Genomic DNA, 66,227 nt, shown 5'->3' on the forward strand with positions numbered 1-66,227 from the left:
AGGAAACACTGTCACCACCGATAAATCCACTATAATTGAGAATTTCAATAAGCATTTTTCTACGGCTGGCCATGCTTTCCACCTGGCTACCCCTACCCTGGTCAACAGCACTGCACCCCCCACAGCTACTCGCCCAAGCCTTCCATATTTCACCTTCTCCCAAATCCAGCCAGCTGATGTTCTGAAAGAGCTGCAAAATCTGGACCCCTACAAATCAGCCGGGCTAGATAATCTGGACCCTTTCTTTCTAAAATGATCTGCTGAAATTGTTGCCACCCCTATTACTAGCCTGTTCAACCTCTCTTTCGTGTTGTCTGAGATTCCCAAAGATTGGAAAGCAGCTGCGGTCATCCCCCTCTTCAAAGGGGGGGGGGACACTCTTGACCCAAACTGCTACAGACCTATATCTATCCTACCCTGCCTTTCTAAGGTCTTCGAAAGCCAAGTCAACAAACAGATTACCGACCATTTCGAATCCCACCATACCTTCTCCGCTATGCAATCTGGTGTCAGAGCTGGTCATTAACATTACATTATACAGTCCATATTGGCTGTTATTGTTCACTTAATGATCATTAATATTAAATTATACACTCCATATTGTTGGTTTTGGTGTTTTTAAGGTTTCATTCTTTTAGAAACACTTTACTGACACTTCACTAATAACCAATATCCTTTACTGATATTGACTGAAGTACTGCTGCCATATTGCAGCCAACTCATACAAATCTGATAATTTGATGTCCTACATTAAGAACAAATGAAGTTCAACCATTATCATTTAATTAGAACTACATGAAATAAGGCTTCCCATCCACTGCATTAAGTGACATCTCCACTTCTGGGAACTGCACCTTCGTAGTGACTTATCAAATTTCAAATGCATTGATCTAAGAACTAGATTCATTAGTCCAAGGCTCTCCAACCCTGTTCCTGGAGAGCTACCCTCCTGTAGGTTTTCAATCCAACCTCAGTTTTAACAAACCTCATTAACTTATTAAGCAGGTAATTATTCAAATCAGGTGCACTAGATTAGGGTCAAAGTGAACCAACAAGACAGTAGCTCTCCAGGAACAAGGTTAGGAGCCCTGCACTAGTCCATCTTCAACCACATCATTTGAGCTGTCACAATGTGTCAACAATGTTATGTTACTAACTGTAATAGGTTGCTGTTAATCACAATTATATAAAATGTAACGAGTTCAAACCACTATCTTCATAGTTTATTTTTTTAACTATAGGGCGTTCTCCACACAATTATTTATTTTAACAAGTTATAAAAGTCCCGATTGGGCATTACAAAAATGTAAGTTCTGTTTTAATAATGTCCATTCGGAATGTTCTGTTGTCCTCCCACAGCAGGCACGCTCTGAAGGTTCCAAACCAGTGCTTGCAGTAGGCCTCTCCTGGGTCGTGTTGTACTGAGTGGAAGACAAATAATGTGTCAGCAGATGGAATGCTGTGCTAAAGCGCAATAGAGCAAAATACAATAACCATCAGCCGTATATCTTAACAGTATCTGACTCTCTCCAAATATAACCAAACAGAATCGTACTGGAATGGGGAAGTACTTAACTTTTGTTAAGGCCACCTGTGTCTAAACTCTGGTCCCCATCCGTTTAGAGTTGAAGATGTCTATCGTACGTTTCTACAGACCAAATCATACAGTGTGTGAAAGAGGGGGAATGTTAGTATTATAAAATGTATAATAGTATTATAAAAATGAACTGATTAAAAGGAATGAGTGGCGCTGAAGATATAGCGTCCAATCCCTCATCCCAGTAGGGGAGTATCAGGGGTGTATGTAGTAAGTCAGGTTGAAGTAGGAATGAGTGGCGCTGAAGATATAACTGCCATAACCCTCTGTAGATTGTCAACTCCCTGTTACGAATCCCGCCGAGGATGGTGCCTCTTCCCGTTCGGGCGGCGCTCGGCGGTCGTCGTCTCCGGCCTACTAGCTGCCACCGATCCCCTTTTCTGTTTTCATTTAGGTTTGTCTAATTGGTTACACCTGTTTTGTGTTTAGGGTGTTATTTAAACCCAGTTGGCCCGCCGACTTTTGTGCGGGCTTGTTATTCTGGTTTTTGTGGTGGTGATTTATATAGTGGATTCTGTCCTAATTTATGTTGGACTGTATTTTTTGACGCGCCCTTTGTTGTGTGGCGTAGCCGTCTCATAGATTATTTCTGGTTGAAATAATAAATTCCACTTGCTCGGAACTACCCTGCTCTCTGCACCTGACTCCTTCATTTCACCATTGGAATTGTGACACTCCCAGGCTGCCTCTGGGGCCTTCCAATGGAATTATTGTCCGCAACAGTTCCATCTGTGTGTGATGATGGTGAACTGGATTTGTGGCACAATCACCCATTACGACCAATAAAGAGCTGCGGCGCCAGTGGTTGGAGGAGCTGAGGTGGTGGTTGGAGGAGCTGAGGTGGTGGTTGGAGGAGCTGAGGTGGTGGTTGGAGGAACTGAGGTGGTGGTTGGAGGAGCTGAGGTGGTGGTTGGAGGAGCTGAGGTGGTGGTTGGAGGAGCTGAGGTGGTGGTTGGAGGAGCTGAGGTGGTGGTTGGAGGAGCTGAGGTGGTGGTTGGAGGAGCTGAGGTGGTGGTTGGAGGAGCTGATGGTGGCTGAATTTGGGGCAAACAAATCCCTTACTGCTGTCAGATTGGCCCTCTGCAGTGCCAGGGAACCCGAGACGAACAACTACCAGGTCATGGTAACAGGTCATGGTAAACGTTGGAGACTCCATGCCAGACGTCCCCCCACAGCCGCTCTATCCTCTGGTTGTGAGTGCTCCTTCCTCTGAGGGCACTTCCCCTCTCACCACCCCTGAACTGCTCCATGAAGGCACAGATGCGGTTGTTTTCACCACCCGGTCACATCTCACCTGGGATGGTGTTCCGTAGCTGGTGATGGCTGCTTCGAATGACTCCATGACTGTGGCGGTCCTGTTGTTGTCAGAGGCCTTCAGAAACACAACAAGTCTGCTGTAACCATCCACAGCACCATGGATAACAATCCTAAACCTAAAAAACAAGATGCATTTGTTTTACAAAACCATTTTTTTCTCTTATAGTGACGCCATTCTGTTTTTATTGATATCAGCTCTTTGATCCTCTCATCTAGCTGAGCATCTGACAACAGTGAGTAGGACCTGAAACGCTGAAAATGACTAAATACAAAAATAACACAAAAAGATACATCAATCAGGAATGTGATCAAATCTAGAGGGGATGTAGAGATCTCCCTCTTGTGTTACAATTGCTTTATTAGATTACAGTAACTTACCTCATGCGCAACTTGACCACAGAGTGCGACACATTGAGAACATCTGCCATTTGTCTGATGGTCATATGACAATCTATGAGGAACTCAAGCTGCTCCTTGGTGATGTGATACCGCCTCCCCTCCAAAGGCGCTTGACAGGACACTGAAATAAAAAAATACAATAATTACAAAATACACTCCTAAAAACTTTAGGTTAAAAGACTATAAGATCACCATATAGAATATAGGAACAACATTATAGGCCAACCAAATGTTTTTTCATTGATTGACTTGACACAGGAGACTTAACACAGGACAAGTAAAATGATACAATCTCAGCCTTTGCCACACATGCCGTACAAAAAAAATGATATAAATATAACAACTTGGCATTTTCGTAAGGTTCCCGTTGTTGGATGTCATTTGCCTCTTGTAGGAACTCCTCGGCAACAGCAATTAGATTGCTGGCCATCTCTTCATCAATCAAATGACCACTTGCCCACCGAAGGCTCCGCAACATGGTCTCTAGCCTGAAAAATAGACCGCAGACCCGACGGGTCCAGTGACATTTTATCTGCATGTAGTTCCCCTAAAGTGTTTTCTTGTCTAAACTGTGCCAACTCTGAGCCTCCGACCTATGAAGACAACCGTGCATTGACAGGCGATGCAGTTTTAACTAACGTACTTTAGTTACAAACTAGCTCAAAAAAAGTATCTAGATTCAACATCGCTAGCTAGCTAACGTTACTATACAGCAGTAACTAGTTAACGTTTTATAGATTCCATAATTAACGTTAGATTATGAACAATTAACTTTAGCTAGCTATCTTGAGTACAGTTAAATATCAATGGCAGGCAGATTTAACGTATCTTTGTGGCATATGAAATACGAGTGAGAGTGTAATCAATGTGCAATAACTACGTACAAAATTAATGAACGTGTTAAATTATTGTGTGACCTGGAGTCATATTCAGGTCCTGATTGCTAAAGAAGCTTATTTTGACGTGTCAAATAGTGTTATTTGACGTGCATCTTTTTGACACGCAAAGACCCAAACGGCGTTCCATATTGCTGTCCACTTGCCTCGTTGGCGCCGTCTGGCTGGGATTTGTAAGGCAGACTTTCACAGTATCCTCAGAGTCCGATATTCCTTTGATTTCGTCTTTCAGTTGAAGCAGACAAGACATTCCCTCATCCTCTGATTCCATTAAAGCTTCCTTCTCACAGTAATCTTCCATCAATTTGCGCCGCAAAGCGCGATGGCTCTTTCCTTTTACTTCAGTCATCTACACCTCCTATTCCACAACTACACACAAGTGCCGTAAATTGTCCTCAGTTAAAGTCCATAAACTCTGTTCGATTTCATCCAACAACATTTCCCTCTCTCGACTCATATTGTCCTACTCACGTGGCAACAACGACAATGCAGGCAATGGCAAGATAGCTACACTCCGTTAGGTGGTTAGCCTGCTAACGTTAGCTAGCTACTCTCCCAATGTCTCTCACTCGTTGTCCGTTCCAGGAATATGGGCCGGTGCTCACATGAAAATACATCTCAGCGGTGCCTCCAAATTTGTTACCCTTCCAATGAGTTTATCATATAAACTACAACGCGAAAAGTACTGTGTGAGTACACACTTTTTATCATGTCAGCACAGGTAACAACCGTTTACAGTCTTTCTTTAGTTTTCATTCTTACTCTTCCCAATTCACTTAAACTATATTTCTTTTATTTCCCATGGGCTTCACAAGAGTACCCCCTAGTGGCTGGAACTGTATTAAGCACCTTACATTTAAATGGTACCTGATTCAAAAGTTGTGGACAGAAATGTGGGTATACTATAATACAAGTTAAAATAAAATAATGACAAGCACATCTTGTTCTTTTTGAATTCAGGTTTAATTAAGTAAGGGTAGCTTGGTGATCATGGCTACGTGTAACAGTATTGAGATCCCCTCTGGGACCAGAACTGGAATGAGTATTACTAAACCAATATACCCTCAACTATACAGACACACAGCAATGTAGTGCTGCTGACCTGGGTTCAGGACCCACTAGGGGAGTCACCCTACATTCTAAGTGGCGGCACGTAGCCTCAAGATTAGATCATTGGGCCAGTTACCGAAAGGTTGCTGGCTCAAATTCCGTAGCCGACAAAGTGGGAAAATAAATAATAATGTCGCTGTGCCCTTGAGCAAGGCACTTGTGGGTGTCTCAGGGGGAGTTGGGATATGCAAAAAAAAAAACATTTCCATTGCACAATTGTGTGTAAATTAAAATGCTCCATCATTCTTGCCAATGCAGGTTCGTAGTGTTGTAATACTGCTGTAATACTGTAGCTACTCTTTGACTGGAGTTGGGTCTTGATAGGAGAGACTGAGTAAGAAGTAGTAAAGCCCCTGCCACCCAGGAGCTCTCAACCCTCCTGTTCTAAGTCCTCTGTGAACTTCCTGACCTTGAACAAGACCTCCATGTTGACTGTGGGTTGCGTGGTATATAGTGAGGGCAGCATGTCGGACTGGAGGGCAGAGGAACACACACAGAAGAGAAACAAAATCATGAGCATGGTTCAGCAATTACACAAATGTGAGAGTCAGTTTGCAATGCCTGGATGTGTATGTTGAAACAGCATGTTCCAGTATGTTTGTGAACAGTGAATGTGAGTATGTCTGTGCTGTGAATGTGTGTTTCTCACCATGCAGATGGGCTACAGCAGCTTGTCGCTAGGCACATCCATCCAGGTCAATTCTATGGCAGCCGGGTCACCTGGCGAGCACGGGGTCAGAAGGTCATCCACCATCAATTGACTGGTGGCACAGGATGGCCCTCGCACCTAGAGTACCATCACAAACAACAAAATATCTTAAAATCTCCTAAATTGTAGAGAAAGAGATTCACCTTTAGTGTGCTGTACAAGAGTGGACTTCAATAGAGTTACCATACAGTATTAGTAGAAACTTTTTTAATAAATCACAAATGACTGAAATTATAGTATAGACAGATAGTTCATATTATTATATTTCTACAATGTCAAAAGTGTGTATTATTTGCAACGAAACTGAACCCGTTTGCAAATAATTAACTCTGAGACGTCAATAGGGATCTGAGCATGGTACTTTCAAGTTAGGCCTACCTTTCCACCCCAGACCGAGTAGGCCTACTGACGCAGAAAAATGTAAGCTTCAACTGCTGGCTAATCTTCTTCCTTGGCTTAACCCAACGAGAGGTCAAAAGTGTTTTCCAAAAAGCTGTCTTTGTTTAAATTTATTTTATTGTTCAGAACGTGAATAGCTTAATCAATTGATAGTGACAGAATTAGATTATTTCCAAATTAAACAACAATCCCAATATGCAGAGTCACGTCTTTCCCAGGTATTCCTATTTTACAGCTTGTTTCTAGCATTAAGTATCGCGGACCAAAGCGCTGTTATAGATAACTGTATATAATCACATCCGTTTAATTTTCTTCAAAATCTTAAACTAACAGTGTACTTTTTGCCCTTTTCTTTAAGAAAAGGTAGGCCTATGGCATACCCTCTCATACATAATTGTAACGCTCGTCTTCCTCCTCGTCTGAAGAGGAGCAAGGATCGGACCAAAACGCAGCGTGGTTTGAATACATGCTTTTAATAAATTTAAACGAAGACGAAAAACACTGGACAAAATACAAAACAAATAAACGACGTGAACAAACGAACGAAAACAGTACCGTGTGGCGAAACAAACACAGACACGGCAACAATCACCCACAAACCAAAAGTGAAACCCAGGCTGCTTAAGTATGATTCTCAATCAGGGACAACGATTGACAGCTGCCTCTGATTGAGAATCATACCAGGCCGAACACAAAACCCCAATATAGAAAAACACACAGACAGCCCACCCCAACTCACGCCCTGACCATACTAAATAAAGACAAAACAAGGGAAATAAGGTCAGGAACGTGACAGTACCCCCCCCCCCCCCCCCCCCCCCAAGGTGCGGACTCCGGCCGCAAAACCTGAACCTATAGGGGAGGGTCTGGGTGGGCATCTGTCCACGGTGGCGGCTCTGGCGCTGGTCGTGGTCCCCACCCCACCATAGTTAATCCCCGCTTCCGTGGCCTCCTCTTAATGGCGACCCTCCATATTAACCCCACTGGCCTAAGGGGCAGCACCGGACTGAGGGGCAGCACCGGACTGAGGGGGAATTCCGGCATCGCCGGCGTGACAGGTAGCTCTGGCAGCTCCTGGCTGACTGACGATTCTGGCAGATCCTGGCTGACTGACGGCTCTGGCAGATCCTGGCTGACTGACGGCTCTGGCTGCTCCTGACTGGCGGGCGGCTCTGGCTGCTCCTGACTGGCGGGCGGCTCTGGCTGCTCCTGACTGGCGGGCGGCTCTGGCTGCTCCTGACTGGCGGGCGGCTCTGGCTGCTCCTGACTGGCGGGCGGCTCTGGCTGCTCCTGACTGGCGGGCGGCTCTGGCTGCTCCTGACTGGCGGGCGGCTCTGGCTGCTCCTGACTGGCGGGCGGTTCTGGCTGCCCCTGACTGGCGGGCGGCTCTGGCTGCCCCTGACTGGCGGGCGGCTCTTGCGGCTCCTGACTGGCGGGCGGCTCTGGCGGCTCCTGACTGACGGACGGCTCTGGCGGCTCCTGACTGACGGGCGGCCCTGAAGGCTCAGGACAGACGGGCGGCTTTGAAGGCTCAGGACAGACGGGCAGCTCAGACGGCGCTGGACAGACGGACAGCTCAGACGGCGTTGGGCAGACGGGCAGTGCAGGCGGCGCTGGGCAGACGGGCAGCTCAGACGGCGCTGGGCAGACGGGCAGTGCAGGCGGTGCTGGGCAGACGGACAGAGCACTGGAGCTCTGGTGCGCAGCCCTGGCACCACTCCCCCAGGCTGGAATACTACTCTAGCCCGGACCCTCCAGAGTGCAGGCACAGGTTGAACCGGGCTGTGGGTGAGCACTGGAGATCTAGTGCCTACTACGCGCACCTCTCCTTTAGGCTCCACTCCCACATTTGCCCGGTACGAGCGGAGCGCAGGCATAGGACGCACTGCACCCTCCCAGCGCCCCGGAGACACAGCACGCAGAGCCGGCGCAGGATACCCTGGACCGAAACGGCGTACCGGAGACCAGACGCGCTGAGCAGGCACAATACGCCCTGGGCACGTACTGGCGACACCGTGCGCTTAACCGCATAACACGGTGCCTGACCAGTAACGCGCTGCTTATAATAAGCACGAGGAGTGAGCTCAGGTCTGCTACCTGGCTTAGCCACACTCCTCTTTAGCCCCCCCCCCCCCCCCCCAAAAAATTCTGGGGCTGCCTCTCGTACCTGTCGCGCTGCCGTGCTGCCTCCTCATATCGCCGCCGCTCAGCTTTCGCTCCCTCCAGCTCAGCTTTGGGGCGACGATATTCCCCAGCCTGTGCCCAGGGTCCTTCTCCGTTTAAAATCTCCTCCCATGTCCAGGAGTCCTAAGATTTTGGCCACTGCTGCTGCTGCTGTTGCTGCCCGTTACCACGCTGCTTGGTCCTTTTGTGGTGGGTGATTCTGTAACGCTCGTCTTCCTCCTCGTCTGAAGAGGAGCAAGGATCGGACCAAAGCGCAGCGTGGTTTGAATACATGCTTTTAATAAATTTAAACGAAGACGAAAAACACTGGACAAAATACAAAACAAATAAACGACGTGAACAAACGAACGAAAACAGTACCGTGTGGCGAAACAAACACAGACACGGCAACAATCACCCACAAACCAAAAGTGAAACCCAGGCTGCCTAAGTATGATTCTCAATCAGGGACAACGATTGACAGCTGCCTCTGATTGAGAATCATACCAGGCCGAACACAAACCCCCAACATAGAAAAACACACATAGACAGCCCACCCCAACTCACGCCCTGACCATACTAAATAAAGACAAAACAAGGGAAATAAGGTCAGGAACGTGACAATAATAGCTGTAAGTCTTAACAGATAAAGAGGTGGGCTATTTAAAGAGTGCATGGCGGGTGGAGGAATTGACTAACATATCTATGGATATAGCAGCCTATAGCCTCTTTTCATCTGTCAAACAGGTAGACCTACCTCTTATTTCTTAAATAGGAAGAAATAGGCTGCAACACATATCCCTAATTAAAATGAAGACGTTTAAAATGAATGTTTACTCAAATTTGCAAACTTTCAGCACCATGAGCTGTCCATTTCCGATTGATTGTGCCGTGGCTGCTGCTTCAAGTTTCAGCACCACAATGTAAGTTACTCGAATCTGACTTCTTGTGAGGTCAATAACTCTGATAAACCTTTTTTGATATACTCAGAGGACCGTTATTAGCATGTTTTAACCACTCCTTCATTATTACTGAAACAGGATTCAAAGTGGTAAATATAAAGATCCAGTCCATAAAAAAATTGGAGGCCCCTTACACTTCAGTGTTGTGATGCAAAAATGCTAGCAAAATGTATAGCGCATAGAATTAAAAGGTATTGTCGGACATTATTAATTATAATCAGACATGTTTTTTACATGGACAATATATTTGAGATCATTGAGGCCCATGTTGACAAGATGTTGGGGAATCACTGGAGGGGAATATTGACCAACTGAGCATCTCAGTGTACATCTCAATAAACACAATAGGTGTTTTGTTACATTTCAGTCTTCTGTGAAATATTTAAAGTGTCATATTGGGGTGCAAACTCAACAATGAATACATTTAAACTATATCTGACATGTTACTGTTGTCTTCTTATTTAAGCCACTGACCATGTGTGTGAGGTGTAAACAGGATGTACATAAATGGGAATAAACACATGACATAGAAAATAAAAATATTGACATTTAGGAATTCAAAATGCATCTAAATATATTTTGTTCTGTCTATGGAATACATTAAAAAAACATGTACATTTTTTTATATGTGTATAAAATATACTTGTCTGTACAGTAAGTAAATGCAGGAAATCCAAAATGCACAAAAATATGTTTTTGTAATGTCTAAAATAAAATATATGTGTATAATATATATTTGTCAGTAAGTAAAACAATGCAGAAGCAATAAGCATTGTAAACGATGATAGAACACATCAAATTAATGTGAACATGAGGACACAAAGGAGAGATTTAATTAAAAGATCATCTTTTAATAGATTTTTAATGCTGAAGTTTTTTAATGCTGAAAAAATCTATGTATGGCAAATCCACTCTGGGCAAATGGCCTGTTGGTCAAAAATAAAAAATAGTTAACATTCTTGCTACTTCAGCCATTTGCTATGTTAAAGTAAAATCTCAGTTAATGATGAATGAATAAAGGTGGCACAACCATTGGTGCCATGAGGTCAAAGTGTGAAGGAGGGAGCAAGCCAGAGAGCTGTCTAGGAAGCAGTCCAGGCCCATGGCTTGGAGGCTTTGAGTTGGTCCTATCATTGTAATTCATTGTAGGGTATCTGCTGCCCCATAGACCTGCTGGTAGTTTTGGAAGGTGTTAGCAGGAGATCACCAGGGACATCTATGATTGGCTGACACAGTCTTGGTTAAACCACATGTATTCTAAAGCAATATTCACCTGCTTTCATAGAGTAAGGATTCACTCCTTTGGGGACACTGCCAGTGTTCCCCTGATATCCATATGTCCCCATCGGTGGAGGTGGTGGTACACACTTGTTCTGTAAAACACATCAACACATTTTCCAAATTGTTAGTAATATTATCACAGTTGAAATACAATGGTTGTTCACTGTTTTTAATTGAATTGAATTTAAGTACCTCAGCCTTGGGCTCAGTTTTGTTAACCCATCTGTGCAGAGTTGGATCCCAGACAATCTGAGGAAGAAGATATTAGCAATGTGAAGCAAGCCACAAAAAAAATAAAACAAAATCCACTCAATTGTCTCTACATAGAATATAGTGTTAAGAACCAGTTCCTTACAGATCTGTCTTTGTCCTCAGGTAGATGAACCTCCTTCTTATTAGCTCTTCCACTCCCAAAGACCCAGCTGAGCCAGCCTCCACTGTTATTGTGAACAGCAGGGGTCTCGGGCTCAGCCACCGGCCGGCTGCCAGTCTGGAACTGAGGGTTGGCATCGGAGTGTTCCGGCTTGGTGATGGACATCATAGCAGGATGCTCAACATATCTAAGTCGGACATCTGTAATAAGTGGGAGAAGTCAGGCCACTCTGCTCATGTCACCATACAGAACAATTACTGGCTGACAGGTAGGAACGTCTGGCTCTGATACTCTGTTACAACCCAATCTTAACCTACACGCAGTCACAGGGATTACTGGGAGGTTACTCCAGGACTCTGCAATCGCATTGTTTTGGTTGCAAAATCAACAATTCCCTGCATATTATGTGAGGGCTTACAAATTTGACCAATCACCAAACTATTTCTGCATAAAATAGTCACATCATCACAATATTATCGCATAGAACTGACCCATTACCACAGTACAAAAAGAGGGCTCGCAATTTCAACCAATCACCGCACATTTACTGCATAATATGGTTCAATCAAGCCACATGTCAACACAGTTTTTTCCCTTGTCAGCGCATTTTTGCAACAAATTGGACAAAACAATTGCATATTACTATGCAAAATGTCGTAATTGTCGCTGCAAAATCTAGCATATTTCATATTTTAAAAATCAATGCGAAATCCTGGAGAGATTCAAGGAAGTATGAAAATGTATACACTCACTACTGTAAGTAGCTCTGGATAAGAGCGTCTGCTAAATGACTAAAATGTAAAAGTAAAATGTAGCTAAACCTGTGTTATGTAGAAAATGCATGAAAGTATTACAGATATACACTCACATGAGCCATACATTTAACCTATCACAACTTATTATCAAGCTATCACAATGGTAATTTCTTTACTAATTAGGTAAGGTTAAGTGACCTCTTCTCTTGGAATAGAAATCCACAGGTGGAGGACACGCTCCACCATCCCATTTCCACAGTGGTGCCACCATGGGGATGATGGGAGGTGGTTGTGGATGATTGTTTTCATTCTTCACAGGGACACTGGCTGTGAGGAGGATCTCCTCCCTCTCTGCAGGGACACTAGCCTTTGGGACGATCCACTCCCTGTGCGCAGGGACGCTGGCCTTTGGGAAGATTCCCTTCCTCTGCGCAGTGACACTGGCTATCAGGAATCTCAACTTCCTTTGTGCAGGGGTGAGTTGTGATGCTCTGAGGAGCTTATTATTCTGATAGTAGCTGATGGAAGAAGCTGCTGGAAGAATCCCCTCCCTCTGTGCAGGGATGAGGCCTGATGCTCGGAGGAGCCCCTTCCTATGTGCAGGGATAAGGCCTGATGCTCTGAGGATCTCCTCCCTCTGCGCAGTGATGCTAGCTGCTCGGAGAACCCCCTCCCTCTGTGCAGGGACAATGGCTGACTGGTGAATCTCCTCCCTCGGTGCAGGGACACTTGATGTTTGGAGAATCCCCTCCCTCTGTGCAGGGACACTGGCTGTTTGGAGGATCCCCTTCCTCTGTGCAGGGATGAGGCCTGATGATCGGAGGATCTCCTCCCTCTCAGCAGGAACACTAGCCATTGGGACGATTCCCTCCCTCTGCGCAGTGACACTGGCTGTTTGGAGGATCCCCTCCCTCCGTGCAGGGATGAGGCCTGATGATCGGAGTATCTCCTCCCTCTGTGCAGTGATGCTAGCTGCTGAGAGAATCCCCTCCCTCTGTGCAGGGACACTGGCTGTTTGGAGGATCCCCTCCCTCTGTGCAGTGATGAGGCCTGACGAAATGAGGATCTCCTCCCTCTGTGCATTGAAGCTGGCTGCTGAGAGAATCCCCTCCCTCTGTGCAGGGACACTGGCTGTTTGGAGGTTCCCCTCACTCTGTGCAGGGACACTGGCTGTTTGGAGGATCCCCTCACTCTGTGCAGGGACACTGGCTGTTTGGAGGATCTCCTCACTCTGTGCAGGGACACTGGCTGTTTGGAGGATCCCCTCACTATGTGCAGGGACACTGGCTGTTTGGAGGATCCCCTCACTATGTGCAGGGACAGTGGCTGTTTGGAGGATCCACTCCCTCTGTGCAGGGACACTGGCTGTTTGGAGGATCCCCTCCCTCTGTGCAGTGATGAGGCCTGACGAAATGAGGATCTCCTCCCTCTGTGCATTGATGCTAGCTGCTGAGAGAATCCCCTCCCTCTGTGCAGGGACACTGGCTGTTTGAAGGATACCCTCACTATGTGACGGGATGAGGCCTGATGCTCGGACGATCTCCTCCCTCTGCACAGCAACTTCGGCTGCTATGATGATCTGCAGGTATAATATAGAGCATATAGTCATTCCCTAAAAAATCAACCACTTGGAATCTATAACGTCATTGGGTCGGCAGCGTAGCCTAGTGGTTAGAGCGTTGGACTAATAACCGAAAGGTTGCAAAATCAAATCCCTGAGCTGACAAGATACAAATCTTTCGTTCTGCCCCTTAACAAGGCAGTTCCTAGACCTTCATTGAACATTTTTTTTTGTTCTTTACTGACTTGCCTAAGTAAATAAAGGTAAAAAAAATTACACATACACTGAGTGTGTTAAACATTAAGAACACCTTCTCTTTCTGTGACATAGACTAATCAGGTAAAAGCTATAATCCCTTATTGATATCAATTGTTAAATCTTCTTCTCAGTGTAGATGAATGGGAGGAGACAGGTTAAAGAATGATTTTTAGACAATTGAGACATGAATTGTGTATGAGTGTCATTCAGAGGGTGAATAAGCAAGACAAAAGATTTAAGTCCCTTTTAACAGAGTATGGTAGTAGGTGCCCGGTGCACCGGTTTGTGTCAAGAACTGCAATGCTGTTGTGTTTTTCACGATCAACAGTTTTCCCTGAGTATCAAGAATGGTCCACCACCAAGGGGGGGCAACTCAATAGGAAGGTGTTCTTAATGTTTTGTTCACTCAGTGTAGATCAATCCATAGCATATACTTTCATTTGTATGTGTGCTGATACTGTAAATACACAAATTATATTAATGTTATCTACAATATATTATAATACCGTAAGCCTCCCTGCTGCAGGGGCATTTCCTCCTACAATTTTGAGTTGATTTTCTTCACTTTAGCAATATTTTGTATCTTTGTTAATTTTCACATTTATTGTGTTTGGAATGACACTGTTACTACAGCATTTGATGTAAGTATGTAGGACAATTCAATTCAAACACAATTCAAGCCCGGTTATTGATTGTAACAATACAATACAAAATATAGCTTTTCTATAAATCTTCATATATAACTAATTGAACACAAGCACTATTTCTACATAGTGAAGATAAAAACGAAGTAAACAGAAGGCACAGTATGTCTGGATGGTGTGGTGTGTGTTTATTTTTATTTGTTATGTTTGGAAAGTTGAGTGAGTGAGTAATGAAATAGTTGCATATCCCAGAGCCAGTGTATTGCTGTGGGCCGGGTATGAGAGGGCTTTCAATGTTGTTCAGATGATGGATATACTTTTATAATGAATTATACGTCTTATTTATTTATTGTCCTATCATGGGGAACTACATTTTTAAAATAAATTATATCTAATTATTTATTATCCTATTTTAATGGTACGGTCCATGGCCCTATACCCTAGACACCCACATGAATGGCCCAGATACTAAGGAGAAGTCCCTAACTGTTTTATGTGCATGCTGTAAGCGGTCTGTATGCAGCCAAAATGAGGTCAGGGACCAAGAGCAGCACTGCCCCCTCAAGATTCTGAGCCTGCTTGGCAGGGTTGGTCCTGCAAAGCCAAAGCCCCCTAAAGGGAGAGCATAATAAACAAGGAATTCTCAAAGCTGCTAATGAGAACCTTGACGACCTTGTACCTAGCCGGTGGGGATTCCGGTGGGGTGCCCCCACCCAGGCAGTGGCAGTGCTGGCAACACTAGCTGCAGTAACCCATGGGGAGGGGGTCACACTCGGACATTCAGAGAGGGGGTATATTATTGTGGCCCTGGTGGCACGAAATCAAGTCGGACTGCATGGAGATGCTTGGGAACATGGTCAAAATGGATGACCGTATTGTGGGTGTTTCAGGAAGAAGGTGTACATTTGACCTCCATCATTTAGGATGTGACAATGGTAAATAAATCTCTACATTTATGCTCATTTTTTGCGCGGTCTTGCAGGCCTTCTCATGCAGCTGCAACTGCAAGTACATTTGTAAATCATGATCCATCTTGAGTTGGGCTCTGGGATGGTGCAATTGTTGAGAGGGTGAGCTTATGGTTGTGTGGGGGTAAGGGCTGAATGTGTGTGGGTGTATGTGTGTATCCCACAACTGTTGCGAAGGAAGAAGTAAAAGATGTTAGGGACTATAGAGGATGATTCACAGCAATATGTAATAAAAATAGAGGTGAGGGCGATGGAAATGCATTTGGCAATGGATCTGCTTCGGTTCGGTGGATGGCGCTGTGTGCACTTTTCGAAGGATGGATCCCAGTCGGTCCGGGGCTGTGCGATGCGGGGGGTCGGGGGTGGTCTGCCGGTCATTGGGATGACAACCCAACTCGAGATGGGGGCTTTTGGCGGGTGGAATAGTGGGGACCAATTGGAGGTTTGCTTAGTGGAGATGCAAATGTCATGGTACAACTATATAGACACTCAATCATTATGTTACTTTTTAATAGGACGTTTACAAACATATATTTTGATAAAAATAATTGAAAGGTGTGTCTCATTATGGTAAGTGGTGAAATAAGTATAGCCAGTTACAATTGTAATGGCTTAGCAGATAATAAGAAAAGACGATCAGTATTTACCTGGCTAAAAGAGAAGGATTATAATATCTACTGTTTACAGGAAACCCATTCGACAGTTTTAGATGAAGTTTTGTGGAAAAAGAACTGGGGGGGCGAAATATATTTCTCCCATGGGCAAAGAAATTCAAAAGGGGTGATGGTTTTAATTAATAATAACTTTGATCCAAATGTGCAACTTGTCCAAACAGATCCTCAAGGTAGATGGATTATTTTAAATATGTTATTGGACAATAAACATATATGGCTTATTAACCTATACGGTCCGAATAATGATGATCCAAGCTTCTTTGACAATATATATAAGAATGTATCAACTCTACAAGCAACACTAGACTCTATTATTATAGTGGGAGATTTTAATACGGTCTTAAATACCTCTATGGACCGGAAAGGAAATCACACTACAAACTATCACCCTCAGGCACTTAAGGAAATCAGGAATGTCATGGATATATTGGAATTAGTGGATATATGGAGACTTAAATACCCTGACCTAGTGAGATATACATGGCGGAGGCTTAATCAAGCTAGTCGCCTTGACTACTTTCTTATATCATTCTCTCTGGCACCAAAAGTTAAAAAGTGTTTGATAGGGGACAGAATGCGGTCGGACCATCACATAATTGGCATATATATTACTCTTACAGAATTTCCACGTGGGCGAGGATATTGGAAATTTAATCAAAGCCTACTAGATGATAAATTGTTTAGAACTAGGACAGAAGAATTTATAACTGACTTTTTTAGACATAACATAGGTACAGCAGATCCCCATATTGTATGGGACACTTTTAAGTGTGGCTTTAGAGGCCATGCAATTCAGTACTCATCTATAAAACAAAAGCAATTTCGATCAAAAGAGTCCATATTAACAAAGGAAATTGAAGGACTAACAGTACAGTTAGATAACAATAAAAACGGTACCATAGAGGCACAGAATAAGTTAGAGGAAAAACAAAAAGAAATGGAGGAACTTATTCAAGAAAGATCCAGTGTAATATATTACAAAAATAAAGCGAACTGGATGGAATATGGGGAAAAATGCACCAAATTCTTTTTCAATCTTCAATATAGAAATGCTACCAAAAAAAACGTATTAAAACTTGTTACAAATGATGGAGTCACGCATGATTCACCAAATGATATTTTGAAAGAGGAAGTAAAGTACTTTAAGAATATATTTTCGTTTCAGGCTCCTCCATCTCCACTAACTGAAACTAATTGTATGGATTTTTTCCCTAATAATAATGTAAAATTAACATCTGTACAGAAAGACTCATGTGAAGGCCTAATTACAGAGGAGGAACTACTTGATGCAATTGGGGCCTTTAAGGATGGGAAAACTCCAGGACTGGATGGCATACCAGTGGAAGTATACAAACATTTTTTTGATATACTCAAAGGACCATTATTAGCTTGTTTTAACCACTCCTATATAAATGATAGATTATCAGACACGCAACAAGAAGGTGTGATATCATTATTACTGAAACAGGACCCAAGTGGTATATATAAAGATCCAGTCCATTTAAAAAATTGGAGACCTCTTACACTTCAGTGTTGTGATGCAAAAATCCTAGCAAAATGCTTGGCGCATAGAATAAAAAAAGTTTTGTCAGATATTATTCATCCTAATCAGACAGGTTTTTTACATGGACGAAACATTGGAGATAATATAAGGCAAGTACTGGAAACAATAGAACACTATGAAATATCGGGGACACCAGGCCTGGTTTTCATAGCTGATTTTGAAAAGGCTTTTGATAAAGTACGACTGGAGTTTATATATAAATGCCTAGAATATTTCAATTTTGGGGAATCTCTTATAAAATGGGTAAAAATTATGTATAGTAACCCTAGGTGTAAAATAGTAAATAATGGCTACATCTCAGAAAGTTTTAAACTATCTAGAGGAGTAAAACAAGGTTGTCCACTATCGGCATATCTATTTATTATTGCCATCGAAATGTTAGCTGTTAAAATTAGATCAAACATTAATATTAAGGGATTAGAAATCCAGGGCCTAAAAACTAAGGTGTCATTGTACGCTGATGATTCATGTTTTCTTTTAAAACCACAACTAGAATCTCTCCACGGCCTCTTAGAGGATCTAGATATATTTGCTATCCTCTCTGGATTAAAACCAAATTATGATAAATGTACCATATTACGTATTGGATCACTAAAAAATACACATTTTACATTGCCATGTAGTTTACCAATTAAATGGTCTGACGGTGATGTGGACATACTCGGTATACAAATCCCAAAAGAAAGAAATGATCTCACTCCAATAAATTTTTATAGAAAGTTAGCAAAAATAGATAAGATCTTGCTACCATGGAAAGGAAAATACCTGTCTATTTGTGGGAAAATCACCCTGATTAACTCTTTAATCATATCACAGTTTACCTATTTGCTTATGGTTTTGCCTACACCTAGTGACCTGCTTTTTAAATTATATGAACAAAAAATATTCAATTTTATTTGGAACGGCAAGCCAGATAAAATTAAAAGGGCCTATTTATATAACGAATATGAATTCGGAGGGCAGAAATTATTAAATATTAAAGCATTAGACCTCTCACTAAAGGCATCAGTCATACAAAAGTTATACTTAAATCCAAACTGGTTCTCTAGTAGATTGGTACGAATGTCTCATCCTATGTTCAAGAAGGGCCTTTTTCCCTTTATTCAGATTACACCTGCTCACTTTCGGTTGCTTGAAAAGGAAATAATCTCCAAAATATCTTTATTTTTTAAGCAAGCCTTAGAAAGTTGGTTGCAATTTCAGTTTAATCCACCTGAAAGGACGGAACAAATAGTACAACAAATCTTGTGGTTAAATTCAAATATAGTAATTGATAAAAAAACTGTATTTATCGAAGAAATGTTTAAAAAAGGTATAATTTTTGTGAATGATATCATAAAAAGGACTGGTGGAGTAATGTCACACATGCAGCTAACGCAGACATATGGAAATGTCTGCTCTACCCAAAATTACAACCAATTAATTGCAGCATTACCACAAAAATGGAAGAGGCAGGTGGAAGGGGATAAAAGTAAGGAACTTGTATGTCGGCCTTATATTAAAGAACATAAATGGTTAAAGAAAAGTGTGATAAATAAAAACATATACCAATTTCATTTAAGGACCAAAAAACTTACAGCTGTGCCATATAAATTGCAAAATAGTTGGGAAGAGATTTTCGATGTACCCATTCCATGGCACATGGTGTATGAATTGATACGCAAAACAACGCCGGATTCAAAACTTCGAATTTTTCAATTTAAATTATTGTACAAAATTCTTGCAACTAATAGAATGTTATATATATGGGGGATACAATCTTCCCAGCTCTGTAGATTCTGCTGTGAGGAGGCAGAGTCATTAGACCATTTATTTTGGTATTGTCCGCATGTAGTTCGTTTTTGGTCACAGGTCCAGGAATGGTTGAAGAATTGCAACATTTGCGTAGAACTAACGCTACAGATAGCAATACTGGGGGATTTGAAAAGCCATAGTCAATCAATCAATAATATAATAATTATTTTAGCAAAAATGTTTATTTTTAATTTACAATCCGTGGAAGCTATGAGAATAGGAAGATTCAAATCTTTTGTGAAGCATCACAGCACAGTTGAAAAATATATGGCAAATAAAAATCCGAAATGGATGATGTTGGAAGATAGATGGGAAAGGTTGAGTGGAGCTGAAGGGTGGGACTAATAACAAGATAAACAATGTAGGGCATACGGGATCTGTGAAATGTGTATAGGTGCGGAGCTATTGTGAAATAGCACAGTTACAAGTGGAAATCAAACTGGATGGACAACAGAAATAGAGGAAGGACTAAGAACAAACAAGAGAGAACTATTATAAAGTAGACTGTGTCTGTAAAATGTGTATAAGATGTATAAATTGAAGGTAAAAACAGAAATGTTTATCAGTTTACTCCAATTGGGGGATCGGTGGTAGGGTTTGCGGGGAATAATAATAAAGGTATACTCTTTAAAAAAGTATGTATGTCTATGTAGGTATGTGTATGTATATATGTGTATATGTATGCATACGTGAATGGATATATATATTTACCCAAAAAAATATGGGGGATTGGAAATGATGCAGACAATTACATTGGAAGCAACATTCTTTCCGCAATATTAAGCTGATCCACCCCCCCAAAAAAAAAAAGAAAAAAAAAAAAAAAGTATGTAGGACAATTACCCATAATGCTCACTGACTGAACATTCAAAATTACCATGGCAATTATTGACGCATTCATATGCCATCGGAAACTTGGAACCTCAGAGTTAAATGAATGTAAGTTATTAGCGTAGATCTTCCTACTGGTTGTTTCTGATACTTCACAAGTGGGAAACTTGAAATCATCATTCCATAACGAGTTAGCGAGTCAGAAATGTCAGAATTTCCTAGTTCCGACTTGAAGGGCCTTCTATGATGTAGGGCAGGTCAGTAACCAAATTATTTAACTGTGCCCAGTCGCACACAGACTTTTATGGTCACACAAGTTGCCACCGGTGGATTCAAAATGAGTAGCCTAACAATTATTTACATGGTACCAGGTACATTTGCAACCAAATTATTTTTCTGTGATAAATCAATAATAGTTGCACACATAGGGTAACAGTGAGCAATGAGCAAGATAACCATAGACGGGAAGTTGACAATAGCTTATTATTAGTGTAAAGAAATTGTATTTCTATGGTTGCAGTCCTCAAAGATTGAATTGCATTGAATTGAATTAATCAGATCCAATGATTTACCGCCAGTAGGGTGGGGTACCGCTAGTCATCATTATTATAATCACCATCTCAATCCATATCACCATACCACCATAGACCTATTCTTCTGTATCTGAGACTCATCTGACACTACCTTAGATATGGCAGTCTGCAACTCAATACACTGCCCCTGCATGGTGTTCAGCGTCCCCTGCATGTGGTTAATCGACTGCTTAACATCGTTCAGCAGGATCTGAATCTCAAGCCTGCAAGAAATCAGGTGGTTCAACATACTGAGATGATGAGAGGCTTCAGACCATGCCCATTGGACCATCTTTAGGATTCTTTCTCACTTAAAACCAATCTTATTAGGAATGTAACTTTGTGCATATGATATTACTATAGTGTTATTTAGAAGAAAATAAGTGTACTTTGTCAGGCGCCAAAAGGATGATGGGTTGTCTCCCTGCTCCAGTGAGCTCTGCTGGCAGGTCTTGCTCACTGTTGGAGGAACGGGAGCCAAATTAGAGGAAAAATATCTATGGTTATTGAGCAATGAAACATTCATGGCATAATGAGCACTGTGAAAATAACATTCATGGCACTGTGAAAAGAATAACAACAGCTGGGGTTTACTTTCTCAAATTTAGATAATGTAATACAGCCTTTAAACCCATCAGAAATGTAGTGCTTACCTCCATGGAAATTTTGGCCCCTGTTATTTTGGGCAGCACTGTCCCAATGTTGACAACTAGTTCCAACTTGTGATGAGAAGGTCTTGATGAAACGATCAAGTCAACATTTTGTTAGACATTTCAGAGATAATCATTAACAATTGTACATGAGACAGTGCTTCCAGATATTGAGGTATCTTCCTTCTGAGGTATGTCAAAAAAATCTGGTGTGTGAGTACTCACATGAAAGGTATCCATGATTCTTGATTAAGCCAATCATGTATGTGATTACCATCCTATGGATCAGGAGCTGGAATTATTGCTACACAGCTTTCAGGCGACTTTATGTCTTGGACCTGGATGAATAATTGAAATACAAGTAATATTGTGAATTTGTGATGCATAATTGCCAATTTAATTTGGAATAATCCATCAGTTATTTGTTTTGACAGTCAAAACAACTAACTCTTAAGATTAATCACTTGACTTGAGTAACTTGACTTGAGTAACTTGAGTTGACGGAAATAGCAACTTTATATTCTGACCTGATTTGTGCAATGCCTAATGTATAATCTATGCATGTTATTGGCTCATCATAGTATATAGCAGAGGGTGTAATAGTCCAAAAACAGCATTGGCCATTGGACTGCTCAGTCAAAACAACTAACTTTTACGATTAATCACTTGACTGGAGTAACTTGAGTTCGGGAACTAAAAGATTAAAAGTAGGCTATAGTTTGACTCAAATCCTTACCTGGGACAAGCGTATCTAAAAAGCCTATCCAGTCGTGGGTGAAGATACCTTTAGGCAGATAAAAGCGCGGTACGGTTTGAGACACGCTCGGTATTGTGAATCTGTCACACTGAGATAAAAGCACGTTTTCATTTATAATTTACGTTGTAGAATGACCTGCAAGCCAATCAGAATCGAGTTTTAAACAATACCATGGTTTCCATGGAACGTCACAAACATATTCGGCCACTTGCGTCACAGATTACAGTCACTGAACATGGGTTTAATAGCTATATTGGCTATATGTACCGTATATGCACATCGTATTGAATTGAGATTACATTTACTGCACCACTGAAACTATTTAGCCTAATCCTATGAGGATCATATGTCAAATGTCAGAATCATGGCACATGAAAACATAATGAAATTGACTGCAGATTATAAAATTCACTGTGACACAATAAACCCACTTTGCATCAATGTTTTTTCCATGTAATTTCGATGAAATTACGTTGAACTAACATGGAATAAAAATGTAATTGATGTATGTGCCCATTGGGAAGAGATCAATTCGAAATGATTGAATACATACAGTATTACAAAGAAAGAGGTAAAGAAATTGCTTCGAAAAACTTTAGAAAAAGTCTAATTTCCCTGGGCCGCCCATACGTAAAATGTATGTACGCATTACTGTAAATCGTTTTGGATGAAAGCGTCTGCTTTCAAATCTCTGACTCTCACACATAGTTACAATCTCGCGATGTTTAATTCTGGCGCTTTTACGTTTGCGGGATTTTGTTTAGTAAATGATGCGCAGGAGAGCTACATGAAATCAGCGACATTCCAAATCGAGCAAAAAGCTTCAAATTATAAGTCCATCGTTTACTTGAACACATCACAAATTGTAGTATATTTCCCTGTTTCAATATGCGTTCTGTTTCGTTTCTCTGATCTCTGAAAAGTAATTTAGGTTTTCAATATTCTTTATTAAATAATATCTGGAATAATAGTTTAATTTCCATTCCACTAGATGGCACTATCCCCTATGCTACTCCCTGTCAGGGGTCTGAGGATTCTGAAACAAAATAGTCTAGGCTCTTGAAACGCATCGGTGCGTTGGTAGATGTGCTGTACATTGTTATAAACACTTATTACACTGCTATAGACTTTTATTATCAATGTCATTCACTGTTATAAACACATATTACATTATAAATGATGATCCTGTGTAGAGAATGCCGATCCCACCACCAGGGTTGTGGGTTCGATTCCCGGTGCAACCCATACGTAAAATGTATGTGCAAATGACTGTAAATCGCTTTGGATGAAAGCATCTGCTAAATGGCATATATTATGATTACATTATTTATACAACAGGCCTACAATGTGAAAGTCTATTGCTTTTTCAAATGAATATTTGTTGGAAATATGAATATTTCCAACTTCACATCAGTTGGAAAGGCAGCACATGTATCTGTTTATGTTACCCTTCCAATGAGCTTATCATATAAACTACAATGCGAAAAGTACAGTTTAATTCACTTTTAATCATGTCAGCACAGGTAACAGCCGTTTACAGACTTTCTTTAGTTTTTCATTCTTACTTTTCCCAATTCACTTAAACTATATTTCTTTATTTCCCATGGGCTTCACCAGAGTACCCCCTAGTGGCTGGAATACAACTGTACTAAGACCCCTTACAACACCCCCCTGCAAAAACGAAATGTTGTCCCAAACATTTCACCAGCCTCAAAACAAACAGAAGATGTAAGTACTGGTCATGAGAACAACAGAAAAAACTGGCCTAACAGCCATATAACTATCTAGACATGTCTAGTCTGCCTTTATGGGCAGACGCAACCCCCACTAAATATTATCACACTGTGATTAGTAAAGGTAAACGAGAAAATATATACACATCAGAACATCTCTAGTTGGTATCCTGATAAGAGCTTGGCAGCCCTAAAGTGTTATAGGTTCGAATGTCTCTGGGCCTCCTCTGCCGGGCTGAACGGCGGGGAAAGATCATGGGTGACCCCAATGAATCAGTGTCCACTTCATCATGAGATGATTGAGTCTCTGAGCCCTCAGCTGTTTCCATATTTACCCCTGTCCTTCCGGGCTCTCTCTGAGGACTGGCTGGCACTCCTTCACAGTGAAGTTTGTATCAGTCTGACCCCGTTCCTCACTATTATCTGATACTAGTTGTGTGCTACTCTGTCTGCTCTCTTTATCCCTACGTGGCCTATTGATGAATACTGGATAAGAATCCTCATCTGAGATCTCAGACTCAGCGCTCTCCCCATTTTGCTGATTTTGCTGGGGTGGATCCCTTCTCCACAGACCTCTACTGGGAGTTTCAATAGGTTCCTCAAATGGTAGGGAATTACATGACATGAGCATATTGCGGTGCAGAACCCGGGCCCTGCCTGTACCGCTCTCGGGTTTGACCTCATAGACAGGGCTGTCATCACCTTTCCTGGTTACCACCACATGTATTTGGTCCTCCCAGTGTGATCTTAGCTTTCCCGGCCCCCCACGTTCTGACATGTTCCTCACCAGTTCACGATCCCCTGAGACCAGAACCGAACTCATTTTCTTCCGATCGTAGTAGGCTTTTCCCTTTGCTGTTGATTTCTCCATGTTTCTACTGGCGATGTCATAGGCTTCAGCCATCTGTTGCTGCCACTTCTTAGCATAATCCTGGTATGATTTCTCCTGTTCCTTTATCTGTAACCCAAAGACAAGGTCAACAGGTAGCAGTGGAGCCCTTCCAAATAGCAGGAAATACAATGAGAACCCAGTAGCATCACTGCTGGTACAATTATATGCATGAATGACCTTGTTCAGATAATCACCCCAGTTGGCCTTTTTCCTCTTCATCTAGTGTGCGCAACATTGACAACAGTGTACGGTTAAATCTCTCCACCGGATTCCCCTGTGGATGATATGGGGAGGTTCTGGAATTGGCTATTCCCGTACAGTTCTGCAAGGCTCTGAATAACTGATTTTCAAACTCTGTTTAGCCACGAGGTGGCTAAAAACAGACCTCCATCCTATGCTAGCTTGCTACCGATGGCCCGGCTAGCTGTCTGAATTGCCGTGACCCCAACCAACCTCTACCACTGGACCCTTATGATCACTCGACTAAGCATGCCTCTCCTTAATGTCAATATGCCTTGTCCATTGCTGTTCTAGTTAGTGTTTATTGGCTTATTTCACTGTAGAGCCTCCAGCCCCGCTCACTATACCTTATCCAACCTTTCAGTTCCACCACCCACACATGCGATGACATCACCTGGTTTCAATGATGTTTTTAGAGACAATATCTCTCTCATCATCACTCAATACCTAGGTTTACCTCCACTGTATTCACATCCTACCATACCTTTGTCTTTACATTATACCTTGAATCTATTTTATCGCCCCCAGAAACCTCCTTTTACTCTGTTCCAGACGTTCTAGACGACCAATTCTCATAGCTTTTAGCCGTACCCTTATCCTACTCCTCCTCTGTTCCTCTGGTGATGTAGAGGTGAATCCAGGCCCTGCAGTGCCTAGCTCCACTCCTATTCCCCAGGCGCTCTATTTTGATGACTTCTGTAACCGTAATAGCCTTGGTTTCATGCATGTTAACATTAGAAGCCTCCTCCCTAAGTTTGTTATATTCACTGCTTTAGCACACTCTGCCAACCCGGATGTTCTAGCCGTGTCTGAATCCTGGCTTAGGAAGACCACCACATTTTCATCCCTAACTACAACATTTTCAGACAAGATAGATAGCCTGCAGAGTTCTGTCCTACTATCCAGGTCTGTACCCAAACAATTTGAACTTCTACTTTTAAAAATCCACCTCTCTAAAAACAAGTCTCTCACCGTTGCCGCCTGGGGGGACACCTCTGCTGTTTTCAACCAAGATCTCAGCGATCACTGCCTCATTGCCTGCATCTGTAATGGGTCAGCGGTCAAACGACCTCCACTCATCACTGTCAAACGCTCCCTGAAACACTTCAGCGAGCAGGCCTTTCTAATCGACCTGGCCGGGGTATCCTGGAAGGATATTGATCTCATCCCGTCATTAGAGGATGCCTGGTTTTTAAAAATTTTATTCCTTCCTCACCATCTTAAATAAGCATGCCCCATTCAAGAAATGTAGAACCAGGAACAGATATAGCCCTTGGTTCTCTCCAGACCTGACTGCCCTTAACCAACAGAAAAACATCCTATGGCGTTCTGCATTAGCATCGAACAGCCCCCGTGATTTGCAACTTTTCAGGGAAGCTAGAAACCAATATACACAGGCAGTTAGAAAAGCCAAGGCTAGCTTTTTCAAGCAGAAATTTGCTTCCTGCAACACAAACTCAAAAAAGTTCTGGGACACTGTAAAGTCCATGGAGAATAAGAACACCTCCTCCCAGCTGCCCACTGCACTGAAGATAGGAAACACTGTCACCACCGATAAATCCACTATAATTGAGAATTTCAATAAGCATTTTTCTACGGCTGGCCATGCTTTCCACCTGGCTACCCCTACCCCGGTCAACAGCACTGCACCCCCCACAGCTACTCGCCCAAGCCTTCCATATTTCACCTTCTCCCAAATCCAGCCAGCTGATGTTCTGAAAGAGCTGCAAAATCTGGACCCCTACAAATCAGCCGGGCTAGATAATCTGGACCCTTTCTTTCTAAAATGATCTGCTGAAATTGTTGCCACCCCTATTACTAGCCTTTTCAACCTCTCTTTCGTGTCGTCTGAGATTCCCAAAGATTGGAAAGCAGCTGCGGTCATCCCCCTCTTCAAAGGGGGGGGACACTCTTGACCCAAACTGCTACAGACCTATATCTATCCTACCCTGCCTTTCTAAGGTCTTCGAAAGCCAAGTCAACAAACAGATTACCGACCATTTCGAATCCCACCATACCTTCTCTGCTATGCAATCTGGTTTCAGAGCTGGTCATGGGTGCACCTCAGCCACGCTCAAGGTCATAAACGATATCTTAACCGCCATCGATAGGAAACAATACTGTGCAGCCGTATTCATTGACCTGGCCAAGGCTTTTGACTCTGTCAATCACCACATCCTCATCGGCAGACTCGACAGCCTTGGTTTCTCTAATGATTGCCTCGCCTGGTTCACCAACTACTTCTCTGATCGAGTTCAGTGTGTCAAATCGGAGGGTCTGTTGTCCGGGCCTCTGGCAGTCTCTATGGGGGTGCCACAGGGTTCAATTCTTGGACCGACTCTCTTCTCTGTATACATCAATGATGTCGCTCTTGCTGCTGGTGAGTCTCTGATCCACCTCTACGCAGACGACACTATTCTGTATACTTCTGGCCCTTCTTTTGACACTGTGTTAACAACCCTCCAGGCGAGCTTCAATGCCATACAACTCTCCTTCCGTGGCCTCCAATTGCTCTTAAATACAAGTAAAACTAAATGCATGCTCTTCAACCGATCGCTGCCTGCACCTGCCCGCCTGTCCAACATCACTACTCTAGACGGCTTTGACTTAGAATATGTGGACAACTACAAATACCTAGGTGTCTGGTTAGACTGTAAACTCTCCTTCCAGACTCACATCAAACATCTCCAATCCAAAGTTAAATCTAGAATTGGCTTCCTATTCCGCAACAAAGCATCCTTCACTCATGCTGCCAAACATACCCTTGTAAAACTGACCATCCTACCAATCCTCGACTTCGGTGATGTCATTTACAAAATAGCCTCCAATACCCTACTCAATAAATTGGATGCAGTCTATCACAGTGACATCCGTTTTGTCACCAAAGCCCCTTACACTACCCACCACTGCGACCTGTACACTCTCGTTGGCTGGCCCTCGCTTCATACTCGTCGCCAAACCCACTGGCTCCAGGTCATCTACAAGACCCTGCTAGGTAAAGTCCCCCCTTATCTCAGCTCGCTGGTCACCATAGCAGCACCTACCTGTAGCACGCGCTCCAGCAGGTATATCTCTCTGGTCACCCCCAAAACCAATTCTTCCTTTGGCCGCCTCTCATTCCAGTTCTCTGCTGCCAATGACTGGAACGAACTACAAAAATCTCTGAAATTGGAAACACTTATCTCCCTCACTAGCTTTAAGCACCAGCTGTCAGAGCAGCTCATAGATTACTGCACCTGTACATAGCCTATCTATAATTTAGCCCAAACAACTACCTCTTTACCTACTGTATTCATTTATTTATTTTTGCTCCTTTGCACCCCATTATTTCTCTCTCTACTTTGCACTTTCTTCCACTGCAAACCAACCATTCCAGTGTTTTTTTTACTTGCTATATTGTATTTACTTCGCCACCATGGCCTTTTTATATTCTTATTTATTTTTATATATATTTTGTTTGCCTTCACCTCCCTTATCTCACCTCACTTGCTCACATTGTATATAGACTTATTTTTTCACTGTATTATTGACTGTATGTTTGTTCTACTCCATGTGTAACTATGTGTTGTTGTATGTATCGAACTGCTTTGCTTTATCTTGGCCAGGTCGCAATTGTAAATGAGAACGTGTTCTCAATTTGCCTACCTGGTTAAATAAAGGTGAAATAAAATAAAATAAAATAAAAAAGTGAACCAACAAGACAGTAGCTCTCTAGGAACAAGGTTAGGAGCCCTGCACTAGTCCATCTTCAACCACATCATTTGAGCTGTCACAATGTGTCAACAATGTTATGTTACTAACTGTAATAGGTTGCTGTTAATCACAATTATATAAAATGTAACGAGTTCAAACCACTATCTTCATAGTTTATTTTTTTAACTATAGGGCGTTCTCCACACAATTATTTATTTTAACAAGTTATAAAAGTCCCGATTGGGCATTACAAAAATGTAAGTTCTGTTTTAATAATGTCCATTCGGAATGTTCTGTTGTCCTCCCACAGCAGGCACGCTCTGAAGGTTCCAAACCAGTGCTTGCAGTAGGCCTCTCCTGGGTCGTGTTGTACTGAGTGGAAGACAAATATTGTCTCAGCAGATGGAATGCTGTGCTAAAGCGCAATAGAGCAAAATACAATAACCATCGGCCGTATATCTTAACAGTATCTGACTCTCTCCAAATATAACCAAACAGAATCGTACTGGAATGGGGAAGTACTTAACTTTTGTTAAGGCCACCTGTGTCTAAACTCTGGTCCCCATCCGTTTAGAGTTGAAGATGTCTATCGTACGTTTCTACAGACCAAATCATACAGTGTGTGAAAGAGGGGGAATGTTAGTATTATAAAATGTATAATAGTATTATAAAAATGAACTGATTAAAAGGAATGAGCGGCGCTGAAGATATAGCGTCCAATCCCTCATCCCAGTAGGGGAGTATCAGGGGTGTATGTAGTAAGTCAGGTTGAAGTAGGAACGAGTGGCGCTGAAGATATAACTGCCATAACCCTCTGTAGATTGTCAACTCCCAGGCTGCCTCTGGGGCCTTCCAATGGAATTATTGTCCGCAACAGTTCCATCTGTGTGTGATGATGGTGAACTGGATTTGTGGCACAATCACCCATTACGACCAATAAAGAGCTGCGGCGCCAGTGGTTGGAGGAACTGAGGTGGTGGTTGGAGGAGCTGAGGTGGTGGTTGGAGGAGCTGAGGTGGTGGTTGGGGGAGCTGAGGTGGTGGTTGGAGGAACTGAGGTGGTGGTTGGAGGAACTGAGGTGGTGGTTGGAGGAACTGAGGTGGTGGTTGGAGGAACTGAGGTGGTGGTTGGGGGAGCTGAGGTGGTGGTTGGGGGAGCTGAGGTGGTGGTTGGGGGAGCTGAGGTGGTGGTTGGAGGAACTGAGGTGGTGGTTGGAGGAACTGAGGTGGTGGTTGGAGGAACTGAGGTGGTGGTTGGGGGAGCTGAGGTGGTGGTTGGGGGAGCTGAGGTGGTGGTTGGAGGAGCTGAGGTGGTGGTTGGAGGAGCTGAGGTGGTGGTTGGAGGAACTGAGGTGGTGGCTTGAGAGCTGATGGTGGCTGAATTTGGGGCGAACAAATCCCTTACTGCTGTCAGATTGGCCCTCTGCATTGCCAGGGAACCCGAGACGAACAACAGTTCTCAGCCCATGGTGGTTCCACTGACTGGCAAACACAGCAAGATCTCTGTTCACCCGTGACAGGAACACAAAGTGCAGTGCCCACAGGTGCACCTCATTGTTGATATCGATGATCTGCTCCGTCTCCAAGAAGGTGAACAGGTCATGGTAAACGTTGGAGACTCCATGCCAGACGTCCCCCCACAGCCGCTCTATCCTCTGGTTGTGAGTGCTCCTTCCTCTGAGGGCACTTCCCCTCTCACCACCCCTGAACTGCTCCATGAAGGCACAGATGCGGTTGTTTTCACCACCCGGTCACATCTCACCTGGGATGGTGTTCCGTAGCTGGTGATGGCTGCTTCGAATGACTCCATGACTGTGGCGGTCCTGTTGTTGTCAGAGGCCTTCAGAAACACAACAAGTCTGCTGTAACCCTCCACAGCACCATGGATAACAATCCTACACCTAAAAAACAAGATGCATTTGTTTTACAAAACCATTTTTTCTCTTATAGTGACGCCATTCTGTTTTTATTGATATCAGCTCTTTGATCCTCTCATCCAGCTGAGCGTCTGACAACAGTGAGTAGGACCTGAAAAGCTGAAAATGACTAAATACAAAAATAACACAACAAGATACATCAATCAGGAATGTGATCAAATCTAGAGGGGATGTAGAGATCTCCCTCTTGTGTTACAATTGCTTTATTAGATTACAGTAACTTACCTCATGCGCAACTTGACCACAGAGTGCGACACATTGAGAACATCTGCCATTTGTCTGATGGTCATATGACAATCTATGAGGAACTCAAGCTGCTCCTTGGTGATGTGATACCGCCTCCCCTCCAAAGGCGCTTGACAGGACAATGAAATAAAAAAATACAATAAATAATTGCAAAATACACTCCTAAAAACTTTAGGTTAAAAAACTATAAGATCACCATATAGAATATAGGAACAACATTATAGGCCAACCAAATGTTTTTTCATTGATTGACTTGACACAGGAGACTTAACACAGGACAAGTAAAATGATACAATCTCAGCCTTTGCCACACATGCCATACCAAAAAAAAATGATATAAATATAACAACTTGGCATTTTCGTAAGGTTCCCGTTGTTGGATGTCATTTGCCTCTTGTAGGAACTCCTCTGCAACAGCAATTAGATTGCTGGCCATCTCTTCATCAATCAAATGACCACTTGCCCACCGAAGGCTCCGCAACATGGTCTCTAGTCTGAAAAATAGACCGCAGACCCGACGGGTCCAGTGACATTTTATCTGCATGTAGTTCCCCTAAAGTGTTCTCTTGTCTAAACTGTGCCAACTCTGAGCCTCCGACCTATGAAGACAACCGTGCATTGACAGGCGATGCAGTTTTAACTAACGTACTTTATTTACAAACTAGCTCAAAAAAAGTATCTTCATTCAACATCGCTAGCTAGCTAACGTTACTGTGCAGCAGTAATTAGTTAACGTTTTATAGATTCCATAATTAACGTTAGATTATGAACAATTAACTTTAGCTAGCTATCTTGAGTAGTTAAATATCAATGGCAGGCAGATTTAACGTATTTAACGTTAGCTAGCTAACGCCGTTGGTAGTTCGGTAACGTTAGTGTTATATTATTGAGTTACTTTTTTTGCAGCCGTTACACCACTCACTCTCTCAACACCTACGTTAGATAGCTAACGTTAGCTAACATTAAGTTAACGTTACCTGGCTATTGATGGTTGAAGTCCATCTCTTCTGTCCGTGAGCAGCAGTCTGGTGTGCAATCAGAGATGGTAGATTTACAATTTTTGAGAAATTGGGCTGCTATTGTTAACTAGCTACCTAATTTTACCTCGGAAGAACAGAAGTTGAGTGAACGTCTATCATCACTACCTGAGACTTGGGCGGAGTCCAAACGACCTTAAAGCAAATGTGATCATCAGTGACGAAATCTTTGACTCGTAGCATATGTATCGGTGAATCTTTGTGGCATATGAAATACGAGTGAGAGTGTAATCAATGTGCAATAACTACGTACAGAATGAATGAACGTGTTAAATTATTGTGTGACCTGGAGTCATATTCAGGTCCTGATTGCTAAAGAAGCTTATTTGACGTGTCAAATAGTGTTATTTGACGTGTATCTTTTTGACAAGCAAAGACCCAAACGGCGTTCCATATTGCTGTCCACTTGCCTCGTTGGCGCCGTCTGGCTGGGATTTGTAAGGCAGACTTTCACAGTATCCTCAGAGTCCGATATTCCTTTGATTTCGTCTTTCAGTTGAAGCAGACAAGACATTCCCTCATCCTCTGATTCCATTAAAGCTTCCTTCTCACAGTAATCTTCCATCAATTTGCGCCGCAAAGCGCGATGGCTCTTTCCTTTTACTTCAGTCATCTACACCTCCTATTCCACAACTACACACAGGTGCCGTAAATTGTCCTCAGTTAAAGTCCATAAACTCTGTTCGATTTCATCCAACAACATTTCCCTCTCTCGACTCATATTGTCCTACTCACGTGGCAACAACGACAATGCAGCCAATGGCAAGATAGCTACACTCCGTTAGGTGGTTAGCCTGCTAACGTTAGCTAGCTACTCTCCCAATGTCTCTCACTCGTTGTCCGTTCCAGGAATATGGGCCGGTGCTCACATGAAAATACATCTCAGCGGTGCCTCCAAATTTGTTACCCTTCCAATGAGCTTATCATATAAACTACAACGCGAAAAGTACGGTTTACTCCACTTTTTATCATGTCAGCACAGGTAACAACCGTTGACAGTCTTTCTTTAGTTTTCATTCTTACTCTTCCCAATTCACTTAAACTATATTTATTTTATTTCCCATGGGCTTCACCAGAGTACCCCCTAGTGGCTGGAACTGTATTAAGCACCTTACATTTAAATGGTACCTGATTCAAAAGTTGTGGACAGAAATGTGGGTATACTATAATACAAGTTAAAATAAAATAATGACAAGCACATCTTGTTCTTTTTGAATTCAGGTTTTATTAAGTAAGGGTAGCTTGGTGATCATAGCTACATGTAACAGTATTGAGATCCCCTCTGGGACCAGAACTGGAATGAGTATTACTAAACCAATATACCCTCAACTATACAGACACACAGCAATGTAGTGCTGCTGACCTGGGTTCAGGACCCACTAGGGGAGTCACCCTACATTCTAAGGGGCGGCACGTAGCCTCAAGGTTAGATCATTGGGCCAGTTACCGATAGGTTGCTGGCTCAAATTCCGGAGCTGACAAAGTGGGAAAATAAATAATGATGTCGCTGTGCCCTTGAGCAAGGCACTTGTGGGTGTCTCAGGGGGAGTTGGGATATTCAAAAAACATTTTTTTCCATTGCACAATTGCGTGTAAATTAAAATGCTCCATCATTCTTGCTAATGCAGGTTCGTAGTGTTGTAATACTGCTGTAATACTGTAGCTACTCTTTGACTGGAGTTGGGTCTTGATAGGAGAGACTGAGTAAGAAGTAGTAAAGCCCCTGCCACCCAGGAGCTCTCAACCCTCCTGTTCTAAGTCCTCTGTGAACTTCCTGACCTTGAACAAGACCTCCATGTTGACTGTGGGTTGCGTGGTATATAGTGAGGGCAGCATGTCGGACTGGAGGGCAGAGGAACACACACAGAAGATAAACAAAATCATGAGCATGGTTCAGCAATTACACAAATGTGAGTGTCAGTTTGCAATGCCTGGATGTGTATGTTGAAACAGCATGTTCCAGTATGTTTGTGAACAGTGAATGTGAGTATGTCTGTGCTGTGAATGTGTGTTTCTCACCATGCAGATGGGCTACAGCAGCTTGTCGCTAGGCACATCCATCCAGGTCAATTCTATGGCAGCCGGGTCACCTGGCGAGCACGGGGTCAGAAGGTCATCCACCATCAATTGACTGGTGGCACAGGATGGCCCTCGCACCTAGAGTACCATCACAAACAACAAAATATCTTAAAATCTCCTAAATTGTAGAGAAAGAGATTCACCTTTAGTGTGCTGTACAAGAGTGGACTTCAATAGAGTTACCATACAGTATTAGTAGAAACTTTTTTAATAAATCACAAATGACTGAAATTACAGTATAGACAGATAGTCCTCATATTATTATATTTCTACAATGTCAAAAGTGTGTATTATTTGCAACGAAACTGAACCCGTTTGCAAATAATTAACTCTGAGACGTCAATAGGGATCTGAGCATGGTACTTTCAAGTTAGGCCTACCTTTCCACCCCAGACCGAGTAGGCCTACTGACGCAGAAAAATGTAAGCTTTAACTGCTGGCTAATCTTCTTCCTTGGCTTAACCCAACGAGAGGTCAAAAGTGTTTTCCAAAAAGCTGTCTTTGTTTAAATGTATTTTATTGTTCAGAACGTGAATAGCTTAATCAATTGCAGAGTCACGTCTTTCCCGGGTATTCCTATTTTACAGCTTGTTTCTAGCATTAAGTATCGCGGACCAAAGCGCTGTTATAGATAACTGTATATAATCACATCCGTTTAATTTTCTTCAAAATCTTAAACTGTGTACTTTTTGCCCTTTTCTTTAAGAAAAGGTAGGCCTATGGCATACCCTCTCATACATAATTGTAACGCTCGTCTTCCTCCTCGTCTGAAGAGGAGCAAGGATCGGACCAAAACGCAGCGTGGTTTGAATACATGCTTTTAATAAATTTAAACGAAGACGAAAAACACTGGACAAAATACAAAACAAATAAACGACGTGAACAAACGAACGAAAACAGTACCGTGTGGCGAAACAAACACAGACACGGCAACAATCACCCACAAACCAAAAGTGAAACCCAAGCTGCCTAAGTATGATTCTCAATCAGGGACAACGATTGACAGCTGCCTCTGATTGAGAATCATACCAGGCCGAACGCAAAACCCCAACATAGAAAAACACACATAGACAGCCCACCCCAACTCACGCCCTGACCATACTAAATAAAGACAAAACAAGGGAAATAAGGTCAGGAACGTGACAATAATAGCTGTAAGTCTTAACAGATAAAGAGGTGGGCTATTTAAAGAGTGCATGGCGGGTGGAGGAATTGACTAACATATCTATGGATATAGCAGCCTATAGCCTCTTTTCATCTGTCAAACAGGTAGACCTACCTCTTATTTCTTAAATAGGAAGAAATAGGCTGCAACACATATCCCTAATTAAAATTAAGACGTTTAAAATGAATAATGTTTACTCAAATGTGCATACTTTCAGCACCATGAGCTGTCCATTTCCGATTGATTGTGCCGTGGCTGCTGCTTCAAGTTTCAGCACCACAATGTAAGTTACTCGAATCTGACTTCTTGTGAGGTCAATAACTCTGATAAACCTTTTTTGATATACTCAGAGGACCGTTATTAGCATGTTTTAACCACTCCTTCATTATTACTGAAACAGGATTCAAAGTGGTAAATATAAAGATCCAGTCCATAAAAAAATTGGAGGCCCCTTACACTTCAGTGTTGTGATGCAAAAATGCTAGCAAAATGTATAGCGCATAGAATTAAAAGGTATTGTCGGACATTATTAATTATAATCAGACATGTTTTTTACATGGACAATATATTTGAGATCATTGAGGCCCATGTTGACAAGATGTTGGGGAATCACTGGAGGGGAATATTGACCAACTGAGCATCTCAGTGTACATCTCAATAAACACAATAGGTGTTTTGTTACATTTCAGTCTTCTGTGAAATATTTAAAGTGTCATATTGGGGTGCAAACTCAACAATGAATACATTTAAACTATATCTGACATGTTACTGTTGTCTTCTTATTTAAGCCACTGACCATGTGTGTGAGGTGTAAACAGGATGTACATAAATGGGAATAAACACATGACATAGAAAATAAAAATATTGACATTTAGGAATTCAAAATGCATCTAAATATATTTTGTTCTGTCTATGGAATACATTAAAAAAACATGTACATTTTTTTATATGTGTATAAAATATACTTGTCTGTACAGTAAGTAAATGCAGGAAATCCAAAATGCACAAAAATATGTTTTTGTAATGTCTAAAATAAAATATATGTGTATAATATATACTTGTCAGTAAGTAAAACAATGCAGAAGCAATAAGCATTGTAAACGATGATAGAACACATCAAATTAATGTGAACATGAGGACACAAAGGAGAGATTTAATTAAAAGATCATCTTTTAATAGATTTTTAATGCTGAAGTTTTTTAATGCTGAAAAAATCTATGTATGGCAAATCCACTCTGGGCAAATGGCCTGTTGGTCAAAAATAAAAAATAGTTAACATTCTTGCTACTTCAGCCATTTGCTATGTTAAAGTAAAATCTCAGTTAATGATGAATGAATAAAATTTGGAAGGATTTTTCAGAGTCATACCTCAGTAGGGTAGAGTGTCAGGTGGCACAACCATTGGTGCCATGAGGTCAAAGTGTGAAGGAGGGAGCAAGCCAGAGAGCTGTCTAGGAAGCAGTCCAGGCCCATGGCTTGGAGGCTTTGAGTTGGTCCTATCATTGTAATTCATTGTAGGGTATCTGCTGCCCCATAGACCTGCTGGTAGTTTTGGAAGGTGTTAGCAGGAGATCACCAGGGACATCTATGATTGGCTGACACAGTCTTGGTTAAACCACATGTATTCTAAAGCAATATTCACCTGCTTTCATAGAGTAAGGATTCACTCCTTTGGGGACACTGCCAGTGTTCCCCTGATATCCATATGTCCCCATCGGTGGAGGTGGTGGTACACACTTGTTCTGTAAAACACATCAACACATTTTCCAAATTGTTAGTAATATTATCACAGTTGAAATACAATGGTTGTTCACTGTTTTTAATTGAATTGAATTTAAGTACCTCAGCCTTGGGCTCAGTTTTGTTAACCCATCTGTGCAGAGTTGGATCCCAGACAATCTGAGGAAGAAGATATTAGCAATGTGAAGCAAGCCACAAAAAAAATAAAACAAAATCCACTCAATTGTCTCTACATAGAATATAGTGTTAAGAACCAGTTCATTACAGATCTGTCTTTGTCCTCAGGTAGATGAACCTCCTTCTTATTAGCTCTTCCACTCCCAAAGACCCAGCTGAGCCAGCCTCCACTGTTATTGTGAACAGCAGGGGTCTCGGGCTCAGCCACCGGCCGGCTGCCAGTCTGGAACTGAGGGTTGGCATCGGAGTGTTCCGGCTTGGTGATGGACATCATAGCAGGATGCTCAACATATCGAAGTCGGACATCTGTAATAAGTGGGAGAAGTCAGGCCACTCTGCTCATGTCACCATACAGAACAATTACTGGCTGACAGGTAGGAACGTCTCGCTCTGATACTCTGTTACAACCCAATCTTAACCTACACGCAGTCACAGGGATTACTGGGAGGTTACTCCAGGACTCTGCAATCGCATTGTTTTGGTTGCAAAATCAACAATTCCCTGCATATTATGTGAGGGCTTACAAATTTGACCAATCACCAAACTATTTCTGCATAAAATAGTCACATCATCACAATATTATCGCATAGAACTGACCCATTACCACAGTACAAAAAGAGGGCTCGCAATTTCAACCAATCACCGCACATTTACTGCATAATATGGTTCAATCAAGCCACATGTCAACACAGTTTTTTCCCTTGTCAGCGCATTTTTGCAACAAATTGGACAAAACAATTGCATATTGCTATGCAAAATGTCATAATTGTCGCTGCAAAATCTAGCATATTTAATATTTTAAAAATCCATGCGAAATCCTGGAGAGATTCAAGGAAGTATGAAAATGTATACACTCACTACTGTAAGTAGCTCTGGATAAGAGCGTCTGCTAAATGACTAAAATGTAAAAGTAAAATGTAGCTAAACCTGTGTTATGTAGAAAATGCATGAAAGTATTACAGATATACACTCACATGAGCCATACATTTAACCTATCACAACTTATTATCAAGCTATCACAATGGTAATTTCTTTACTAATTAGGTAAGGTTAAGTGACCTCTTCTCTTGGAATAGAAATCCACAGGTGGAGGACACGCTCCACCATCCCATTTCCACAGTGGTGCCACCATGGGGATGATGGGAGGTGGTTGTGGATGATTGTTTTCATTCGTCACAGGGACACTGGCTGTGAGGAGGATCTCCTCCCTCTCTGCAGGGACACTAGCCTTTGGGACGATCCACTCCCTGTGCGCAGGGACGCTGGCCTTTGGGAAGATTCCCTTCCTCTGCGCAGTGACACTGGCTATCAGGAATCTCAACTTCCTTTGTGCAGGGGTGAGTTGTGATGCTCTGAGGAGCTTATTATTCTGATAGTAGCTGATGGAAGAAGCTGCTGGAAGAATCCCCTCCCTCTGTGCAGGGATGAGGCCTGATGCTCGGAGGAGCCCCTTCCTATGTGCAGGGATAAGGCCTGATGCTCTGAGGATCTCCTCCCTCTGCGCAGTGATGCTAGCTGCTCGGAGAACCCCCTCCCTCTGTGCAGGGACAATGGCTGACTGGTGAATCTCCTCCCTCGGTGCAGGGACACTTGATGTTTGGAGAATCCCCTCCCTCTGTGCAGGGACACTGGCTGTTTGGAGGATCCCCTTCCTCTGTGCAGGGATGAGGCCTGATGATCGGAGGATCTCCTCCCTCTGTGCAGTGATGCTAGCTGCTGAGAGAATCCCCTCCCTCTGTGCAGGGACACTGGCTGTTTGGAGGATCCAATCCCTCTGTGCAGTGATGAGGCCTGACGAAATGAGGATCTCCTCCCTCTGTGCATTGAAGCTGGCTGCTGAGAGAATCCCCTCCCTCTGTGCAGGGACACTGGCTGTTTGGAGGTTCCCCTCACTCTGTGCAGGGACACTGGCTGTTTGGAGGATCCCCTCACTCTGTGCAGGGACACTGGCTGTTTGGAGGATCTCCTCACTCTGTGCAGGGACACTGGCTGTTTGGAGGATCCCCTCACTATGTGCAGGGACACTGGCTGTTTGGAGGATCCCCTCACTATGTGCAGGGACAGTGGCTGTTTGGAGGATCCCCTCCCTCTGTGCAGGGACACTGGCTGTTTGGAGGATCCAATCCCTCTGTGCAGTGATGAGGCCTGACGAAATCAGGATCTCCTCCCTCTGTGCATTGAAGCTGGCTGCTGAGAGAATCCCCTCCCTCTGTGCAGGGACACTGGCTGTTTGGAGGTTCCCCTCACTCTGTGCAGGGACACTGGCTGTTTGGAGGATCCCCTCACTCTGTGCAGGGACACTGGCTGTTTGGAGGATCTCCTCACTCTGTGCAGGGACACTGGCTGTTTGGAGGATCCCCTCACTATGTGCAGGGACACTGGCTGTTTGGAGGATCCCCTCACTATGTGCAGGGACAGTGGCTGTTTGGAGGATCCCCTCCCTCTGTGCAGGGACACTGGCTGTTTGGAGGATCCAATCCCTCTGTGCAGTGATGAGGCCTGACGAAATCAGGATCTCCTCCCTCTGTGCATTGAAGCTGGCTGCTGAGAGAATCCCCTCCCTCTGTGCAGGGACACTGGCTGTTTGAAGGATACCCTCACTATGTGACGGGATGAGGCCTGATGCTCGGACGATCTCCTCCCTCTGCACAGCAACTTCGGCTGCTATGATGATCTGCAGGTATAATATAGAGCATATAGTCATTCCCTAAAAAATCAACCACTTGGAATCTATAACGTCATTGGGTCGGCAGCGTAGCCTAGTGGTTAGAGCGTTGGACTAATAACCGAAAGGTTGCAAAATCAAATCCCTGAGCTGACAAGATACAAATCTTTCGTTCTGCCCCTTAACAAGGCAGTTCCTAGACCTTCATTGAAAAAAAATATTTGTTCTTTACTGACTTGCCTAAGTAAATAAAGGTAAAAAAAATTACACATACACTGAGTGTGTTAAACATTAAGAACACCTTCTCTTTCTGTGACATAGACTAATCAGGTAAAAGCTATAATCCCTTATTGATATCAATTGTTAAATCTTCTTCTCAGTGTAGATGAATGGGAGGAGACAGGTTAAAGAATGATTTTTAGACAATTGAGACATGAATTGTGTATGAGTGTCATTCAGAGGGTGAATAAGCAAGACAAAAGATTTAAGTCCCTTTTAACAGAGTATGGTAGTAGGTGCCCGGTGCACCGGTTTGTGTCAAGAACTGCAATGCTGTTGTGTTTTTCACGATCAACAGTTTTCCCTGAGTATCAAGAATGGTCCACCACCAAGGGGGGGCAACTCAATAGGAAGGTGTTCTTAATGTTTTGTTCACTCAGTGTACATCAATCCATAGCATATACTTTCATTTGTATGTGTGCTGATACTGTAAATACACAAATTATATTAATGTTATCTACAATATATTATAATACCGTAAGCCTCCCTGCTGCAGGGGCATTTCCTCCTACAATTTTGAGTTGATTTTCTTCACTTTAGCAATATTTTGTATCTTTGTTAATTTTCACATTTATTGTGTTTGGAATGACACTGTTACTACAGCATTTGATGTAAGTATGTAGGACAATTACCCATAATGCTCACTGACTGAACATTCAAAATTACCATGGCAATTATTGACGCATTCACATGCCATCGGAAACTTGGAACCTCAGAGTTAAATGAATGTAAGTTATTAGCGTAGATCTTCCTACTGGTTGATTCTGATACTTCACAAGTGGGAAACTTGAAATCATCATTCCATAACGAGTTAGCGAGTCAGAAATGTCAGAATTTCCTAGTTCCGACTTGAAGGGCCTTCTATGATGTAGGGCAGGTCAGTAACCAAATTATTTAACTGTGCCCAGTCGCACACAGACTTTTATGGTCACACAAGTTGCCACCGGTGGATTCAAAATGAGTAGCCTAACAATTATTTACATGGTACCAGGTACATTTGCAACCAAATTATTTTTCTGTGATAAATCAATAATAGTTGCACACATAGGGTAACAGTGAGCAATGAGCAAGATAACCATAGACGGGAAGTTGACAATAGCTTATTATTAGTGTAAAGAAATTGTATTTCTATGGTTGCAGTCCTCAAAGATTGAATTGCATTGAATTGAATTAATCAGATCCAATGATTTACCGCCAGTAGGGTGGGGTACCGCTAGTCATCATTATTATAATCACCATCTCAATCCATATCACCATACCATCATAGACCTATTCTTCTGTATCTGAGACTCATCTGACACTACCTTAGATATGGCAGTCTGCAACTCAATACACTGCCCCTGCATGGTGTTCAGCGTCCCCTGCATGTGGTTAATCGACTGCTTAACATCGTTCAGCAGGATCTGAATCTCAAGCCTGCAAGAAATCAGGTGGTTCAACATACTGAGATAATGAGAGGCTTCAGACCATGCCCATTGGACCATCTTTAGGATTCTTTCTCACTTAACACCAATCTTATTAGGAATGTAACTTTGTGCATATGATATTACTATAGTGTTATTTAGAAGAAAAAAAGTGTACTTTGTCAGGCGCCAAAAGGATGACGGGTTGTCTCCCTGCTCCAGTGAGCTCTGCTGGCAGGTCTTGCTCACTGTTGGAGGAACGGGAGCCAAATTAGAGGAAAAATATCTATGGTTGTTCAGCAATGAAACATTCATGGCATAATGAGCACTGTGAAAAGAACATTCATGGCACTGTGAAAAGAATAACAACAGCTGGGGTTTACTTTCTCAAATTTAGATAATGTAATACAGTCTTTAAACCCATCAGAAATGTAGTGCTTACCTCCATGAAAATATTGTCCCCTGTTATTTTGGGCAGCACTGTCCCAATGTTGACAACTAGTTCCAACTTGTGATGAGAAGGTCTTGATGAAACGATCAAGTCAACATTTTGTTAGACATTTCAGAGATAGCATTAACAATTGTACATGAGACAGTGCTTCCAGATATTGAGGTATCTTCCTTCTGAGGTATGTAAAAAAATGTGGCGTGTGAGTACTCACATGAAAGGTATCCATGATTCTTGATTAAGCCAATCATGTATGTGATTACCATCCTATGGATCAGGAGCTGGAATTATTGCTACACAGCTTTCAGGCGACTTTATGTCTTGGGCCTGGATGAATAATTGAAATACAAGTAATATTGTGAATTTGTGATGCATAATTGCCAATTTAATTTGGAATAATCCATCAGTTATTTGTTTTGACAGTCAAAACAACTAACTCTTAAGATTAATCACTTGACTTGAGTAACTTCACTTGAGTAACTTGAGTTGACGGAAATAGCAACTTTATATTCTGACCTGATTTGTGCAATGCCTAATGTATAATCTATGCATGTTATTGGCTCATCATAGTATATAGCAGAGGGTGTCATAGTCCAAAAACAGCATTGGCCATTGGACTGCTCAGTCAAAACAACTAACTTTTACGATTAATCACTTGACTGGAGTAACTTGAGTTCGGAACTAAAAGATTAAAAGTAGGCTATAGTTTGACTCATATCCTTACCTTGGACAAGCGTATCTAAAAAGCCTATCCAGTCGTGGGTGAAGATACCTTTAGGCAGATAAAAGCGCGGTACGGTTTGAGACACGCTCGGTATTGTGAATCTGTCACACTGATATAAAAGCACATTTTCATTTATAATTTACGCTGTAGAATGACCTGCAAGCCAAACAGAATCGAGTTTTAAACAATACCATGGTTTCCATGGAACGTCACAAACATATTCGGCCACTTGCGTCACAGATTACAGTCACTGAACATGGGTTTAATAGCTATATTGGCTATATGTACAGTATATGCACATCGTATTGAATTGAGATTACATTTACTGCACCACTGAAACTATTTAGCCTAATCCTATGAGGATCATATGTCAAATGTCAGAATCATGGCACATGAAAACATAATGAAATTGACTGCAGATTATAAAATTCACTGTGACACAATAAACCCATTTTGCATCAATGTTTTTTCCATGTAATTTCGATGAAATTACGTTGAACTAACATGGAATAAAAATGTAATTGATATATGTGCCCATTGGGAAGAGATCAATTCGAAATGATTGAATACATACAGTATTACAAAGAAAGAGGTAAAGAAATTGCTTCGAAAAACTTTAGAAAAAGTCTAATTTCCCTGGGCCGCCCATACGTAAAATGTATGTACGCATTACTGTAAATCGTTTTGGATGAAAGCGTCTGCTTTCAAATCTCTGACTCTCACACATAGTTACAATCTCGCGATGTTTAATTCTGGCGCTTTTACGTTTGCGGGATTTTGTTTAGTAAATGATGCGCAGGAGAGCTACATGAAATCAGCGACATTCCAAATCGAGCAAAAAGCTTCAAATTATAAGTCCATCGTTTACTTGAACACATCACAAATTGTAGTATATTTCCCTGTTTCAAGATGCGTTCTGTTTCGTTTCTCTGATCTCTGAAAAGTAATTTAGGTTTTCAATATTCTTTATTAAATAATATATGGAATAATAGTTTAATTTCCATTCCACTAGATGGCACTATCCCCTATGCTACTCCCTGTCAGGGGTCTGAGGATTCTGAAACAAAATAGTCTAGGCTCTTGAAACGCATCGGTGCGTTGGTAGATGTGCTGTACATTGTTATAAACACTTATTACACTGCTATAGACTTTTATTATCAATGTCATTCACTGTTATAAACACATATTACATTATAAATGATGACCCTGTGTAGAGAATGCCGATCCCACCACCAGGGTTGTGGGTTCGATTCCCGGTGCAACCCATACGTAAAATGTATGTGCAAATGACTGTAAATCGCTTTGGATGAAAGCATCTGCTAAATGGCATATGTTATGATTACATTATTTATACAACAGGCCTACAATGTGAAAGTCTATTGCTTTTTCAAATGAATATTTGTTGGAATTATGAATATTTCCAACTTCACATCAGTTGGAAAGGCAGCACATGTATCTGTTTATGTTACCCTTCCAATGAGCTTATCATATAAACTACAATGCGAAAAGTACAGTTTAATTCACTTTTAATCATGTCAGCACAGGTAACAGCCGTTTACAGACTTTCTTTAGTTTTTCATTCTTACTTTTCCCAATTCACTTAAACTATATTTCTTTATTTCCCATGGGCTTCACCAGAGTACCCCCTAGTGGCTGGAATACAACTGTACTAAGACCCCTTACAACACCCCCCTGCAAAAACGAAATGTTGTCCCAAACATTTCACCAGCCTCAAAACAAACAGAAGATGTAAGTACTGGTCATGAGAACAGAAAAAACTGGCCTAACAGCCATATAACTATCTAGACATGTCCAGTCTGCCTTTATGGGCAGACGCAACCCCCACTAAATATTATCACACTGTGATTAGTAAAGGTAAACAAGAAAATATATACACATCAGAACATCTCTAGTTGGTATCCTGATAAGAGCTTGGCAGCCCTAAAGTGTTATAGGTTCGAATGTCTCTGGGCCTCCTCTGCCGGGCTGAACGGCGGGGAAAGATCATGGGTGACCCCAATGAATCAGTGTCCACTTCATCATGAGATGATTGAGTCTCTGAGCCCTCAGCTGTTTCCATATTTACCCCTGTCCTTCCGGGCTCTCTCTGAGGACTGGCTGGCACTCCTTCACAGTGAAGTTTGTATCAGTCTGACCCCGTTCCTCACTATTATCTGATACTAGTTGTGTGCTACTCTGTCTGCTCTCTTTATCCCTACGTGGCCTATTGATGAATACTGGATAAGAATCCTCATCTGAGATCTCAGACTCAGCGCTCTCCCCATTTTGCTGATTTTGCTGGGGTGGATCCCTTCTCCACAGACCTCTACTGGGAGTTTCAATAGGTTCCTCAAATGGTAGGGAATTATATGACATGAGCATATTGCGGTGCAGAACCCGGGCCCTGCCTGTACCGCTCTCGGGTTTGACCTCATAGACAGGGCTGTCATCACCTTTCCTGGTTACCACCACATGTATTTGGTCCTCCCAGTGTGATCTTAGCTTTCCTGGCCCCCCACGTTCTGACATGTTCCTCACCAGTTCACGATCCCCTGAGACCAGAACCGAACTCATTTTCTTCCGATCGTAGTAGGCTTTTCCCTTTGCTGTTGATTTCTCCATGTTTCTACTGGCGATGTCATAGGCTTCAGCCATCTGTTGCTGCCACTTCTTAGCATAATCCTGGTATGATTTCTCCTGTTCCTTTATCTGTAACCCAAAGACAAGGTCAACAGGTAGCAGTGGAGCCCTTCCAAATAGCAGGAAATACAGTGAGAACCCAGTAGCATCACTGCTGGTACAATTATATGCATGAATGACCTTGTTCAGATAATCACCCCAGTTGGCCTTTTTCCTCTTCATCTAGTGTGCGCAACATTGACAACAGTGTACGGTTAAATCTCTCCACCGGATTCCCCTGTGGATGATATGGGGAGGTTCTGGAATTGGCTATTCCCGTACAGTTCTGCAAGGCTCTGAATAACTGATTTTCAAACTCTGTTTAGCCACGAGGTGGCTAAAAACAGACCTTCATCCTATGCTAGCTTGCTACCGATGGCCCGGCTAGCTGTCTGAATCGCCGTGACCCCAACCAACCTCTACTCACTGGACCCTTATGATCACTCGACTAAGCATGCCTCTCCTTAATGTCAATATGCCTTGTCCATTGCTGTTCTAGTTAGTGTTTATTGGCTTATTTCACTGTAGAGCCTCCAGCCCCACTCACTATACCTTATCCAACCTTTCAGTTCCACCACCCACACATGCGATGACATCACCTGGTTTCAATGATGTTTCTAGAGACAATATCTCTCTCATCATCACTCAATACCTAGGTTTACCTCCACTGTATTCACATCCTACCATACCTTTGTCTTTACATTATACCTTGAATCTATTTTATCGCCCCCAGAAACCTCCTTTTACTCTGTTCCAGACGTTCTAGACGACCAATTCTCATAGCTTTTAGCCGTACCCTTATCCTACTCCTCCTCTGTTCCTCTGGTGATGTAGAGGTGAATCCGGGCCCTGCAGTGCCTAGCTCCACTCCTATTCCCCAGGCGCTCTATTTTGATGACTTCTGTAACCGTAATAGCCTTGGTTTCATGCATGTTAACATTAGAAGCCTCCTCCCTAAGTTTGTTATATTCACTGCTTTAGCACACTCTGCCAACCCGGATGTTCTAGCCGTGTCTGAATCCTGGCTTAGGAAGACCACCAAAAATGTTGACATTTTCATCCCTAACTACAACATTTTCAGACAAGATAGATAGCCTGCAGAGTTCTGTCCTACTATCCAGGTCTGTACCCAAACAATTTGAACTTCTACTTTTAAAAATCCACCTCTCTAAAAACAAGTCTCTCACCGTTGCCGCCTGCTATAGACCACCCTCTGCCCCCAGCTGTGCTCTGGACACCATATGTGAACTGATTGCCCCCCATCTATCTTCAGAGCTCGTGCTGCTAGGCGACCTAAACTGGAACATGCTTAACACCCCGGCCATCCTACAATCTAAGCTTGATGCCCTCAATCTCACACAAATTATCAATGAACCTACCAGGTACCACCCCAAAGCCGTAAACACGGGCACCCTCATAGATATCATCCTAACCAACTTGCCCTCTAAATACACCTCTGCTGTTTTCAACCAAGATCTCAGCGATCACTGCCTCATTGCCTGCATCTGTAATGGGTCAGCGGTCAAACGACCTCCACTCATCACTGTCAAACGCTCCCTGAAACACTTCAGCTCCCTGAAACACTTCCTGGAAGGATATTGATCTCATCCCGTCATTAGAGGATGCCTGGTTATTATTTTTTTTAATTCCTTCCTCACCATCTTAAATAAGCATGCCCCATTCAAGAAATGTAGAACCAGGAACAGATATAGCCCTTGGTTCTCTCCAGACCTGACTGCCCTTAACCAACAGAAAAACATCCTATGGCGTTCTGCATTAGCATCGAACAGCCCCCGTGATTTGCAACTTTTCAGGGAAGCTAGAAACCAATATACACAGGCAGTTAGAAAAGCCAAGGCTAGCTTTTTAAAGCAGAAATTTGCTTCCTGCAACACAAACTCAAAAAAGTTCTGGGACACTGTAAAGTCCATGGAGAATAAGAACACCTCCTCCCAGCTGCCCACTGCACTGAAGATAGGAAACACTGTCACCACCGATAAATCCACTATAATTGAGAATTTCAATAAGCATTTTTCTACGGCTGGCCATGCTTTCCACCTGGCTACCCCTACCCTGGTCAACAGCACTGCACCCCCCACAGCTACTCGCCCAAGCCTTCCATATTTCACCTTCTCCCAAATCCAGCCAGCTGATGTTCTGAAAGAGCTGCAAAATCTGGACCCCTACAAATCAGCCGGGCTAGATAATCTGGACCCTTTCTTTCTAAAATGATCTGCTGAAATTGTTGCCACCCCTATTACTAGCCTGTTCAACCTCTCTTTCGTGTTGTCTGAGATTCCCAAAGATTGGAAAGCAGCTGCGGTCATCCCCCTCTTCAAAGGGGGGGGGGACACTCTTGACCCAAACTGCTACAGACCTATATCTATCCTACCCTGCCTTTCTAAGGTCTTCGAAAGCCAAGTCAACAAACAGATTACCGACCATTTCGAATCCCACCATACCTTCTCCGCTATGCAATCTGGTGTCAGAGCTGGTCATTAACATTACATTATACAGTCCATATTGGCTGTTATTGTTCACTTAATGATCATTAATATTAAATTATACACTCCATATTGTTGGTTTTGGTGTTTTTAAGGTTTCATTCTTTTAGAAACACTTTACTGACACTTCACTAATAACCAATATCCTTTACTGATATTGACTGAAGTACTGCTGCCATATTGCAGCCAACTCATACAAATCTGATAATTTGATGTCCTACATTAAGAACAAATGAAGTTCAACCATTATCATTTAATTAGAACTACATGAAATAAGGCTTCCCATCCACTGCATTAAGTGACATCTCCACTTCTGGGAACTGCACCTTCGTAGTGACTTATCAAATTTCAAATGCATTGATCTAAGAACTAGATTCATTAGTCCAAGGCTCTCCAACCCTGTTCCTGGAGAGCTACCCTCCTGTAGGTTTTCAATCCAACCTCAGTTTTAACAAACCTCATTAACTTATTAAGCAGGTAATTATTCAAATCAGGTGCACTAGATTAGGGTCAAAGTGAACCAACAAGACAGTAGCTCTCCAGGAACAAGGTTAGGAGCCCTGCACTAGTCCATCTTCAACCACATCATTTGAGCTGTCACAATGTGTCAACAATGTTATGTTACTAACTGTAATAGGTTGCTGTTAATCACAATTATATAAAATGTAACGAGTTCAAACCACTATCTTCATAGTTTATTTTTTTAACTATAGGGCGTTCTCCACACAATTATTTATTTTAACAAGTTATAAAAGTCCCGATTGGGCATTACAAAAATGTAAGTTCTGTTTTAATAATGTCCATTCGGAATGTTCTGTTGTCCTCCCACAGCAGGCACGCTCTGAAGGTTCCAAACCAGTGCTTGCAGTAGGCCTCTCCTGGGTCGTGTTGTACTGAGTGGAAGACAAATAATGTGTCAGCAGATGGAATGCTGTGCTAAAGCGCAATAGAGCAAAATACAATAACCATCGGCCGTATATCTTAACAGTATCTGACTCTCTCCAAATATAACCAAACAGAATCGTACTGGAATGGGGAAGTACTTAACTTTTGTTAAGGCCACCTGTGTCTAAACTCTGGTCCCCATCCGTTTAGAGTTGAAGATGTCTATCGTACGTTTCTACAGACCAAATCATACAGTGTGTGAAAGAGGGGGAATGTTAGTATTATAAAATGTATAATAGTATTATAAAAATGAACTGATTAAAAGGAATGAGTGGCGCTGAAGATATAGCGTCCAATCCCTCATCCCAGTAGGGGAGTATCAGGGGTGTATGTAGTAAGTCAGGTTGAAGTAGGAACGAGTGGCGCTGAAGATATAACTGCCATAACCCTCTGTAGATTGTCAACTCCCTGTTACGAATCCCGCCGAGGATGGTGCCTCTTCCCGTTCGGGCGGCGCTCGGCGGTCGTCGTCTCCGGCCTACTAGCTGCCACCGATCCCCTTTTCTGTTTTCATTTAGGTTTGTCTAATTGGTTACACCTGTTTTGTGTTTAGGGTTAGGGTGTTATTTAAACCCAGTTGGCCCGCCGACTTTTGTGCGGGCTTGTTATTCTGTTTTTTGTGGTGGTGATTTATATAGTGGATTCTGTCCTAATTTATGTTGGACTGTATTTTTTGACGCGCCCTTTGTTGTGTGGCGTAGCCGTCTCATAGATTATTTCTGGTTGAAATAATAAATTCCACTTGCTCGGAACTACCCTGCTCTCTGCACCTGACTCCTTCATTTCACCATTGGAATTGTGACACTCCCAGGCTGCCTCTGGGGCCTTCCAATGGAATTATTGTCCGCAACAGTTCCATCTGTGTGTGATGATGGTGAACTGGATTTGTGGCACAATCACCCATTACGACCAATAAAGAGCTGTGGCGCCAGTGGTTGGAGGAGCTGAGGTGGTGGTTGGAGGAGCTGAGGTGGTGGTTGGAGGAGCTGATGGTGGCTGAATTTGGGGCAAACAAATCCCTTACTGCTGTCAGATTGGCCCTCTGCATTGCCAGGGAACCCGAGACGAACAACTACCGTTGTTCAGTTCTCAGCCCATGGTGGTTCCACTGACTGGCAAACACAGCAAGATCTCTGTTCACCCGTGGCAGGAACGCAAAGTGCAGTGCCCACAGGTGCACCTCATTGTTGATGTCGATGCTCTGCTCCGTCTCCAAGAAGGTGAACAGGTCATGGTAAACGTTGGAGACTCCATGCCAGACGTCCCCCCACAGCCGCTCTATCCTCTGGTTGTGAGTGCTCCTTCCTCTGAGGGCACTTCCCCTCTCACCACCCCTGAACTGCTCCATGAAGGCACAGATGCGGTTGTTTTCACCACCCGGTCACATCTCACCTGGGATGGTGTTCCGTAGCTGGTGATGGCTGCTTCGAATGACTCCATGACTGTGGCGGTCCTGTTGTTGTCAGAGGCCTTCAGAAACACAACAAGTCTGCTGTAACCATCCACAGCACCATGGATAACAATCCTACACCTAAAAAACAAGATGCATTTGTTTTACAAAACCATTTTTTCTCTTATAGTGACGCCATTCTGTTTTTATTGATATCAGCTCTTTGATCCTCTCATCCAGCTGAGCATCTGACAACAGTGAGTAGGACCTGAAACGCTGAAAATGACTAAATACAAAAATAACACAAAAAGATACATCAATCAGGAATGTGATCAAATCTAGAGGGGATGTAGAGATCTCCCTCTTGTGTTACAATTGCTTTATTAGATTACAGTAACTTACCTCATGCGCAACTTGACCAGAGTGCGACACATTGAGAACATCTGCCATTTGTCTGATGGTCATATGACAATCTATGAGGAACTCAAGCTGCTCCTTGGTGATGTGATACCGCCTCCCCTCCAAAGGCGCTTGACAGGACACTGAAATAAAAAATACAATAGATAATTACAAAATACACTCCTAAAAACTTTAGGTTAAAAGACTATAAGATCACCATATAGAATATAGGAACAACATTATAGGCCAACCAAATGTTTTTTCATTGATTGACTTGACACAGGAGACTTAACACAGGACAAGTAAAATGATACAATCTCAGCCTTTGCCACACATGCCGTACCAAAAAAAATGATATAAATATAACAACTTGGCATTTTCGTAAGGTTCCCGTTGTTGGATGTCATTTGCCTCTTGTAGGAACTCCTCGGCAACAGCAATTAGATTGCTGGCCATCTCTTCATCAATCAAATGACCACTTGCCCACCGAAGGCTCCGCAACATGGTCTCTACCCTGAAAAATAGACCGCAGACCCGACGGGTCCAGTGACATTTTATCTGCATGTAGTTCCCCTAAAGTGTTCTCTTGTCTAAACTGTGCCAACTCTGAGCCTCCGACCTATGAAGACAACCGTGCATTGACAGGCGATGCAGTTTTAACTAACGTACTTTGTTTACAAACTAGCTCAAAAAAAGTATCTTCATTCAACATCGCTAGCTAGCTAACGTTAATGTGCAGCAGTAATTAGTTAACGTTTTATAGATTCCATAATTAACGTTAGATTATGAACAATTAACTTTAGCTAGCTATCTTGAGTACAGTTAAATATCAATGGCAGGCAGATGTAACGTATTTAACGTTAGCTAGCTAACCCCCGTTGGTAGTTCGGTAACGTTAGTGTTATATTATGTAGTTACTTTTTTTGCAGCCGTTACACCACTCACTCTCTCAACACCTACGTTAGATAGCTAACGTTAGCTAACATTAAGTTAACGTTACCTGGCTATTGATGGTTGAAGTCCATCTCTTCTGTCCGTGAGCAGCAGTCTGGTGTGCAATCAGAGATGGTAGATTTACAATTTTTGAGAAATTGGGCTGCTATTGTTAACTAGCTACCTAATTTTACCTCAGAAGAACAGAAGTTGAGTGAACGTCTATCATCACTACCTGAGACTTGGGCGGAGTCCAAACGACCTTTAAGCAAATGTGATCATCAGTGACGAAATCTTTGACTCGTAGCATATGTATCGGTGAATCTTTGTGGCATATGAAATACGAGTGAGAGTGTAATCAATGTGCAATAACTACGTACAAAATTAATGAACGTGTTAAATTATTGTGTGACCTGGAGTCATATTCAGGTCCTGATTGCTAAAGAAGCTTATTTTGACGTGTCAAATAGTGTTATTTGACGTGCATCTTTTTGACACGCAAAGACCCAAACGGCGTTCCATATTGCTGTCCACTTGCCTCGTTGGCGCCGACTGGCTGGGATTTGTAAGGCAGACTTTCACAGTATCCTCAGAGTCCGATATACCTTTGATTTCGTCTTTCAGTTGAAGCAGACAAGACATTCCCTCATCCTCTGATTCCATTAAATCTTCCTTCTCACAGTAATCTTCCATCAATTTGCGCCGCAAAGCGCGATGGCTCTTTCCTTTTACTTCAGTCATCTACACCTCCTATTCCACAACTACACACAAGTGCAGTAAATTGTCCTCAGTTAAAGTCCATAAACTCTGTTCGATTTCATCCAACAACATTTCCCTCTCTCGACTCATATTGTCCTACTCACGTGGCAACAACGACAATGCAGGCAATGGCAAGATAGCTACACTCCGTTAGGTGGTTAGCCTGCTAACGTTAGCTAGCTAGCTACTCTCCCAATGTCTCTCACTCGTTGTCCGTTCCAGGAATATGGGCCGGTGCTCACATGAAAATACATCTCAGCGGTGCCTGCAAATGTGTTACCCTTCCAATGAGCTTATCATATAAACTACAACGCGAAAAGTACTGTGTACTCCACTTTTTATCATGTCAGCACAGGTAACAACCGTTTACAGTCTTTCTTTAGTTTTCATTCTTACTCTTCCCAATTCACTTAAACTATATTTATTTTATTTCCCATGGGCTTCACCAGAGTACCCCCTAGTGGCTGGAACTGTATTAAGCACCTTACATTTAAATGGTACCTGATTCAAAAGTTGTGGACAGAAATGTGGGTATACTATAATACAAGTTAAAATAAAATAATGACAAGCACATCTTGTTCTTTTTGAATTCAGGTTTAATTAAGTAAGGGTAGCTTGGTGATCATGGCTACGTGTAACAGTATTGAGATCCCCTCTGGGACCAGAACTGGAATGAGTATTACTAAACCAATATACCCTCAACAATACAGACACACAGCAATGTAGTGCTGCTGACCTGGGTTCAGGACCCACTAGGGGAGTCACCCTACATTCTAAGGGGCGGCACGTAGCCTCAAGGTTAGATCATTGGGCCAGTTACCGAAAGGCTGCCAACCAGGAGCTCTCAACCCTCCTGTTCTAAGTCCTCTGTGAACTTCCTGACCTTGAACAAGACCTCCATGTTGACTGTGGGTTGCGTGGTATATAGTGAGGGCAGCATGTCGGACTGGAGGGCAGAGGGACACACACAGAAGAGAAACAAAATCATGAGCATGGTTCAGCAATTACACAAATGTGAGAGTCAGTTTGCAATGCCTGGATGTGTATGTTGAAACAGCATGTTCCAGTATGTTTGTGAACAGTGAATGTGAGTATGTCTGTGCGTTTCTCACCATGCAGATGGGCTACAGCAGCTTGTCGCTAGGCACATCCATCCAGGTCAATTCTATGGCAGCCGGGTCACCTGGCGAGCACGGGTTCAGAAGGTCATCCACCATCAATTGACTGGTGGCACAGGATGGCCCTCGCACCTAGAGTACCATCACAAACAACAAAATATCTTAAAATCTCCTAAATTGTAGAGAAAGAGATTCACCTTTAGTGTGCTGTACAAGAGTGGACTTCAATAGAGTTACCATACAGTATTAGCGGAAACTTTTTTAATAAATCACAAATGACTGAAATTACAGTATAGACAGATAGTCCTCATATTATTATATTTCTACAATGTCAAAAGTGTGTATTATTTGCAACGAAACTGAACCCGTTTGCAAATAATTAACTCTGAGACGTCAATAGGGATCTGAGCATGGTACTTTCAAGTTAGGCCTACCTTTCCACCCCAGACCGAGTAGGCCTACTGACGCAGAAAAATGTAAGCTTTAACTGCTGGCTAATCTTCTTCCTTGGCTTAACCCAACGAGAGGTCAAAAGTGTTTTCCAAAAAGCTGTCTTTGTTTAAATTGATTTTATTGTTCAGAACGTGAATAGCTTAATCAATTGATAGTGACAGAATTAGATTATTTCCAAATTAAACAACAATCCCAATATGCAGTCACGTCTTTACCGGGTATTCCTATTTTACAGCTTGTTTCTAGCATTAAGTATCGCGGACCAAAGCGCTGTTATAGATAACTGTATATAATCACATCCGTTTAATTTTCTTCAAAATCTTAAACAGTGTACTTTTTGCCCTTTTCTTTAAGAAAAGGTAGGCCTATGGCATACCCTCTCATACATAATAGCTGTAAGTCTTAACAGATACAGAGGTGGGCTATTTAAAGAGTGCATGGCGGGTGGAGGAATTGACTAACATATCTATGGATATAGCAGCCTATAGCCTCTTTTCATCTGTCAAACAGGTAGACCTACCTCTTATTTCTTAAATAGTAAGAAATAGGCTGCAACACATATCCCTAATTAAAATGAAGACGTTTAAAATGAATAATGTTTACTCAAATTTGCATACTTTCAGCACCATGAGCTGTCCATTTCCGATTGATTGTGCCGTGGCTGCTGCTTCAAGTTTCAGCACCACAATGTAAGTTACTCGAATCTGACTTCTTGTGAGGTCAATAACTCTGATAAACCTTTTTTGATATACTCAGAGGACCGTTATTAGCATGTTTTAACCACTCCTTCATTATTACTGAAACAGGATTCAAAGTGGTAAATATAAAGATCCAGTCCATAAAAAAATTGGAGGCCCCTTACACTTCAGTGTTGTGATGCAAAAATGCTAGCAAAATGTATAGCGCATAGAATTAAAAGGTATTGTCGGACATTATTAATTATAATCAGACATGTTTTTTACATGGACAATATATTTGAGATCATTGAGGCCCATGTTGACAAGATGTTGGGGAATCACTGGAGGGGAATATTGACCAACTGAGCATCTCAGTGTACATCTCAATAAACACAATAGGTGTTTTGTTACATTTCAGTCTTCTGTGAAATATTTAAAGTGTCATATTGGGGTGCAAACTCAACAATGAATACATTTAAACTATATCTGACATGTTACTGTTGTCTTCTTATTTAAGCCACTGACCATGTGTGTGAGGTGTAAACAGGATGTACATAAATGGGAATAAACACATGACATAGAAAATAAAAATATTGACATTTAGGAATTCAAAATGCATCTAAATATATTTTGTTCTGTCTATGGAATACATTAAAAAAACATGTACATTTTTTTATATGTGTATAAAATATACTTGTCTGTACAGTAAGTAAATGCAGGAAATCCAAAATGCACAAAAATATGTTTTTGTAATGTCTAAAATAAAATATATGTGTATAATATATATTTGTCAGTAAGTAAAACAATGCAGAAGCAATAAGCATTGTAAACGATGATAGAACACATCAAATTAATGTGAACATGAGGACACAAAGGAGAGATTTAATTAAAAGATCATCTTTTAATAGATTTTTAATGCTGAAGTTTTTTAATGCTGAAAAAATCTATGTATGGCAAATCCACTCTGGGCAAATGGCCTGTTGGTCAAAAATAAAAAATAGTTAACATTCTTGCTACTTCAGCCATTTGCTATGTTAAAGTAAAATCTCAGTTAATGATGAATGAATAAAATTTGGAAGGATTTTTCAGAGTCATACCTCAGTAGGGTAGAGTGTCAGGTGGCACAACCATTGGTGCCATGAGGTCAAAGTGTGAAGGAGGGAGCAAGCCAGAGAGCTGTCTAGGAAGCAGTCCAGGCCCATGGCTTGGAGGCTTTGAGTTGGTCCTATCATTGTAATTCATTGTAGGGTATCTGCTGCCCCATAGACCTGCTGGTAGTTTTGGAAGGTGTTAGCAGGAGATCACCAGGGACATCTATGATTGGCTGACACAGTCTTGGTTAAACCACATGTATTCTAAAGCAATATTCACCTGCTTTCATAGAGTAAGGATTCACTCCTTTGGGGACACTGCCAGTGTTCCCCTGATATCCATATGTCCCCATCGGTGGAGGTGGTGGTACACACTTGTTCTGTAAAACACATCAACACATTTTCCAAATTGTTAGTAATATTATCACAGTTGAAATACAATGGTTGTTCACTGTTTTTAATTGAATTGAATTTAAGTACCTCAGCCTTGGGCTCAGTTTTGTTAACCCATCTGTGCAGAGTTGGATCCCAGACAATCTGAGGAAGAAGATATTAGCAATGTGAAGCAAGCCACAAAAAAAATAAAACAAAATCCACTCAATTGTCTCTACATAGAATATAGTGTTAAGAACCAGTTCCTTACAGATCTGTCTTTGTCCTCAGGTAGATGAACCTCCTTATTAGCTCTTCCACTCCCAAAGACCCAGCTGAGCCAGCCTCCACTGTTATTGTGAACAGCAGGGGTCTCGGGCTCAGCCACCGGCCGGCTGCCAGTCTGGAACTGAGGGTTGGCATCGGAGTGTTCCGGCTTGGTGATGGACATCATAGCAGGATGCTCAACATATCTAAGTCGGACATCTGTAATAAGTGGGAGAAGTCAGGCCACTCTGCTCATGTCACCATACAGAACAATTACTGGCTGACAGGTAGGAACGTCTCGCTCTGATACTCTGTTACAACCCAATCTTAACCTACACGCAGTCACAGGGATTACTGGGAGGTTACTCCAGGACTCTGCCATCGCATTGTTTTGGTTGCAAAATCAACAATTCCCTGCATATTATGTGAGGGCTTACAAATTTGACCAATCACCAAACTATTTCTGCATAAAATAGTCACATCATCACAATATTATCGCATAGAACTGACCCATTACCACAGTACAAAAAGAGGGCTCGCAATTTCAACCAATCACCGCACATTTACTGCATAATATGGTTCAATCAAGCCACATGTCAACACAGTTTTTTCCCTTGTCAGCGCATTTTTGCAACAAATTGGACAAAACAATTGCATATTGCTATGCAAAATGTCATAATTGTCGCTGCAAAATCTAGCATATTTAATATTTAAAAAATCCATGCGAAATCCTGGAGAGATTCAAGGAAGTATGAAAATGTATACACTCACTACTGTAAGTAGCTCTGGATAAGAGCGTCTGCTAAATGACTAAAATGTAAAAGTAAAATGTAGCTAAACCTGTGTTATGTAGAAAATGCATGAAAGTATTACAGATATACACTCACATGAGCCATACATTTAACCTATCACAACTTATTATCAAGCTATCACAATGGTAATTTCTTTACTAATTAGGTAAGGTTAAGTGACCTCTTCTCTTGGAATAGAAATCCACAGGTGGAGGACACGCTCCACCATCCCATTTCCACAGTGGTGCCACCATGGGGATGATGGGAGGTGGTTGTGGATGATTGTTTTCATTCGTCACAGGGACACTGGCTGTGAGGAGGATCTCCTCCCTCTCTGCAGGGACACTAGCCTTTGGGACGATCCACTCCCTGTGCGCAGGGACGCTGGCCTTTGGGAAGATTCCCTTCCTCTACGCAGTGACACTGGCTATCAGGAATCTCAACTTCCTTTGTGCAGGGGTGAGTTGTGATGCTCTGAGGAGCTTATTATTCTGATAGTAGCTGATGGAAGAAGCTGCTGGAAGAATCCCCTCCCTCTGTGCAGGGATGAGGCCTGATGCTCGGAGGAGCCCCTTCCTATGTGCAGGGATAAGGCCTGATGCTCTGAGGATCTCCTCCCTCTGCGCAGTGATGCTAGCTGCTCGGAGAACCCCCTCCCTCTGTGCAGGGACAATGGCTGACTGGTGAATCTCCTCCATCGGTGCAGGGACACTTGATGTTTGGAGAATCCCCTCCCTCTGTGCAGGGACACTTGATGTTTGGAGGATCCCCTTCCTCTGAGCAGGGATGAGGCCTGATGATCGGAGGATCTCCTCCCTCTCAGCAGGAACACTAGCCTTTGGGACAATCCCCTCCCTGTGCGCAGGGACGCTGGCCATTGGGACGATTCCCTCCCTCTGCGCAGTGACACTGGCTGTTTGGAGGATCCCCTCCCTCCGTGCAGGGATGAGGCCTGATGATCGGAGTATCTCCTCCCTCTGTGCAGTGATGCTAGCTGCTGAGAGAATCCCCTCCCTCTGTGCAGGGACACTGGCTGTTTGGAGGATCCAATCCCTCTGTGCAGTGATGAGGCCTGACGAAATCAGGATCTCCTCCCTCTGTGCATTGAAGCTGGCTGCTGAGAGAATCCCCTCCCTCTGTGCAGGGACACTGGCTGTTTGGAGGATCCCCTCACTCTGTGCAGGGACACTGGCTGTTTGGAGGATCTCCTCACTCTGTGCAGGGACACTGGCTGTTTGGAGGATCTCCTCACTCTGTGCAGGGACACTGGCTGTTTGGAGGATCCCCTCACTATGTGCAGGGACACTGGCTGTTTGGAGGATCCCCTCACTATGTGCAGGGACAGTGGCTGTTTGGAGGATCCCCTCCCTCTGTGCAGTGATGAGGCCTGACGAAATCAGGATCTCCTCCCTCTGTGCATTGAAGCTGGCTGCTGAGAGAATCCCCTCCCTCTGTGCAGGGACACTGGCTGTTTGGAGGATCCCCTCACTCTGTGCAGGGACACTGGCTGTTTGGAGGATCCCCTCACTCTGTGCAGGGACACTGGCTGTTTGGAGGATCTCCTCACTCTGTGCAGGGACACTGGCTGTTTGGAGGATCCCCTCACTATGTGCAGGGACACTGGCTGTTTGGAGGATCCCCTCACTATGTGCAGGGACAGTGGCTGTTTGGAGGATCCCCTCCCTCTGTGCAGGGACACTGGCTGTTTGGAGGATCCCCTCCCTCTGTGCAGTGATGAGGCCTGACGAAATGAGGATCTCCTCCCTCTGTGCAGTGATGCTAGCTGCTCGGAGAACCCCCTCCCTCTGTGCAGGGACAATGGCTGACTGGTGAATCTCCTCCCTCGGTGCAGGGACACTTGATGTTTGGAGAATCCCCTCCCTCTGTGCAGGGACAATGGCTGACTGGTGAATCTCCTCCCTCGGTGCAGGGACACTTGATGTTTGGAGGATCCCCTTCCTCTGTGCAGGGATGAGGCCTGATGATCGGAGGATCTCCTCCCTCTCAGCAGGAACACTAGCCTTTGGGACAATCCCCTCCCTGTGCGCAGGGACGCTGGCCATTGGGACGATTTCCTCCCTCTGCGCAGTGACACTGGCTGTTTGGAGGATCCCCTCCCTCCGTGCAGGGATGAGGCCTGACGAAATGAGGATCTCCTCCCTCTGTGCATTGATGCTGGCTGCTGAGAGAATCCCCTCCCTCTGTGCAGGGACACTGGCTGTTTGAAGGATACCCTCCCTATGTGACGGGATGAGGCCTGATGCTCGGACGATCTCCTCCCTCTGCACAGCAACTTCGGCTGCTATGATGATCTGCAGGTATAATATAGAGCATATAGTCATTCCCTAAAAAATCAAACACTTGGAATCTATAACGTCATTGGGTCGGCAGCGTAGCCTAGTGGTTAGAGCGTTGGACTAATAACCGAAAGGTTGCAAAATCAAATCCCTGAGCTGACAAGATACAAATCTTTCGTTCTGCCCCTTAACAAGGCAGTTCCTAGACCTTCATTGAAAAAAAATATTTGTTCTTTACTGACTTGCCTAAGTAAATAAAGGTAAAAAAAATTACACATACACTGAGTGTGTTAAACATTAAGAACACCTTCTCTTTCTGTGACATAGACTAATCAGGTAAAAGCTATAATCCCTTATTGATATCAATTGTTAAATCTTCCTCTCAGTGTAGATGAATGGGAGGAGACAGGTTAAAGAATGATTTTTAAACAATTGAGACATGAATTGTGTATGCGTGTCATTCAGAGGGTGAATAAGCAAGACAAAAGATTTAAGTCCCTTTTAACAGAGTATGGTAGTAGGTGACCGGTGCACCGGTTTGTGTCAAGAACTGCAATGCTGTTGTGTTTTTCACGATCAACAGTTTTCCCTGAGTATCAAGAATGGTCCACCACCAAGGGGGGGCAACTCAATAGGAAGGTGTTCTTAATGTTTTGTTCACTCAGTGTAGATCAATCCATAGCATATACTTTCATTTGTATGTGTGCTGATACTGTAAATACACAAATTATATTAATGTTATCTACAATATATTATAATACCGTAAGCCTCCCTGCTGCAGGGGCATTTCCTCCTACAATTTTGAGTTGATTTTCTTCACTTTAGCAATATTTCGTATCTTTGTTAATTTTCACATTTATTGTGTTTGGAATGACACTGTTACTACAGCATTTCATGTAAGTATGTAGGACAATTACCCATAAAGCTCACTGACTGAACATTCAAAATTACCATGGCAATTATTGACGCATTCACATGCCATCGGAAACTTGGAACCTCAGAGTTAAATGAATGTAAGTTATTAGCGTAGATCTTCCTACTGGTTGATTCTGATACTTCACAAGTGGGAAACTTGAAATCATCATTCCATAACGAGTTAGCGAGTCAGAAATGTCAGAATTTCCTAGTTCCGACTTGAAGGGCCTTCTATGATGTAGGGCAGGTCAATAACCAAATTATTTAACTGTGCCCAGTCGCACACAGACTTTTATGGTCACACAAGTTGCCACCGGTGGATTCAAAATGAGTAGCCTAACAATTATTTACATGGTACCAGGTACATTTGCAACCAAATTATTTTTCTGTGATAAATCAATAATAGTTGCACACATAGGGTAACAGTGAGCAATGAGCAAGATAACCATAGGCGGGAAGTTGACAATAGCTTATTATTAGTGTAAATAAATTGTATTTCTATGGTTGCAGTCCTCAAAGATTGAATTGCATTGAATTGAATTAATCAGATCCAATGATTTACCACCAGTAGGGTGGGGTACCGCTAGTCATTATTATAATCACCATCTCAATCCATATCACCATACCATCATAGACCTATTCTTCTGTATCTGAGACTCATCTGACACTACCTTAGATATGGCAGTCTGCAACTCAATACACTGCCCCTGCATGGTGTTCAGCGTCCCCTGCATGTGGTTAATCGACTGCTTAACATCGTTCAGCAGGATCTGAATCTCAAGCCTGCAAGAAATCAGGTGGTTCAACATACTGAGATGAGAGGCTTCAGACCATGCCCAGTGGACCATCTTTAGGATTCTTTCTCACTTAACACCAATCTTATTAGTAATGTAACTTTGTGCATATGATGTTACTATAGTGTTATTTAGAAGAAAAAAAGTGTACTTTGTCAGGCGCCTAAAGGATGACGGGTTGTCTCCCTGCTCCAGTGAGCTCTGCTGGCAGGTCTTGCTCACTGTTGGAGGAACGGGAGCCAAATTAGAGGAAGAATATCTATGGTTGTTCAGCAATGAAACATTCATGGCATAATGAGCACTGTGAAAAGAACATTCATGGCACTGTGAAAAGAATAACAACAGCTGGGCTTTACTTTCTCAAATTTAGATAATGTAATACAGTCTTTAAACCCATCAGAAATGTAGTGCTTACCTCCATGAAAATATTGGCCCCTGTTATTTTGGGCAGCACTGTCCCAATGTTGACAACTAGTTCCAACTTGTGATGAGAAGGTCTTGATGAAACGATCAAGTCAACATTTTGTTAGACATTTCAGAGATAGCATTAACAATTGTACATGAGACAGTGCTTCCAGATATTGAGGTATCTTCCTTCTGAGGTATGTAAAAAAAATTCTGGTGTGTGAGTACTTACATGAAAGGTATCCATGATTCTTGATTAAGCCAATCATGTATGTGATTACCATCCTATGGATCAGGAGCTGGAATTATTGCTACACAGCTTTCAGGCGACTTTATGTCTTGGGCCTGGATGAATAATTGAAATACAAGTAATATTGTGAATTTGTGATGCATAATTGCCAATTTAATTTGGTTAGAATGATTAGAATGTATAAAATCATAATCAATGAATGTGTAGTCCTAGTCAAAATTAGGGTAAAACAATATTTCTTTATGGTATTTTAAACACAGACTGTCTGAGCTCAGTGCCGACCTGACTAGAGATTTGGGAGAGAACGGGGACTACGTCTCAAGGACAAGGTCTCCCTAATCTCTGTCGGCTGGGTAGTGAGACAGTGTGTGCGTAGCAGGACATTGTTTGTCTGTTTGTGTGAATGTATGTGCGTATGGTTGTGTGAGGGCGTGAGAAGTCAGTATAAAATGAATTGTTTTGTATGCTTGACTTTAGAATGTTCCCGTGAATAAACCTTTGACTATTTTAGCTGGGCCTCCGTCTGTTTCATTCGACCAGGATCTTACAAATTCTGGTTTGCAGACCGAGTAGTATAATTAAATTGGGTTATGTACCTTGAGAACATAATTCTCTTATCAGTAGTAAACAACGAGTCACGGACAGTTTGCAGTAGAACATACCAGCAGGGGGAATCGTTTACTAAACTACCTATATTATTGGGGATCATCTCAAATACATTTTTATTTGACTCCTTATTCTACTCAACTAGAGATTGAAATAAATGGTGTTTCCTTGAAAAGATGGGCCAGGATGACATGAAAAATACATTAAGGGGAAAGGAACTACAGACACAGAGGCTGATTGCTGCAACTAGCTTTTTATTTTATTTAACTAGGTAAGTTTGTAAATAAGAATGTGTTTTAACTATGACGGCCTATCGTGGAACAGTGGGTTAACTGCCTTGATCAGTTGCAGAACGACAGATTTTTACCTTGTCAGCTCAGGATTTGATCCAGCAACCTTTCGGTTACTGGCCCAACACTAACCACTAGCTATCACAGTCTGGATTCAGAATAAGACGTTCATCCATGTTTCTCAAACGTCAAATTTCGAAGTTGAGTGTTTAAGGGTAAGTTGAGGCATTAACTCAGAAACTGTAAAGTTCGGAATTAACTCTGAATGGTTAAGGTAAGATTTAAGGTTTGGGATAGGCTTAAAACAAAAATCAATTGCTGGATTCAAACTTGTAACCTTTAGAATCAGAGGCAGATACACCACCACAGCCTCACATCAGAATTACTCATTCATCCATATTTCTCAAATGTTACATTTCGAAGTTGAGTGTAGGAGGTTAAGTTTAGGCATTAACTCTGAATGGTTAAGGTAAGTGTTAAGGTTTGGGATAGGGATAGGCTTAAAAGAAAAATCTCAAATACAACATTTTATTGCTGGATTTGAATTTGAAACCTTTGGCATCTGAGGTAAATGCTTATGCCCATATGCCATCCCCATCGCCCTAGCAAAACCATAACCTACTTGAACTTACCAGCACAGATCAGACTCTTACTTTGAGCTGCCCAGGAGGAGACACATAATCCGAACAATTGAGGGACACAGCGACTGAATTTCAGTAAGTCAATTGAAATGAATCTGTTTCAGAATAAATAATAAAACTGAACCATGAAAAGGTACCTATAGTCTTATGAGAAGGCTATTCACTTGTCTAATGGTGAGAAGACTAGAGCAGGGGTGAGTAACGGTACCATGGAAAGCCCCGCAGACAGTAGGCATTTATTGAAGTGTCTACGTGGTCTGCAGCCACTACAAATAGCACAAGGTGTTATTGAGCATGTGGTGTTATTTTATATGTATAGCAAGTAGCAGCAAAAGAACCATTGAAGATACATATGTGACTTGTTTCAGGAAACTAGGCAAATGTCGCACATCACTACTTCACAGGAAAGCCATTTGAACTCCGATTTCAGAGCACTCGTCTGTGTGCTAGAGTGCATAATATCTAATGAATATACGAATGCTCAACACCTGTTGAATATGGCCGGTGTCAGTAAACGTGGGCAAACATGCATAATTAAAATGTTTCCAGCAGCACAGTTATGGTCACCAACGCCCAGGATAACATAAAAACAGCCTAACCAACTATGCTTGGGCAAGTAAAATGGTCAGAGTGAGCTGTTCTCTCATTTGTGTCTGGAAGTAGCTAGCAAGCTAGCCAACATTAGCCAGTTAGCTTGGGTGCTTGACTGCTGCTGTTCGATCAGAACGCTCAGATCAACCCTACTCCTCGGCCAGAGCATCCGGTGTGTGCTCTGAACGCTCCAAGAGTGAAACGCTCTGAATTTACAAACGGACAATCTGACATCGCTCTAAGTTAACGAATGTCAAGAGCTCACTCTGGTACTCCAGATTGAATTTATGAACACACATTAGTATAAACCAGCCTTAAGTCTTGAAATCTTTGGTTGTTTAGTACATGGCCCCACATGTGAATCCTTAAATGGGTGGGGCTAGGGCTTAAGACGGTGTGAACAATGCTGAATGGGTGCAGACAAAGACGAGCTCTCCAGTAGGTGTGCCAAAAAATTCAAGGGACATTTTCTCAAAGGTGAGGTTTCAAGTTGATCAACTTTCAAAGCAGAATTACTTTCCCATTGTTTCTCAATTACACTGTATAACATACAATTTTCTAGCTCTGAGTCTCTACCTTTATCCAATGTAAAAAAAAATATTTTGCAACATAAGACCGAATCGAGCCAGTCGGTCAAATCAAATGTTATTTGTCACAGTGAAATGCTTACTTACAAGCCAAGCCCTTAGCCAGCAATGCAGTTAAGAAAAATACCAACAAAAAAAATTCAAGGGCAGCAGTAAAATAGCAATAGCGAGGCTATATATGGGCGTACAGGTACAAAGTCGGGGGCACCGGTTAGTTGATAATTGAGGTAATATGTACATGTAGGTCGAGTTATTAGTGACTATGCATAGATAATAAACAAAGTAGCAGCAGTGTAAAAGAGGGGGGGGGGGGGGGGGGGGGGGGCAATGCAAATAGTCTGGGTAGCCATTTGACTAGATGTTCAGGACTCTTATGGCTTGAGGGTAGAAGCTGTTTAGAAGCCTCTTGGACCTAGACTTGGCACTCCGGTACCGCTTGCCGTGCAGTAGCAGAGAGAACAGTCTATGACTAGGGTGGCCGGAGTCTTTAAGGCTGCTGTGTGTGTTTGGGAATAGTACTAAGTGAATGTGGATGTGAGAGTTGTCAGTTTGGAAAGGAAATGTTAAGCTGATTGGAATTTGGATAAGAGATATTACTATTAAGTACTGAGTGAATGAGAGCTGTCAGGGGACTAGCGCCGGTGTGAAGGTGGTTCGTGTCTGAATGAATACCTCAATCAGTTCTGCGTGAGCTGGGTTTCTCGATCTATAACATCTACAGGTTCTGTCCACCACTGCCCATTGGCTCACACAGATCCAGCAACGCCTCTCGCTTACAGAGGTCGGAAATTGCTTATTGGAGTAATGGTTACAATCCGGTACATAGCACAGAATGATACTTTCTTCTGATCAATGAAGAGACCTAAGGTTAGCTAGTTAGCTGCAAAGGCCAGGGTAAAAAAAAAATATATATTAATAAAAAATGCAAGGGTAGCTAGCTAAGTATTTAGAAAAATGCTAAACAAGAATATACAAGAAATACATAATATCAATTATTTACACGAAACTAAAAAGGATATAATATCTACTTGCTAAGTTACTTGCTACTTGTCGATGAGTTTGCGTGGAGAAATGTGCCTTGCTACAGGATGTGTAGTTCTGTATGATAGCCACATTAGCAGCTAGTTAGCATTTCATTTTTGGAGGGTAATTACAGGTGAATAATTGATAACAGTTACCTTGTCCGAGAGAGATTTGAACAGTTATCAAAACATTATGCCAGGGTAAGCCTACACGAAAAACAGACCTTATATGAAGTACTTCTAAAATTCCCTATGGGAAAAATGTATGGTGAAAAAACTATTGGAACCATTTCCGTGTTTTACCGCTAGGCATTATGACTCATACTGTGGTACTCAGTTCCAATGGATCGAGTTCTCACCGAACCGGTTAATACATAAAACATTCTCCATTCAGGATGCAAAGGTATCGATTTTCCTCCTTAACACGATTTATTGTCAAGTATAGTGTAGAGAATCATTGTACCTGTAATGCTCGTCGGAAGGATGAGACCAAGGTGCAGCGTGGTACGTGTTCATGATTCTTTATTAAATCCAAACAAAAGCACAACGAACGTCACGTTCTGTAGGCTACGCAGAGCTAACAAAAAACAACATCCCACAACCTGAGGTGGCAAAACAGGCTGCCTAAGTATAATTCCCAATCAGAGACAACGATAGACAGCTGTCCCTGATTGAGAACAATACCAGGCCAAAACATAGAAACACAAAACCTAGAAATAAGGAACATAGAATGCCCACCCAAATCACACCCTGACCAAAC

General features: G+C 42.4%; 1 protein-coding gene and 3 long non-coding RNA genes across 8 annotated transcripts; all 4 read right to left on the reverse strand.

Moving 5' to 3' along the window:
- Positions 1-33,302: 33,302 nt before the first annotated feature.
- On the reverse strand, positions 33,303-38,253 carry LOC120023548 (protein transport protein Sec16A-like). Of its 3 annotated transcripts, XR_005472706.1 has the most exons (6): positions 38,232-38,253; positions 37,098-37,154; positions 36,898-36,997; positions 36,624-36,797; positions 34,031-34,168; positions 33,303-33,853 (listed from the first exon to the last, which is right to left on the reverse strand). XR_005472706.1 is itself a non-coding variant. In XM_038967582.1 (5 exons), exons 1-4 carry the CDS (start codon positions 37,444-37,446, stop codon positions 36,625-36,627), a joined length of 516 nt encoding a protein of 171 aa, XP_038823510.1. In that variant the 5' UTR covers positions 37,447-37,478; the 3' UTR covers positions 36,438-36,503; position 36,624. The 3 variants fall into 3 exon arrangements, 1 of the variants encoding a protein (XP_038823510.1); XR_005472705.1 differs by lacking the exons at positions 33,303-33,853; positions 34,031-34,168 and adding an exon at positions 36,438-36,503; XM_038967582.1 differs by lacking the exons at positions 33,303-33,853; positions 34,031-34,168; positions 38,232-38,253 and adding exons at positions 36,438-36,503; positions 37,261-37,478.
- A 9,824-nt stretch (positions 38,254-48,077) lies between these two features.
- Positions 48,078-51,982, reverse strand: LOC120023549. 2 transcript variants are annotated; one of them, XR_005472708.1, is made up of 4 exons: positions 51,609-51,982; positions 50,612-50,751; positions 50,212-50,350; positions 48,078-48,994 (listed from the first exon to the last, which is right to left on the reverse strand). It is a non-coding gene; the product is annotated as an uncharacterized LOC120023549 (long non-coding RNA). The 2 variants fall into 2 exon arrangements; XR_005472707.1 differs by lacking the exon at positions 48,078-48,994 and having other exon boundaries at positions 49,629-50,350; positions 51,609-51,973.
- A 913-nt stretch (positions 51,983-52,895) lies between these two features.
- Positions 52,896-54,178, reverse strand: LOC120023077. Its single transcript, XR_005472661.1, has 3 exons — positions 53,853-54,178; positions 53,413-53,550; positions 52,896-53,246 (listed from the first exon to the last, which is right to left on the reverse strand). It is a non-coding gene; the product is annotated as an uncharacterized LOC120023077 (long non-coding RNA).
- Positions 54,179-55,459: 1,281 nt separating this feature from the next.
- On the reverse strand, positions 55,460-57,272 carry LOC120023814. 2 transcript variants are annotated; one of them, XR_005472758.1, is made up of 5 exons: positions 57,251-57,272; positions 56,120-56,176; positions 55,920-56,019; positions 55,646-55,819; positions 55,460-55,525 (listed from the first exon to the last, which is right to left on the reverse strand). It is a non-coding gene; the product is annotated as an uncharacterized LOC120023814 (long non-coding RNA). The 2 variants fall into 2 exon arrangements; XR_005472759.1 differs by lacking the exon at positions 57,251-57,272 and adding an exon at positions 56,283-56,317.
- Positions 57,273-66,227: the final 8,955 nt, after the last annotated feature.

The sequence above is a fragment of the Salvelinus namaycush genome, chromosome 28 (assembly GCF_016432855.1).
Source record: "Salvelinus namaycush isolate Seneca chromosome 28, SaNama_1.0, whole genome shotgun sequence".
NCBI classification, from domain to species: Eukaryota; Metazoa; Chordata; class Actinopteri; order Salmoniformes; family Salmonidae; genus Salvelinus; species Salvelinus namaycush.

Coding starts and splice junctions, on each gene's coding strand:
- LOC120023548 (XM_038967582.1), bottom strand. CDS start 37,446: ATGATGTCCATCACCAAGCCGGAACACTCCGATGCCAACCCTCAGTTC. Junction 37,155..37,260: donor CTGAGGACAAAGACAGATCT/GTAATGAACTGG, acceptor CTTCTTCCTCAG/ATTGTCTGGGATCCAACTCT. Junction 36,798..36,897: donor TCCTTACTCTATGAAAGCAG/GTGAATATTGCT, acceptor CAAAACTACCAG/CAGGTCTATGGGGCAGCAGA.